The 72,089-nt window shown below is 35.8% G+C and overlaps 4 protein-coding genes and 2 pseudogenes across 4 annotated transcripts; all 6 read right to left on the reverse strand.

Moving 5' to 3' along the window:
- Positions 1 to 3,117: 3,117 nt before the first annotated feature.
- On the reverse strand, positions 3,118 to 4,056 carry LOC140685827 (olfactory receptor 2L3-like). Its single transcript, XM_072938302.1, has one exon. It carries the CDS (start codon positions 4,054 to 4,056, stop codon positions 3,118 to 3,120), a length of 939 nt encoding a protein of 312 aa, XP_072794403.1.
- Positions 4,057 to 17,556: 13,500 nt separating this feature from the next.
- LOC140685828 (olfactory receptor 2AJ1-like) lies at positions 17,557 to 18,501 on the reverse strand. The gene has a single exon (XM_072938303.1). The coding sequence runs from the start codon at positions 18,499 to 18,501 to the stop codon at positions 17,557 to 17,559; it is 945 nt and encodes a 314-aa protein (XP_072794404.1).
- An 8,723-nt stretch (positions 18,502 to 27,224) lies between these two features.
- Positions 27,225 to 28,163, reverse strand: LOC140685829 (olfactory receptor 2T8-like). Its single transcript, XM_072938304.1, has one exon. The coding sequence runs from the start codon at positions 28,161 to 28,163 to the stop codon at positions 27,225 to 27,227; it is 939 nt and encodes a 312-aa protein (XP_072794405.1).
- Positions 28,164 to 39,168: 11,005 nt separating this feature from the next.
- Positions 39,169 to 40,106, reverse strand: LOC107032896 (olfactory receptor 2L5-like; annotated as a pseudogene).
- Positions 40,107 to 61,998: 21,892 nt separating this feature from the next.
- Positions 61,999 to 64,272, reverse strand: LOC116277780 (ATM interactor pseudogene; annotated as a pseudogene).
- Positions 64,273 to 69,869: 5,597 nt separating this feature from the next.
- On the reverse strand, positions 69,870 to 70,873 carry LOC102542610 (olfactory receptor 2AK2-like). Its single transcript, XM_072938363.1, has one exon. The coding sequence runs from the start codon at positions 70,812 to 70,814 to the stop codon at positions 69,870 to 69,872; it is 945 nt and encodes a 314-aa protein (XP_072794464.1). The 5' UTR covers positions 70,815 to 70,873.
- Positions 70,874 to 72,089: the final 1,216 nt, after the last annotated feature.

Raw genomic sequence — 72,089 nt, forward strand, 5'->3', positions numbered from 1 at the left:
TGTTGATGTCACAGAATTTATGTTTAGGGTCATATTGGGTATTGCTCATGGTATGCATACATTACACATGATTCTTCTGTGCTTTTAAACATTTTGTGAACCACTTAATCTCTTTAAAAATACTTATTTTTAATTCCAGTGGGGTTACATTTTTGTCTGTTGCTTTCAATTTAGAATTCTGGTTGAAAGAATCAGATTGCAAATGCCAATTCAGACTGAAAAACCAAAATTCAACTGAGTAAATTTGAAGTATGATTTTATGATTTCATTCAGCATTTCATGATATGGGCAGAATCCCATTCATAAAGTAGAAAGGGGCTCTGAGAAGTTATACAAAATGCAAGACTCTTATAGGCAGAAGAAGGCTGGCAAGAAAATTATTTCAGCAGAACACGGATTGTTTCAAGCAAGGTGACTTTCCTCTGGGGTAGGTAAGGTCTATCAGGCAGACAATCTGATTAGTGCTAACCAGATAATTCCAGACTGACTGGTTAAGATTGCATTTCTTGGAGAGGCTTACACTGCAATTATATAAGTAATAAGTCTCAGTTTGATGACATGGGCTTAGCACAGTAGTGCCATCTCCAGCTGTTGCTCTGTAGTTCTCACAGCTTCAATTGATTCTTTGATATTCTCTGGTCAGGATGGTTTCTGTGTGTGTCGTTCCATTCTTAGCAAATTCATTTGCTTGAGGGTAAGCAGCTGTGAAAATACAGTTAAAGCTCTGAGAGAATGCAGAACACCATAAGAACTTCTATTTTTACTAAAAGCAGGACAATTTCCACTGTCTGAATTGCAGCTTGGAGTCATGGTTCCCAAGACTTAATTCAAAATCAAATAAGAAAGAATGCATCTTTGGAGTCACTTTCTTAAGCCAAGTGGCTCGCTCAGTAATCTTATATAGCTGAGTGTTAATGTCCCCAGAAGTGTCAGTCCCGGTGCAGCAAATGATGTTGGCCAAAGCACAGACATCTCCTTGTTCAGTTAAAAGATAATCAAGGGGTAATCTATCAAGAATAACTTAGGCAAGAAGATCTAAGGTCTTGTCTTGGGCAGCTACTGTTTTAGCAACAGATTCTTCAATACCTTCAAGAATTAAGGAGAGATTGTAAATTACAGTTTCATTTATATTTACTCCCTAACCAGGCAGCTAGGGACTTGCCAAATGAAGCGAATCCTGAATCCTGAATATTCCCTGGTAGGTGTTGTCTAACTTGAAATAATATTTAAAGATTATATAAAAGTTTAAAATTAAATGAATGGTCACAAATGGAAAAGAATACTTTTTTCATGCAATGTTTCAGAAAACAATTATTAACAAAAAACTAACAATTTACCTTGTAATTGAAGATACAGTAATCAAATGAGTAAATAGATATTTGAAACAAAAAGACATTTCTTGTTTCTTATACAAAGTCCACAAGTTACCAGAAATTTGAGGGTGGTTATTAAAATGCCATTAATTAAATTTGTATTTAAAATTAAATACAGATTTACATGGAATGGATTTGTAGAAATCAATGAGACGATATTGACTTATAAGGGAAATGTTTTTAGAAAAACATCTTGAAAATAATCAGCTCTACCTATACTAAAATTTATATTTTGATACAGTTTAACAAGTATTCATCCCCATGCTTTCAAAACCTATAAAAAATTCAGATAATTCCAGTAACATATACAGAAAGATTCTTTTCAAAATTCAAAACAATCAAAAATTAATTGCAACCTAGCATTTGTCACCAGTGACTGAAAACACTTTGAATTACATTGCTAAAATTTTGAAAAGCATAAATTTTGATGAAAATAATTTTGGAGAAAAATGAGCCCCCCCATCTTATAATCAATAAAAACATTGTATAATAAAACATAACTTTTATTATGTATAAAATTTTGCCACAGCATATTCTTTGTAACTTGTAATGCATTTCATAACTAATGAATTAATTTTGAAGAAAAATAACTATATTTAGCACCAATACTTGTACTTTTTTCTGATTTCTGAATAAGAAGACTTATATTTTCATTGTGTGCTGTGTCTTGCAAGTTAAGTAGGATGTGACCTTTCTCTTCCCTGCTGCACCAGAGAGGTAAAGCATATTTTTCTGCTGATTACTGATGAACAGTGCTAACACTTCACCCAGGAAGTGCACCAGAGCTGATGGATTTTTACTGAATGCAGTGGTGGGATTGGTTTAGGAAAGTGACTAAGCCATAAAATGGATGGACTGCTAAAGTTGGTTCATAAAAGTTGACCTTCCTGAATACATTTCAGTAGAACTATGGGATGTAGTGGGTGGTGAACAAAATCTCATCTGAGAGATGTTATCTAATGCAAGATCTGTAGTGGCTACTTAGGATGTAAACCGAGTATGTCCTGAGTGAGGGGGATGGTTGCAAGAATGTTTTTGATTTTTCAAATTCCCACTAATTGTACTAAATCTTGACCCACTCATAACCTCACAATTTACTGGACCTCTGTTGGTATCTTCAAGTCCTTGCTGTGGATCTGCAGATATACCAACATTAAATCACTTCCTTGGGATGTACTACACTGAAAGAAACAGAAACTTGTCTTTTTCCATTCAGAGTGGTGTAAGGAATTCAGAGTCCCTGATGAAGTGTCAGCTAACTCTCTAAAGTTCCCCTAAATTGAAAGAAAATATAACTGCTACTAGTAAATTATATGACTACTGTGAGAAGAATGAGAAGTCTTTTGACTCTTAGTTTGATCAAGACTTTCAGAAAACTTTTACTTTTATGTTTCAGACATATTGGAGAATCAACTGAAAATTGTGGCACTTTTATAATAAATGACAACTTCAGTTAGTTTCCGTTTTCATTTCAATATGACAAAACCATTCCACTGACAAAATATCAGGAAAAAATTAATGCTTTTGAAATTGATGAGGAGAAATACACCATGAAGAAAAAAGAAAAAGGCTTGAAAAAATATACATATATACTTACAAGATAATTTCCTCCAGACATGTGTGATTGTCTTCTGTTCTAGATTAATTATAGTCCTTGAATTTAATGATAAAATATTTTAAAATTGCTGTACACTGACAAATGGATTTATACCCAAGACCTAGGTACTCGTGCCAAAAGTTTTGTCTACATATTCACAGAGCAGATTCTCTGAATTACTCTTCTCAAGGCCCCCATCACCTCCTTGTTTCTCAGGCTATAGATAACAGGATTGAGCATTGGGGTCAGGATGGTGTAGAAGACAGCCAGAGCTTTGTCCTCTGCTGGAGATCGAAGGGGTCTTGGGCGCAGGTAAGTGTAAGCAAAGGGCACATAATAGAAAGTCACCACAGTGAGGTGGGTGCTGCAGGTTGAAAAGGCCTTATTCCTCCCTTCTGCTGAGCGCATGCGGTGGACAGCAAGGAAAACGCAGCCGTAGGAACATGCAATAATGACAAAAGGCAGCACAAGGAATAGGGTGGTACTCACAAACACGGTGTACTCATAGACCCATGTGTCCATGCAGGCCAGAGTCAGCATGGCTGGGACATCACAGAAGAAGTGATTGATGGCCCTGGACCTGCAGTAAGGGATGTGGAGGGCATATGTGGTGTGGGCACAGGAGTTGACAGAGCCCATTATCCAAGATCCTGTTATCATCAACACACACACTCTTCTGCTGATCCTGATGGGATAGTGAAGAGGGAAGCAAATGGCCACATAACGATCATAAGCCATAAATGTCAAAAGCAGTGTTTCTGCACCTCCTAGAGTCAAGAAGAAGAAGCTCTGAACCCCACACCCAATGAAGGAGATAGACTTGTTTCCAAACAGATAATTGGAGACCATTTTGGGAACAATGGTGGAGATGTAGTTCAGGTCAATGAAGGAGAGCTGACTAAGTAGGAAATACATGGGGGTGTGGAGATGGGTGTCCAGACAGATGAGAAGGATCATGGAGAAGTTGCCAAATAATGCCACTAGGAAAATGAGAGCAATGAGAATAAAAAGAAACAGGCCAATTCCTGAAGGAGGGAATAACCCCAGCAAGATGAAATCAGTTGATGTTTGATTATAACTTTCCATAGAGCACTGATATTATTATTTTTCCTAAAGGTAGACACAAAAGTGAGTTAGATATAAAACAACAAACTATTTCAAGTTATTATTTTAGTCAGACTGTGTATTATTTAAAATGCTACAGCTCTTATTTAGTTTATCTGTTGTGAAATCTGGAGTGAATCTTTATTGTCATGTAGCCATTAAACAAAGTCAATGTCTTCTGCATCCTCAGAAGAGAGGAGTTTCTGAAAGCTGTAGTTAATGTAGAATCTGTGCCTGCATATCTATGCATCACATTCCTTGTGGATTTCATAAATCGACTCAAGCTCTCCTGGACAGCATGTGTTTCATGTCTCTCCGTAACACTTAAGTGTTAAGCATTGCTTCAAGGCACTTTGTCTTACTCATTTAATTTTTATGTTTTATTTTCTTTGTCTTACTCATTTCATTTTTACCTTTTATTTTCTTCATCTTACTCATTTAATTTTTATGTTTTATTTTCTTTGTCTTACTCATTTCATTTTTACCTTTTATTTTCTTGTATTTAAACTCTTTCCAATTTTAGGTTAGTGTGTAAATTTAAGCACATACATAAAATATCTCCCTGTTAAATCCCAATTATCTTGATGATAAAAAAATAGATATATCATAAATTAAAAGAGAACAGGAGAGCATAAAGCACAAGAAGAGATGAAATATTTCAGGACCCTTTGAGGAAGGAATCTGGTTAGAGGAATGAGCAGTCACTTAAATGGAAAAAACAAAATGGCCTCCTCGGAGTCTTTTTTGTGGAGATGGGAGGAGAAATTCTCCAGAGACATTGTAAACAGACAAACTCTACAGATTATACCGTATTTTAGTTGCAAATATTCTTTTAGACCCCAATGTTACCATACTTTTAAGCAAATCTGTAACATGGAAGAGGAAGATGCATACATGTACACAAACACACAAACACAAGTACACATTCATAAATGAATGTACAATGAGGTAAAATGATTGGGAAAATGTAGAAAAGAATACATTTTTTAAAAAAGACTTGAATCTTCAAATATGTATGAGACAGTATTATTTCACAATGTAAATATCATTATATATGTAAGAGAAAGTGTCAGGTAACAAAGTTGCTTGCAAATTAAAAAAAAAATAATAATAAGTGAAAGTTTCATAGACAAAATGAAAAAATATACATATATACACCCAAATTAAAATAAAAGAACATCAACAAAAACATGAAAAAAGATTGTCAATTTGAAAGGATAGGAGAGTTAGATAATTGATGTAAGGGAACAAATGCATGCTTATTTTCATTCCTAGAAATGCATGTAGCAAAATAGTAATGGAATTAATAGCATCCAAAAAACTTTTTTTTCAGAACTTGTGTTTATGAGCCACTATATGCAAACAGTATGAACAGAATACTGAAAACTAAGTGAAAACCTTTATTGACAATAGTTCCTTGAAAATTCCAAATGCCTTTTGAAAATATTTTCAGACAATTCTCAATAAATATAAATAAATATATTGTCCTAAAAGTGTCCTGACAGAGAAAATACTAATAATGAGAAGGACTATTTGGGTAGAAATACTAAAATATCATCATGTTTTACCATAATCTATATTTTTGTATTTTACAAATACATCCTGGAACAATACTGCCAACCTTGCCACTCCAGACACAAAGTGGGACGTATCCATGTTGTGAAAGGATGGAGAGGGAGAAAGATGGAGGTGGCAGGATGCGGACGAAGAAAGTCTTCACACACAGTGGCTGCAGTAGAGTCAAGAGATGTTTGAAATTTAGTAATTTAAGCATTAGAAAATAAGAATACTGCTAAAAAAAATGGATAAATAGAGGGTACAAAGTGTTAAAATAATATAAAATATTTGCCCTGCGGATCAGGAGGACTGGGTTATGAAACCATTCTTTCGTCCCGTAAGCTATTGAGATCATACGCTTGCTTCACTTGAAAAAAATATTTAAGTGATGTCAAACTGATGGTACTGTTAAAAATCAAACTCACAAATAACATTATACTCAATGGTGAAAGACTGAAAAACTTTTCCTTTAAGAAGAGAAAAAACAAGGATGCCCACTTTGACAATTCTAATATACGTACTACTGGAAGTAGAATTATCTTAGTTAACAAACAACATAAAATTGTTAAGAGTCCACCAAAAATCTGTGAGAGCTAATTAACAAATACAGCGCAGTCGTAGGACATAAAGTAAGTTTTATTTCTATACACTAATAATATATAATACTAAGAAATATTTTTAAATGATTACATTTACAATATCATGAAAAAGAATAACATCCCAAGGAATAAATTTAACAAAGAAGGCAAAAAATGTTGGAAAACTGAATATTAAGATGGAATTACTACTGCAAGAAAACTACAGATGCAATGAAATGTCTGTTACAATTCCAACTACATTTTTGATAGTAATATAAAAAAGTACATCCTAAAATTCCATGAAATCTGAAGGTACTTAGAATAGTGGAAAGAATCTTACAAAAGAATTGAAGAGCTCACTATCCTGAGTAAAAACTTTTTACAAAGCTACAATAATAAAAACAGAGGAGTATTGGCATAAAGACAGACATAAACCAACCAAGTAAAATAGAGATACAAAAAATAAATACAAACATTTCACTTATGTGGTCAGAGGATTTTTGACAAAAGTCTCAAAAGCCATTCCCAGGGGACCTCGTTCCACCAAATGCTGCTGGGAAAACTGGATATCCACATGCAATTAACAAAATGGGGCCCATTGCCTTACACTGTGTACAAGAATTCACTTAAATGGATCAAAGAGCTAAATATAGAGGTAAAAGTATAAACTTTTAGATGAAACCATAAGGAAAGGGTTTCATGACATTGCATTTAGGTTGTTCTTTCTTGGATGTAACACCAAAAATGTGTGCAACAAGAGTAAAAATATAGATAAATTGGTCATTATCAAAATATTTAACAAACTGTGAATTGAAGAACTTTATCCGTAGAATGAATAACCAACTCACAGAATGGAAAATATTTGCAAAATATGTATCAGATAATGGATTGATATAAAAATATATGAAGAAATACATAAGTCAACAGCAAGAAAAACTAATTTAAAAATAGGGGAAGCTCTTAAACAAACATTTCTCCAAAGAAGTTATACAAATTGCCAATAAACACAGGAAAGGTTCCTCCATATCACTAATTAGTAGGAAAATTCAAATCAAAACTACAGTAAGATACCACATCTCACTCTTAGGTGATGGCTATTATTAAAAACAGTACAGGAAAAAAAAAGTGTTGATAAGGATATGAAGAAATTAGAATGTGTGCAATACCAGTAGGAATGCAAAATGGTGTAACCATTGTGAATAATGCTACTGCAATTTTTTAAAACAATAAGCATAGAACCATCATGTGATCCAACAATTGCCTTTCTGAGTATATGTCCAAAATGACTGAAGGCAGAGTCTATCTACCAACAGGTATTTTTATACCCATGTTCCTAGAAGATTTATTCTCAATTGCTAAAAGGTGGACACAACACAAAAGTCCACCAACAAAAATGTAAACACACACACATTAATATTATATATGTATATTTATACATAAATACATATGAATATCATTCAGTCTTCAAAAGAAAGGAGATTCTGTTACATGCTACAAAAATGGATGAAGCGTGCACAGATTATACTAAGTAAAGTAAGCCAGTCATGATAAGCCATACACCTAATTCCACATACATGGCTTACTCAGGGTGATAAAATTTATAGAGATGAAAATTGAAATGGTGGTTGCTAGGGCCTGGGAGATTACAGGAGTGAAGAGTTAGTGTTTAATGGGTAAAGAGTTTCAGCTGAGTAAGAAAATAACGTATCCTGGTTTGATGTGGGCAATGGCTACACAATACTGTTAATGTACTCAATATCATTGACCCGTACACTTAACAATGGATAAAATGGTAAATCTTATAATACGTATATTTACTACAATGAATAAGTCAAAAATGTAATTTGAGTATAACTGAAGTTATTTTATATTTGGAACTCCAAATATATTGTACAAAACACAGCAGGGTCCTCAACTTACGTAGAGAAATTGATCTTCCAATAAAATGTGGCCTCTGAAAACTTGCAAAAGGAAAAAAAAAAAGGAAGAGCAATTTTTTTTATAAATACCTTTGGATTCAACATGATTAGCATGTGAGACTTTCCAATAGTATACAATTTATATTAGTAATTTAATTATTAACAAGTTAATAATGTAATATTTGAAATTGCCAATGAAATTATAATTGTTCCTATCACATATATTTTATATGTCTGTCTATAAAAATGTTTCCATGAGGTGGTGAATATCACACACTAATGGTGAAAAAAAAATGCCAAATGTAAAAAAAAAATGAATGGTATATTATATCTCATATTTGATTCAATGTATCATTACCACCAATGGAAATTTTTTGGGTTTTTATGTTGTATTGTTTCTAGTATTCTGTAATATATTACTTAACAGACCCCCTGCATTGATAGGGAAGCAACCTTGACTATTAAATATCACCCTTGAATTCTTCAAGGTCTAATGTGAAGAGGGAATTTTTTTTCTTAGGTTAAAATAAAATTCAAATAGCTTATTTTCCCATTTTATTTTGTTTTTATCCACTGGAAGAACAATATAAAATCCATTTTAATTTCAAAACATTTTGAATCTCTTTGATTTTTAAAATTTATTTTAAAATATTGCAACACAGGCATCAGCATTAATTACACTGTAAAATAGAGGGACGAGCAAGCAGAAAATAATTGATTTTTTTTTACAAGAATAAACAAAACTTGACTCTGGACAATGTCCTAAATAAAAGAGAAAGTAAAAGGTGAAAACTTTTATTGCCATCTTGGCACCTGGAATATCTCAGGATATGCTCCAGGATTAAATTGAATTTAATCTTGACCACTATCTCTTGACCTTGACACTGCTGACATTTTATAGATCATGAAAACTGAGATTCAGAGACTTAAAGTGATTTTACCTTAAAATATATATTGGGGAGGTGGATTCCCAGATTTATGTACCTCTCTGTCTAGTCTGTCTATCTGTCTATTTATCTATCCATTTGCCTAAATGTATCTCCTATCTGCCCTCCTTTATACCTCAAATATTAAATATTTTGAGATAATGAATCTGAAATAAGAGTGGGCTGCTTTTTATTCACAAACAAACAAAAAAGAACTGAAAAGGAAGAAAGAAAAAAAGAAATGGAAGTTACAAAATAGAAATTATATGAATGTGGCAGAAGGTCAAGAGTATATGTGAAAAGTTTCTTAAAACACATACAAAGTTATTTCAGTGTTTATAGTTCACCCATTTTGACATATTCTATTTACTAATATATATACACACACACATTAAATTACAAAAATGGTCTCTCAAAGCCGCTGCATGAAATCCAATTCATGTTTTACTCCCAGTACAAAATTGTCCCTACCTAGGAGAATTCACTTGCAAAGAAACAACCATTATCCACCGTCCAATTCAGATTATAGGTATATGTATTCTATATGATAAACAAAACCATCCAAATGCTGCCCAAATTTCAAAATGAATTACATATGACTATTTCTTGAAATCAATATGCATCAATTTCATTGCAGATTTTTTCTTCCTATGTTATATTTAGAGTTGAAAATAAAATACTGGAAAAAGCCTCATTTTAGTGATTCATGTGTTTTATAGAGCATAAAGGTTTTAAAACTAGGGTTTAATTCTTATAAAGATAAAAAACTGAATCACAGATATATGCAGTGAATTATTCAAGGCTGTTGGAAAACACAGAAGAGTGTCCTCTAGAGACTAGATAATGCAGACTTTTCCACTGAAGTATATTTTTATACCTTACTCTCTCCTCACTTTTCATCAAAACTCGTCTCAAGGATCATTCTTGATTACAAAAGAAAGCTGGTGTGATTATTTACAGAGATGCAGCAAGGTGTAGATTCACATAAGAAGCATCTGTAAATTGGCTTTGCTGAGAATGTTATAAGAAATCTGGAAAGTGTCTAAAGCACAAAACCCTCTCCACCAGAGGATCACCTCCTCCATTCTTAAGATCCTTAAAATACCCTAATGTTCTTGACCTTCCCCAGCCTGACTTGCCTCATTCACGTGTAGGGCTGGGAAATCAGTAAACCTGGTTACCAGGTCAATTTTAAATGCATTAGTTATACAAAGTCTATTGTGGTTCCGCAAAATGGACTGATCATACATCAGTCTCAACGTCTGTATTGAGTTACTTTTCATTGCCATCATTTATCTAGAATTGACAGCACTGCAACATGGCTTTTATAGAATCAGAATCACGTTACCCAGGACGGTGTCCTCTGGAGTCTAGAAAAGCCTTGTTCTCCATGGTACCCTTACCTGGAGACCTACCCAAGGCTATTCCTTCAAGCGTTTCCACAGCAGGATCAACTAAAGAAGGGGCAAAGAGTACAGAATAATTTGTAATCGTTTATTCATAGTATTTAATAATCAAGTGATGGGTATTGTTAATTTTTGAACCCATAAAGTTTGAGATCCATATTGTTTACAATATAAAGAGATCTAGAATACACAGTGAGTATTTGTGTATGTATGTTTTGTGTGTTATAATTCATATCATTCCATGAAATTGTCCAATGATGAATCAGCATTAATAAGCAGGCAATTAGGTAGACAGGTATTTTTAAAGACAGAAACTGATTGTAAGTTTGCGTCCTTCAAATTTTGCTTTGCAATGAGAATGCTTTCAGTCTGCTTTATTACGCAACCACGTCAGAGAGCGTTGAAGTTGCAAACTAGATATAATTCTAGCTCACCTACGTATAAAGAATTTAAGTTTAGAGCATTTAACTATCTTAATCTATATCTTTTATGTGGAATAGGCACAAAGAAACACTGGAATATTTTAACTGTCCATTAGATAAAACTTGCCATCACCATCGTTTACATTTATCTCACTTGTCACTACAACTGCTTGATGATACAATTTCAAATTGTTTTCGTATATGTGATACACACAAAATCTCTACAAGTTTGTTTATTCAGGAATTGTTACTCTTTCACTAGAAAATTATTGATGTGTACAGGAAATTTTAAAAAACACATAAATAAAATGCAAAAGTTAAAAGCATAAGCCACTTCAATGTCACGCAGTTTGTGTTTAATAACCAAAAAATGAATAACTAGAACAAAACATATTATTTGTTACCTGGATTATTTTTAGAAGTTATCTTTTAAATTATATATATTATGTATAATTATCCATAGATAGTAATATTAGCCATTAATATATATTACATTACTTTAACCATTTTATATTTTCATATAAAATCCAGAGAAGCAATTTCTAGGTTTTGATTAGAAACTCTGAACTTATGTGAGGTAAAAGAACAAGTAAGAATCAGTATTCAGATTGCAATGGGTGCCAAGTAATCACTCTTCATTTTATAAAAGCTATTATAATAAGTAGAAAATAAAGTAGATTGTCCTTCACAATCTTTATTGAGGATTGTGATTCTTAAGTGTTAAGTTATTTAAGTATCACTCGAGCATATCCAAAGCATCTTCCAAGACCCGCATCTCACCTTGCATTCAGAAAGCACAGTTACGAATCAGCTCCAAAACCGCCATCTGTTGTCCATTTCATATTCTTTAATTTTTCCTGAACAACATTGTAAAAAGTTCAGCCACTCACTCAACATCAAACGTCATTTGAAAGCTTTTTCCTTAACCTAACCAACTCTTACATACAATGCGTCACTCATTTCCCAAACTGGTTACCTTCAGTCTTGAATGATTTCCATACAAACAGTAACCCACACTGCCCAAAGGTTAATACCACAGAATTAGCACCTATGTGATTACACAGCATGCTTGCATGAAAACATCTCAACTCCTAAGGAATATAAATTGTGTTATTGGTCCTGTTTTAAAGCATTCTCCACTTGGCTGCAATTTATCCCATCTCCAGAGAATACATCACGAGCTGTGGATACAATGCATCCACACTTCATTAATGACTATTACTCTTCCTTCAACTTCCTTTTTGTTTTTTTTTTCCCTATAAATATCTTAGTTCAATTTTGGCCAAGTAAATTCTTATACTTGACATTCTCTTAAAATTCATGTAAACTTTTATTATATACTTTCCATAGAATACCATGATTAGTCTCAATTATATTTCAGAATACGGTATACTTTAGGGTAAGCCCATGTATTACTCATTGTACGTCCAGAACAGTAATTCAAAGACAGAATCAAGAGTTGCCTTTATTATCAATGTTAGTGTTTTCCTGTGATTTTACAATCAATCATTTAAAATCAGATCAATTCTCAGAATTGTATGATAACACATTTTAAGTTTAAAAAGAGCTTCATATCTTTTAAAAAAAGTGTGACTAAGTGAGCAGCCCATCTATTTTTAAGGACACATAATTTAGTATAAAGTATTTGTATCTTTTGTTTATGCCAAGCTCAGCCAATTAAAATTTTCTCTTTGGAGTTCTCTGGCTAATGAGATGCCTAGATGTATTTATTGCTTATTATATAAAAATGTAGTTAATTCTACATAAACTTCTCTTACCTACTTGCTCAAGAGTCCCTCCTCTTTTGTGGTGAATAAAAATAATACAATTAGTATTAGCACCTTTTATTATTTCTGTACTTTCACAAACTCTCTGGCTTGATTAGCTGACAGCAGTCCAACCATCATCATATAAATGAAGTTGTTTTCTGAGTAAACGTCTTTGAAAGTTATCCAAGCAAATGTACATAGATTAATCTTTCATTTCTGCAATTGACATTTTAAACATCTCCATGGAAACTCAAGAGCAATCATGATTCTAGGATTCTAGACCTTCTTTACTGGGAGATTTAGCCTAATGCTTTTTTTTTTGGATTCACATAGAAATTTCCACTGAGACTTGGAATGTAGGTAAAGTCACTACTAGGCTGTGATGGCTGTGTGCCAAGTTGGGGAAGGTCTCTGAGAACTTCTTTAGGTGTTTTCACAAGTGCATTTAGGGTCAATACAGTAGTGAAGAAAACAAACATCTTTATACAGACTTTTCCAGTATTATTATGTCCCTGAACTTTATTTAAACACAAATTTTCAATATCATAGTTCAGTAATTGTACAGTAATATGTCTGTACAGTAATGATATATGCATGAATTTGGCTCCCAGTTTTGAATGCATTAACCAAACATTTAATACATTAAATGGAATGTGGTTAGTTTAATAAAAACATATAAGCAGAAATTCTTAACATGTCACACTTATGGAAGTTTTCTTTCATTGATTTTAGGTATTATATATTTTCAGTTATATTTCCATTCTGTTGGAAATATTCACTAAACTACAAAACAACTTTCACTTGTTAAGCTTGTAAAAATGATCATCATACTTTGGTGGAATGATGTTTAGAAAATATTCAACATCACTTCTCAGCCTATTGGCTAAGATCAAGTGTAGAAAATATTCAACAATGTACTTTTATTGCAGATCATACCTTAAATATTCTTATATTTCTCATAGTTTTATAAGTGAATTAACTACACCTTTCATTTGGAAAAGGGAACTACTGAGCCAATTAAATTTTAAAATATGTTTAAAAAATGATTTTAAACATGTTTGATTTCTGAATTACAGTGTGTCTCAGTGAAAACGTCTTTAATTTAGAGTTCTCTGGGCTTCATGGAGTTAGATGTCTATTTCTCTCCCCAGATTTGGGAAGGATCTTTTTATCATTATTACTTTAAATATGCTTTCTGCCCTCTTTCTCTTATATTCTATTATATCATATTATAGGAGCCTATAATTTGATTCTGATGCTATAAATAGCACCCTGAAGGGAACAGTGGTACCTTCACAAGACTCGTTTCAGGATCATATTGGCCAGTCCTCATGACGGAAGAGTCTTCAGATGTAATTCACCTAATTTCTCAAGATTTTATAGGTCTTTCAATTATTTTTTATATGATCAGTTTAAAATGGATTGACTTTGTCTCTTCCTAGTTAAGAACCCTAGCTGATCATATTAGGTTCCAAATCCCATTTTGAGTCAGTAGGAAAATCTTGCTACAAAATACTCTAGTAAAGAGAAGGTGAGAACCTGGAGTGAGTCAGTCATTACAGCCATTGAGAGGGATCTTGAAAATATTCACTTAGAAAACATCAGACTTTTTATGATACATTGGTTTGTTGCAATGAAAGAACAAAAAGTTTATACTAGCTTGAAATTGTCATACTGACTCATCATTTTTGTGAGCTGTATCTACATGTCCCCCACAACATTTGAAGTGCTTAGTAATTATTTGGTCATTGGTGTTAAGCAGCAACTGTCTTTTTTGCCCTTTAAATATTTTTGTTTTAAGAAATATCTTTTTAGATTTCTCCAAATTTTAAAGTAATATAATTAAGTGAGATGAGGGAAATTGTTGAACAGCAAACAACTGTTACATTTTTCCAGATTGCTATGATATTTTCATCGGTTCCTTGTGATGAAAAAAAAAAATTCCACGTTAAATTTGGCGAGAAGCAAGTTATAACCAATTGGCGTTCTATGAGCTAAGCTTTTAATCACTTAGTGCCCTGGTAAACACTAAATGCTTGATTGACATGAGTAGAAAAATATCCAAATTCATATCACCACTTCAGAAGTCTCTCACTGTCACTGGACTGCAAATCTGTACAGTTATTATGGAAACAACATGACGTTTCCTCAAAACAAAAAAATATTGAACTACCATATGATCAAATTATCTCACTTCTGGGTATATATCTAAATAAAATGAAATCACTATGACAAAGAGATATATACACTCTCCTGTTAATTCCACATTATTCACAATAGCCAAAACACGAAAAGAGCCTAAATGTCTATCAGTGGATGAATGGATAGAGAGAATGTGGTAAATACACACACAATGGGGGTACCATTCAGCCTCAGAAAAGAAGGAAATTGTGTCACTCTGACAACATGCATGAACCTGGAGGACGTAAGGCTTAGGTATATACACCGGACACACAAAGACACATATTGCATGATGTCACTTACATGTGGAATGTGAAAATGTCAAACTCCTAGAAAGTAGAACGGTGTTTACCAGAGGCTGGGGAATGAGGGGAAATGTACAAACTTTCAGATATGCAGGATGAAAAAGTTCTAAACTTTAATGTGGAATAGAGTGAGTATAGCTAATATCACTCTATTATATACTTGAAATTTGCCAAGACAGTAGGTTTTAACTATTCCCATCAAAAAAAAGGAACAATGTAAGGTAAAGGAAATGTTAATTGGTCTGATTATGGTGATGATTGTGGGAGCCCATGATTGGGTTAACAAATTGTAACAGATCCCAGCTGCTTATCTCCTTAAAGAAGATGTGCTTAGTAACTGCCTTGAGGTTTTAGCAATGACCTAGGACCCTGGCTATAAACGCTGGGCATGCCTGGTGTTAGTCTTCTATCCCCAACAGAGCCTTGGGCTGGAATGGTAAACAACTCATAGAAAGCTGCAGACTCAGAGGTGAGAAGGCTGGTTAGCCAGTGACAGGTAAGACCCCTGAGGGGGCTACCTGAGACAGGCACAGTCGCCTGAGTCCAAGAAAATCTTGTCAAGCAGCTGATTCTCATAATGCTGGAATTGTTCAGGATATTCTTATCAAATACTGTATTCACCCTTTTAGCTAAGGATGTACACTGAAGTCCACCCTCATCTGAGGTTTCACTTCCTAAGGTTTTAGTTACCAAAGATCAACCATGGTCTGAAAATATTCAATGGAAAGTTCTGAAAGTAAACACTTCATAAGAAGTTTTACATTGTGAGACCACATTCACATAGCGTTTCTACAGTATAGTGTGATAATTGTTCTATTTCTTTGTTAATTATTGTTGATGTCTTACTGTGCCTAATTTATAAATTATATTTCATCATAGATAAGATAAGTAGGAAAAAAACATTACATGTAGGATTTAGTACTATCTGTGGCGTCAGGCATCCAGTGGGGGTCTGGGAACATAGTCCCTGTGGACAAGGGGGGGCTACTCTCCCTTGATTTTACCACAACTAGTGTATATATGCACATATATGTATATATATATTTATCACTTGACTAACAAAGATTTCAAACAAAGCACTCAATACATAATGGATATTTTAAGCAAAGGTTGTAAATTTTTCTTGATTTGGAAACTTCCAGGAGAGGACAGAATGATAGATGTGGTATTGTTGGTTTGTAATGTTATGTAATTAAGGATTTTGTTGCCCTAAATTCTTCTCCAATTAACCTGAGGTTGGGGCAGGGACAGAAATTGCTTGTACTTAGCAAACTGTTGCTGGAACCTCTCTACATCATTTCTTCCATGCAGAGGTGCCACTCTCTGCTTTGGACATCACAATAAAGAAAGATACAGGGATGCTGGCTGTGACAAGGATGGAATTAAGGTATGGACATTCTTACACACAGTAGTTGCTTATTTTGTTGTGCAAGAAAACATGGATTTGAGCATTTCAAAATTTAGTCATTTCTATATTTAGAACACATGTTAATAAAAATTAAATGGTACTTATTAAATATCTTTTAATAAGTGTTATTCTTATGATATTAATATTTAATTAAATACTATTTAATGAATATAATATATTAATAGTTATAAATAATATAAATAATATGCATTGAGTAAATATTATTTATTTAATAATAGTCATCATACATTTAATTTTTTCCTATTACATTGAGATATAACTGACATAACATTGTATTAATTTTAGGTGTAAAACATAACATTTTGATATATATATATATTGCAAAAAGATGTCCACAATAAGGTTAGATAGTACCCACCACCACACATAGGTACAATTTTCTTTCTTCTGATGAGACCTTTTAAAATCTGCTCTGTTAACAACTTTCCAATATACAATATAACCTTGTTAACTATAATCACCATGCTGTTCACTCTATACCCAGGATTTATTTATCTCATAACTTCAAGTTTGTGCCTTTTGCTCACCTTCATCCTTTGCGCCTATGAATTTTTATAAAATTTTGATAAGTTATTGTAAGCTTTAAAATATCATTTAACAGTTTCGTACAAATACAGAAAGTATATAGATTTCCCTCTCTCTCCATATATATATAATATATATATATATATAATGTGATTTTTAAAAGATAATTTTTACAAATTCATACAAATTTAGCAGGAGAATAATGGAAGCATGAGTCACCTTTTACTGTCTTTAAGTGGCTCTAGTGATTATAATTAACAACCTAGAGGGATAGATACAATTTTAGATATATGTAATTATAAAACAAAAATCTGGGACTACTTTACTATTATCAGGGTTTTGGAAACATCCATTTCTTTCCACACTTGATGAGATTAAAAAAATTTTAATTTTTTTTCCCCAAAGATATGAATAACAGATACCTCCAAATATTTAATATAAAAACACATACTTCAAGCATTTTCCCTATAATTTCTTATGGAAAATTTTACTTTTGGGTATATTTTTCATTGCCTCTAAAACATCTCTATTTCTGATGCTGTAGATAATTGGGTTGAAAGAAGGTGTGAGGATGGTATAGAATATTGCTAGGAACTTATCCTGGCCTGGACTGTGGTACTTTTTAGTTCTCATATACGTGAAAATAAATGGCCCGTAGTACATTATGACCACGATCATGTGGAAGAAACAGGTAGGAAATGACTTTTTCCGTGCCTCCAATGATTGCATTTGGAAGACAGTAAGGAGGATTTGGACATAAGAGGCAGAGATAAGAGAGAACGGAACAAGAAGGAAGATGATGCCACTCACATAAACTCCTCGTTCATAGCGTGTCGTGTCCACACAGGACAAAACCAACATGGCAGGGACTTCGCAGAAAAAGTGATCGATGGTTCTTGAGGAACAGAAGGGAAAGTGGAGTGTGAAAGCCGTGTGGACTGTGGAGTTGACTGCCCCAACGAGCCAGGACCCTCCAGCCATGAGGATGCTGACGTTTTCCTTCATAAGAATGGGATAGCGCAGCGGGTGACAGATGGCTACGTAGCGGTCATAGGACATCGCCACCAGGAGGAGGTACTCACCACCCAAGAGGGTGAGGGATAGGAATATTTGGAAGCCACAACCTGCAAATGAAATAATTCTGCTTCCTGCCAGAAAGTTGATGATCATTTTGGGAACAATGTTGCTGGTATGCAGGATATCCATAAAAGAGAGATGGCTGAGCAGGAAATACATCGGAGTGTGAAGCTGAGATTCCCTGCGGATAAGGAGAATCATGACTGCATTTTCTGTTACAGTCATAATAAAAATGATGAAAATGAAGGAGAAGAAGATCAGACTTGTTTGGGAAGAAGAGAAGAGTCCCAAAAGAATAAAGTCACTGCTGAAAGTCTGATTCTCATGTCCCATAATGAGTTCTTTCTCTGACCTAAAAATAAATAAATGAGTAAATGAATCAACAAATGAACAAGAGGTAAATTGAAAAGGGAGAAAAATTAGCATAAATCTCAAACTCCTTTACATTTCATTGCAATTAAACCACCATATTTCTATTTTGCAATCTTTTGCAAATAAAACCAAGACTCTCAGCCACCTTTTGAAGTGGGCATGTTTTACAAGATGGACATTTACTTGTTGAATCAACTAATACTTTTCTTTGTTATGAAATAAACAAACCCCTTAATTCTATGTTTAATGCCTTGGAATGTTAACAGTGTTTTGCCATAATTATAAGGATTTTAAAAGATCAGCATAGGAATGAGTTTTGAAGATGTTTGCATGTATAAATAGTTCTGGCTCTTTTGAATGCTTTGACCTACAGCTCAGTAGAATTTAAGATTTAAGGTTGTGGTGTCTCCCATGAACTGGTTGATTATAAATTACCCTCTAAAATCAATGAATATTATTGACAACTCTAGTTTAATATACCTGTATCTAAAATTGTTTACTTTTTCCCACTGTCTAGAATCATTTTGTCCTTCAGGTTTTTTTTTTTTCCACTAATGATTTGCTTTGATAGAATCATCTTAATTCAAAGCTTAATATGTCACTTTAGTGCTAAGAAGAGTGGACAGTGTCTATTCACATTGAATCCCCATTGCTACCCAGAGCCCCTGGCCCACTGTATGTTCTCAAATGCTTATTAAAGAAATTACTGACTTATGCTTCTGTGGCTTCTGATATTAATGATTTTTCAATGAGGCCTCAATTATATTTACCTTTTTAGAGAGTTTGTGTTGTCTCCACAAGAATGTGTATCTATTCCTTTGTCTTCAGATAGTGGATGCACTCCATAATATATCCCCTAACTCATTGATCATCTTACTTTTGTCACATTTCCCACACCCTGCCCCAACACCCGTGAGGCAGCTACAATTTTTACAAGCACCTATTATAACTCTTAGCTTAACCAGTCAATCAGGCATCTGGAAAATCCTCCCATGGTACTGGAAAGATAGACAAAATTTTATTATGACATCTAAGATCTTGAATGAAAGTTGTTCTAGAAGCCTAAGTGCAACAATCCAGTTGCCAGCTTCCTTCTTCTAAGTTAAACAGTTGAGAAAACTCATGTCACATATCACATAGCCTCTTCCACATACGTACAACTCTTACCCAAGGTAAGATACTTCTCTCTCCATCTAGCACCAAATCTTCCTTGTTTAATAAAGCTAAATTTCAGAAAAGAGATGCAGCATGTACTTTGCATTGCTATATCTTCTAGAAGCTTGGAAGCTAATCACAGAAAATGCTGTAATTTTTAGGTATTATTTTAGATATAAACACAGTCATATTTCAATTCTTCCTCACAGGATAGATACTTTTGTATTCTTTACTCAGTGAATACTTTATTTATTTATTTATTTATTTATTTATTTATTTATTTATACACTATTATAATACTTATAATATTCTTATCACTTTGCATTTATCATGATTCTCAAAATATATGTATCCATTAAGTTTGGCTTCACTAGAATCAAACTACTTTTTTCATTTTTTGACCACATTTCTCTGTAATATAAATCAAGCACATAGAATTTGTCTAGAGGTCAATTATTCACAAATCTTGTTACGATTTAGATTTAACTAGAGGCCAGTTATTCACTGATTTTGTTAAGGCTACACGTTTATAAGTTAAACAATTGTTTCTATGCTGCTATGTTTTGCCTTTGCATTAAAGTTTTGACTGTAAAGGCAAACAAAAGAGAAAACATGAAATCCTTTCTTTCTGAAAATAAATTTATTTTGAAAGGTGTTTGACATGGAAATCCTTGGCAATGTTTTGTATTTGATACCTTATGACACTACCATTTTTATTTTTTGAGCTTTTCTATAAACTTATAATATCAGGGACCCACTTGACATAATAATTATAAGCTCTATTATGAAACTTCAAATATCAGACTTGCTTGGTGTACAACTGACTCAAAATAACTGGTTGTTAGTAATAATTCAATTAGCTACAATGGAGTTTCATGAAAGATGCAATTGTCAGACATTGAATTGCCTTAAACACGAAGGGAATAAAATCATTACTCATGTTTAAGAAGTTGACGTGGAATATGGGTTCAATAAATGTATGATAAATATTAGCTAGCCTGGTGGTCAGTGTGCTATTGACTCAAATAATTATATTACCAAAGTAGAAATATAAGCTAAAATTTCCCCAATGCTTTGAAGAGATAAGCAAGAAAATACAATTCAACTACATATCTTTAGAATATTTAATTTTATGTCTCATCGTAATACAGAACACTAATCAGAAATGACATCATACCTGAAATGAATGTCTATTAAATCAGGATGATGGTGTTACCCTTCTCATAGGGTTGTTTTGAAGATTAAATAAGTCACATTAAACAATGTATTAAATAACACACTCACATATATACGTGCACATACACACACACACACACACACACACACAGAACAAAGCCTGGTACATAGTAAATACCCAAAAACAATGATTATTATTGTTTCTATAATTAGTCTATTCTTATATTATATTATATCTATAATTAATCTATTTCTATATTACTCTATTCTTATCATTACTGTATTATTTCCTTATAATTTCAATATGCACTTAAGCAATTATATTCAAAGTAAAGAGAGAGAGAGAGGGAAAGATCCTGGTTATGAGAGAATATTACCATGTTAATAGAAGTAAATTTCAATAAGGTGAATCAGAAGTTCAAGTTTACTCACTATCTGTGAAAAGTGAACCCAGAGGTTCTCTGGGGGAGAATTCAACTCAACATGTTCAATGAAAATGTGTGGGTTGGCTTTCTCACCTGTTTACACACTAAGAGGTGTATATGAGAAAGTGAAGCAATGCTTCTTGTTCTGAAATCAATCAGCTGAGCTGCTCACAACTTCATTTTATAACAGTCAGTGATGTTTTCATTACACGTATCTTGCCCTTAGACTTTTCAAGGCACTGTATCATGCCTCAAGGAATCATTGCAGGGTGACCATAATTCTGCGTCTCTTTGCTGCCTCTCCATTTGTGACCAGTGTCTCACGGTGACATGAAATTCATCATGTGCAACACTGAAACTCCCAAGTCCCCTGTAGTAATAAATTGCATCACTATGTGTAATGGTCCCAGCCAGCAATCAGAAAATCATCCTGAATTCTCTTTGTGTCTGCCTTTTCCACGTGCAAATCACCATCTCCTACCTATTTAACCCACGTAAATGCCTCTCCTGGGTTCTCCCTTCTCATGGGCTGCATACCACGAGTGGCCGTGGTGGCTCCGAGGCATTCATTCTACTCTTCTCTTCTAATTAAATAGACCAGTATGGATGTAGCAACACCTGCATAATTTCGCGTGCTTTTCAACTCTCCTTGAAGCCAGCAGAGTGTAGCCAATGTAGTAAATTTGAACAATTGAAGAGTCCTGGGCCTGGAGGCACACGCCTTTCTTGTACCTTCATCTTACTAGTTGGAATTTGCATGTGATGATGCAGGGTTCTGCGTTCCTCCTGGAAGAGCTGTACAAGGAACAAAGCCCTGGGATTCAGGAACAGAAAGCTGGGAGTCACCATAGAGTTTACTATTGATCATGACAATGTGGGGGTATTTGTATGAAATAACTCATCATCAAATGGTCCCAAAAATTGATTTTAGAAGGGAAAAATCAGAAGAATAATATTTGTGATAATTCTTTGCCATCTTTAACATTCCTATTAGATCATAAATTTTTGAAGATCATGAATTTAGCATAATTTTGGTATGTTTTATTCAAAATGTTTAACATGTGTTTCATGAGATAGAAACTGGAAGTATTATAATATTATAACGATAATTAAAGTAATTTTCTGCCTCCAACTAGCCCCCATATAAATATAATTTGCCCTATATCAGGTTATTCTTTTTAGAGCAGTTTTAAGAATCCAAATAATTCACTGATTTACATTCCAAGTACATTCCCCGAAAGAGAGAAAAAAAGGAAAAGAAAGAACAGAAAAAAAAATTCCCATCTTTAGTTTTCGTTTCTAATAAATCTGAAATACTCATTTTATATACAGCATTGTCTTTCTTGCATTTTTGCCCACACCCACATCCTTTCTCCCATGTCTTCCCTACCATTTCTTAGGGCTTTGTGGACTTCCACCCTCTAATATTTTATGTTAAATCCTTCTTCTGTGATTCCCTTGTTCTCTTTAGATCTTTCTTACTTGCTTTTCTTTCCTGCTTGGAACTAGACAGCTCTGTCAGGATATTGTATGTGATCAGTAGCTGCATTGTCAATGTTTAGTTGGACTCTGCACACTGAACATGACCTCAGCATCTCTTCTTCCCTTGGTACCCGAAGTCTCCCAAACCCCACATGTCTCAAACCATTCCACTTTATCAGTATCCCCGTCCCCAAGACAGAACATTCTTGCTGAATCTTTTCACGTCTAACACACTAGCCTCACCAGCACCTCAAGGATACAAGCAACACCCTCCACTATGGTGACTGGCTTTTGCTCACACCATTCAGGAGTCTGCCATGGTATCACTTCCTCCAGAGTGATTGAGAGACGTGGGGTGATGCCAAACTCCATGCATTTGCTTCATTATAGCTAAGGGTTTGCAGGGAGGTGCGGGATGAATGTTTTGGGAGGAGGAAGGACATATGTGGCCTCTGGGAGACAAGAGAGCTGCCCCTTGATAGGGCAACATGGGAAACCGTGTCTCCGTGGGGCAGCCAAAGAAGGAAGCAAAGGAAACATGATGAAATAGTTTGTGTGGAGAAAGGTGTGTTCACTGAGACAGACCAGGATTTCTTCTGGGTACAGCAGAAGAATCCTCTTGTCACAGGGATAAGGGATCTATACCAGCATTGCCTATACAAAGTGAGATTGAACATTTGATGCAGGGAAAACCAAAAACTGCCTTCTCTGACCGCTTTCCTGTAATTCCTCCTTTTCTTAGCATATTTTATTTCCACTCTTCAGGGCCTGAGAGAACACTGTCTGTTAGAGGATCTGTGCATGGCCTGTCCCTTACGCTAGGTAGATGCTCCAGGACAGGCCACTTGGAGGGGTTTCACTTGCTGCAAAGTTGAGAGTCTCCTGGGTGTTTGGGCATCGATTGAGAAACCCAATTATTCCCCAGACTACCTATTACATGGAGGCAAACTGAAAACATGGACTTGGTGTACCTAAGTGATTCTGTTTGTTTTCATTTTGAGTAGATTCATGAGTCGATCAAAGGATCAGCCAATAAATTGAGTCTGTAAGTGAATGGAGTGTAAAACATTCAGTCAGTGCACTTCCTTAACACATAATTATTTTGGCAGCTAAAACTCATTGGGCAGTTTTAAATGTCACACAAGATTTCAAGCATCTTCCATTCATTAGCATGTTACAATTATTACTTAATCATCAAGAACTGCATGGGACCCACAGGCATCAAGCAGCATTTCCAAGGCTGTTCAGGTTCATCAAGAATTCAAGTCCTAAAGTTCTGGTCTCCCATTTCACATTGTAAAGTACTGTTTCCTGAAAACTTCTATTTCACCCAACAAAGGGTCTCAATTTGCCGATATCTTGTTCTTTCTTTAGGAAAGACAAAAAACAGCTAGTTCACTTAGGTGTGTGAATTGCAGGGGCAAGGGAATGCCCCAGTCCCACTTTTAAGACTGGCCCTTTCATATACATAAGCTTTTAAAAATCAAACAACTGAATTGAGATCTGCGTGAAGGTGGGCCATGGATTTTGCCTCATAAATGCTTCCATGTTTCAAAAATCAGGATGTAAAACAAACAATGTTGCTTGCCACACCAATTCTACAAGGATCCAGGCATTAATCAGTTGCCTGCCAACAGTGTTTCCAGAGGCCAATTCAGGATGGAAAAAACAGGAAGCATTCCGTGCTTTGGCTATACTGGCCTCTACATACTTAAGATATGTATTCAAGAAAATGAATTTCAGATGACCCTAGATTCTTGCATCTTCCTATACATTGTGTCAAATGAAGGAAAAACAATGCACAGCCTTAAAGTTGAGAATCATATTTCATTTGGCAGACTTCCTGAGGATTTCAAGCCGAGGAGATAGCCCTTCCAATAGCTCTAAGGGACTGCTCCAAAGAGGTAAGGGAGGAGCCAGGATATATGGCAGTTTTTACAACAAAGATCAGGTAGCTGGAACATCCAAAGATTACTATTAAAGAAAACCAGATATCTCAAGATAAGGAATTTAGCACTTTTTTATGTATGGGAAAATGCCAGAGTCTGGGCTCACTGAAATCACTCCTTTGATGCGCACCTAGCTAGCTAGGGCCAGCATCCTGTTCTCGCCCATCCTGAGTCCCTCAGGGCACATGGTTGGGGGTGGCTGAGTGGCTGACTGCTTGATGGCGGGCATCCTGTTTCCATTCTGAGTTCCCTCAGGGCTCACCATCAGGGGTCTACTGCAGCGTGATGGCTGCAACATCCTTTGTTTACTGATATGCGGGCAATATTTTGTACTCACAATAGAAAAACACTCAAATCAGTAACCTGAGATACCTGTTATTTGTAATTAACTGGCATCTTTTAATGCTTTACTACATTTCCCAACCAAAAAAAAAAAAAATCACATATACTGTCACTCCACCTTAGTGGATATTACTTTAGTGGATTAGTTAATAGTACCTTAAAGGGACTATTACAATATTTACTGAAATTATCTGTTGATCAACGTATGACTATGTTTAGAGGAACAAACAAGGCTTAAAATACAGCAAAATGGAATTTAATGGCTAAATTCCATTACAGACTCTGAAACACAGCATTCAGGTATGGACAAATACAGCAACTAGCCTTTCTCCTAAATCTCTAAGTGCCACTTGCAAAATATCCCAGGAACCTGCAAAACTGGTTCTGTCCCATGATCCCTGATATCATCTCCTGTCGATCATTCTCCCTTTTAATTCATGTGAGATGGAGAAAACTATTTTGACTAAACTGCTATTCAAAAATTCAAAAATTTTAAACCACTGTCTTATACTTGACTTTATATTCAAATGCTATATTTTTGGAGAGCACATGCATACACATTTGTAAATATATAGATGTACTAAACAAATACATACAGAACTATTTTCTTTGCAAAACCAATGGCATCTTTAAATGTGCCAAAGAACTTGGCTGAAAATTATTGTAAGTATATCTTCATTTACCAGTGGAAGATAAGAAATATGCCATGAACATCCAAACCTTAAATTTGGTAACCTATTTTTTCCTTCAACTTTGGGCAAAGTGTACCTATAAGAAAAAAATTCCTTCAGATTTCAATGGCCTGATTCCACCCATGGAACTGGAATCTTCTGTTATAATGAAAAATTAAAATAAACAAACAAATATACTTACAGTTTCAAGCCCAATGGAGGTGGTGGAAGAGATTTATTATATATATACCCAGTTCAAAGAGAATTAATATTGAAGAGTTAAATAATCACAGAAATGTAAGAAAATAAATAATAATAAAAATAACCCAATATAATTTTATTTAAAAATGCCAAATATTGCTATGAACATCATATATTATCAATAAACAACCAAATTGTCTGTGCCTTAAAGTGTATCTATATTTTTTTTTCCAAGTCATAATGAATAATTCACAAGAAAGATACACAAACAGGCAATAAATTAATGCAAAAGTCCACAGCATCATTACACATCAGGGAAACACAAATTAAGACCAAATGACTCACCACATGAGGCAAAATGCGACAAAATGCAAAAGCTTGGTAATACCCACAGTTTCTGCCAATTTGAAGCAACTGCTACTCAAGTGCTTTGCTGATGGGACTTTAAAATCTGACACCTACTCTGAAAAACAGATTACTAAAAAGTTAACCATGCATTAACCAAAAAAGTAAACACATAGGCTCCCACACACACCAAAAAATGGTTAATAGCAGTTTTAGTCATAAATGTTCCAGATGGAAAAGAGCCCAGATGTCTATCAACAAAACAGCGCCTAAAGCAATGGGGACACTTGCCAACAAAGAAGCGTGATTCAACAATTAAATAAACAAAAGCAAACTGCTGGTAGAAGTAAAACTGTGGAGAAATCTTCAAAAACATATTAAGCTGAGAGAAAGGCACAAGATACACGAAAAATGCCTACTGTATGTTTTCACTGATAGGAAATTCTAGGAGAGGTTAAGCCAATGGAGAGATACAAATGGCATCAATGTTTGCCTCTCGGTTGAGGGGTTTTACCGGAAAAGGGCATTTGGGTGTGGTTTGCGAAGGGATTAGTTACAAGAGCATGGACAGTTGAAACTGATTGAAAGGCACCCTTCAGATGTGAGTGTTCTGGCGTCTGTAAATTATACCTCAATTTTAAAACTCAACAAACTTTAACATCGTTTGACCACTCTATTTATTCTTTGAACAGATATTTATGCTGAGGTGTGGTGTAGACATATTTTAATAGTGATTTGCAATGAGCAGATTTTTAACAATCCACAGTTTGATTTGTTGATGATGGAAGAGTAAATCATCCCAAAGCGGAAGGTCCACCTGCATCTTGAAGCAAAGCAGAAATAACAGGCAGAGAAATGATGTATATATAACCTCAGTCAGGAAAACCCGCTACATTCACTTCTTACAACTTCGAACTTTGGGGCAAATCAGTGTCATCTTAATCATGACTTAAGGCAGCACACTGATCCATACACTTGCTCAGGGCTCCCTTGACCTCGTTATTCCTCAAACTGTAGATGAGGGGGTTCAGCACAGGGGTGAAGACTGTATAGTAAACTGACATCACCTTATCGTGGTTTGCTGACCTGTAGGATTTGGGTCTCATGTAGGTAAAAATGGTAGCTCCAAAAAAGAGTCCCACCACGGACAGATGTGAGGAGCAGGTGGCACAAGCCTTCTTGTGGGCTTTGTTAGAATGCATCTGGAGAACGGCAGTGAGGATGAGGCCATAGGAAGTCAGGATGAGGAAAAGGGGGACCAGGAGCATCAGCACACAGCACATGTACATGACGTCCTCAAAGACAGACGTGTCAGCACAAGCCAAACGCACCAGCATGGGGGCCTCGCAGAAGAAATGGTCGATCTCACGAGCACCGCAAAATGGGAAGCTCAGGACAGCAGCAGCCTGCATGAGTCCATCAGCCGCCCCCAGGAACCAAGACCCCAAAATCATCCTCAGGCATGACTGCCTACTCATGAGGACTGAGTATCTCAGTGGGTGGCAAACAGCGACGTAGCGGTCATAGGACATGGCTGCTAAGAGGAAGCACTCACCCCCTCCCAGAGTGAGGAAGAAGAAGATCTGCAGCCCACAGCCAGCCGGGGAGATGGGCTTCCTGTCAGTCAGGTAGTCAGCAGCCATTTTGGGCACGATGGTGCACACCAGCATCAGGTCCATGAGGGAGAGTTGGCTCAGGAGGAAGTACATGGGCCTGTGGAGCCGGGGGTCCAGGAGAATCAGGAGAAGCATGAGGGCGTTGCCCACGAGGGAGGTGAAGGCCATCATCAGAACCATCACAAAGAGAAATAAATGGGCTCCTGTGTGGTTAAAGAGACCTAGGAGAATGAACTCTGACGTCGTATTCCAGTTTCCCATGATTTCCAGCAAGATGGAGAAATAGATGAGGTTACATGTACATATAACATAGCAAAAAAAATTTAACTCTATTAAAATCAGTTAATTCTTGTTGACATCCATTCATCTAGGGAGGCATTTTCACTTTGCAAACAAGAAAACTTACATCCTTAGTCCTAGGAACTGTGAGTATCGAGGCTGCAGGTAGAAACATAAGTTTATTTAGAATTGTTAGTTCATTTAGTTTAACTTTGCCAAGCTGTGCATTGAAAACAGTAATGATCTTCTTAGAATATGTTCTCCCAATATAACCCTCTAATACTGAAGGGAAACTGTAACTGTAAAATGACGTTTTGTGTAACGAGATCTGTCCTGGTCAAAGTCATAGAAACATAATCTTTACTGGGTGAAGAAGAGAAAATAAAACTCCTTACTTCTTCACCCAACCACAGAAATAAGTGATTCTTCTTCAGTTCTAAGAGGACCTAAGTCCTTAAAGGTATTTTTGTCTCTGATCTCCTGGAGCTGAAACTGCCCTAGCTTGTTGAATAAATACAATCATACCTGCAGAGATGAGGAGGATTCTAATTCAGTATCAAAGATACGGTGTGATTCAGCGATGTTACAGGGCAGAGGGAGTCCATCTCTTCCACCTCCCTTTACTCCCACTTTTTACATTCATCCCATACTTGACTGCCAATCACGATGGAGAAAGGAAGTGCAAAAAGGGTCACTCAGTCCCGAACTCCATTGCGTCAACACCACCTCTGTACTGACAGCATTCTACCTGAGGGTTTTAGTTGATTGTTTTAAAGTTAGATGTCATGGAAATACACTTCTTCCTTGTCAAATGTATTTCACATTTGCCAAAACTTTGTAATCTGCACAATCTCATATATCTAACATGCAGTTTGAACCACTAGTAACTATATGCAATTCTTAATTATAGATATCGGTATTGCTCTTCTGAAGGACTTCAAACACTTCTAACTTTTTTTTTGACACAAGACCTTATATTCCATTATTTCCATCTCTTTTTATTGTTGAAGATTGACAGAATTTTAAATCTATTTAAAAATTAACAGGTAACTAAGTATAACTGGAGGGTGTTGGGCAAGTGTGTTAAATTAATTTTTTGATGCCATCTTACCCATTTTTAAGTTTATTGTCAATACTGTGGCATTAAATATTTTCATATATTTGTGAACCCATCACCAATATGAATGCTCAGGACTTTTTTCATCTACTCAGACTGAAATCCACTGAACGAGAACTCTCCATTCCCTTCTCCCCAGGCCATGGCCACCACTGTCCCACTTTCTGTCTCTATAAATGTGACTATTCTAGGAACATCAGATAAGTGAAATCAAACAGTATTTGCTTTTGCTTTTGTTTTTTGATTGTTTTTTTTTCACTTGTCATTATGTCCTCAACGTTCATCCATGCTGTAACATGAATCAGAATCTCCTTCATTTTAAGGCTGAGTAATATTCCTTTGCATGCATGTACTGTATTTCACTTATTAATTCCTTCCATCTATGGATACATGTGTTGCTTCCAATCTGGTTTCATATTTAACATTCATTTAGTGGGATATTTGATAACATATATTCATTATTTTTCATTTTGATATGGTAAACGTATATAGCCTAAAAGTACAGCAATCTGAGATAACTTTCTGCTTATGTCATGCAAGAGAATTTCAGATATTTTAGGTAATAATTACAACTTATGTGAATTTTCAATTTAGAAAACACATTTACTTTTTTGTTAAATTTTATTGAGTTAAAGTCAGTTTACAATGTTGTGTCAATTTCCAGTGTAGAGAACAATTTTTCAGCCATACACAGAAAATACATTTTCTAATGAAGTTTCTACTTGTGTTTAATATTTTATCAAATATGAAATAATTAGGTCAACTTTTCAGCAGACATGAGTAATATATCTACACATTTTCTTTTCCGGTGAAATAAATGTATAAAATAATCAGTCAGCACAAATGTAACCGACTAGTCAGCATACTAATAGTGTTTAGATTATTTAATGGAAAGGTCAACTAAATGTGTCAATAAGTGGTACATAATTATGCTTTCCTAAGATGTGACAGTGTTTGATTGATTGTTTAATTAAAATTCTTATCTACCTTTTCATATTACGCAAGTGAGACTAGCTGCTACTAATTAGAATGTTTGTAAACCTATGCAAAGTGGATTCTAAGGAATAATTTCTAATGAAATTGACTATGGATACAAAATGTGGTAAAAATTCTAAATGAGGAATTAAGTCATCTTGCAAATAAAATATTTACAATGACACTAAGTGGAATCATAAAAGCTCACCTCTTACTACAGGAATAGGAATATTTAAGACTGTAAAGATAAATATTTCCTTCTTTTTCTTGATCATGGCTTCAGAACACTAGACATTTTTTGTCTTTTCTTCTTAGAATGGTGCTAAAAATGTTATATCTTTAAATTATAAACTCATCTCTTTTGCAATGCTACCATAGGCACAAAATATCCTTTCTGTTTATTTTTCCATGGAGTAACCATAGACTATTAAGAAAACTGCCTATAATTTTTCTTTCTATATTTTTCTGATCCTTGTTGCCCTCACTTAACATTAAAACTATCATTTCTCCCCAGGATACTTGGATGATTACTCAAACTATTCTTTAAAGAATAAAATAGTAGCAGTCAAATCATTTATGTGACAGAATTGACAGATTCTTACAAGTGTTTTGACCTGATGTGTGTGTCAGCTAACATTCGTTTTAGTTCTGCAGCTTGTAGGATAGATAATAGAATGGATTTTATTTGTAAGACTATACAGAGAAGGTGGTAAAACTGGATTTTTCTGGAGTTCAAATTTCATAAACAAAACTAATATTTTTTAATGACATACTCACATAAGATAAAAATAATGAACTCCAATAGCCTGGGTCTGCATCCCCTCTGAGCAGCATCCTCCTAATGTCCCTCTTGGAGTGGAGAAAGCTTCTTTTAATCTTGCAGCTTCAAACCTGCTCATATTAGTGTTGGGAGTCACCTATTAAGGGGTGGGGCCTATTCCCATCTTATGTTAAAATTACTGTCTTATTACTATGTCAGAGCTGCAAAACCATGACTCTTTGGATACCAAAGATACTTAATTTTTAAGGATTTTATAGATTTCCAGAACTTCAATATACTTTCCTTATATACATTCAGAAGGTTATAATTCATTAAAAATAAGAAAAAAAAACACTTATAAGAAAATGTGAAATGTAAGTAGATGTCTTTGGAAAAGGATGATGATTTAAAAATACATTAAGCAGTGGATTAATCTGTTTCTGCCAATACTTGTTAAAACTTTGATACACAGGGAAGATTAATGAGTGTGTCGCTGAGAGACAACCTTTGGTCAAAAGTACTAATTAAATTAATAACGCCTATGGTAGGATTTATCAATTTTTTATTTTTGAATTTTGTTTGATACAATTGCTATGAGTTATGTTTCTATTAATTTGTTTCTTTGTAACATAATTTTATATTTTACATGTTTATTTGTGTCTGAGTAATAAAATGCTTGATAATTGCAAAGACAGTTACAGCAGATTACATCTTTGATGCCAAGAGTCATGCAGTTTGATTGTATCTGGTCTAAGTTTTATGATTTTATTATTATATAACTTTATATTTTCAGTTCCCAGGGAAAGCGTGGTTCTTGGCTCCATTTTTACCACTCTTGTGACCTTGTCTTTTCTAAGAGTAACTATAAGCATCATATAACATAACTATAAAAATTTTTTTCAATATCTCTCTCTCATGGAATAGTTGATGGGATATGCTGGAAGGAAGTACATGCCTGTTACTCAGATATTCTCATTAGTGCTGACCAGGTAATTTCAGACTGACTGGTTAAGATTATATTTCTTGGACAGGCTGAAATTGCAATTAGGTTAGATACTAAGTCTCAGTTTGGTGACATGTGTTTAGCACAAATACCCCAATTTTTTTTTGTCTCTTGTCTTTTTTTTCTTCTTTTTCTTCTTTGCTCCTTTTTTAACAAGACTTAACTACGAAATTATGGAAATTTAGGACACTAATTACAGGAACTGAAAAGTAAAAAGGATATTTAGGAATATTTAGGAGGTAAAATTATGATGATTTTGTGATTACTTATCTATGGAAATGAGACAAGAGGTCAGGTTGGGGCCCAAATATCTCATTGGCTCTAATTTATATGACACGTATGTGTTTGCTCCTTATAATGTATAATAAATAATATATAATCATATATAATAAGTAATCCAAAAGTATTTAATGACTGATAGTCATTTGTTCCAAGAAGCAACTTTTTTTTCTCCTCCCTATTTTAAAAGTGAGTAAAATGTGTAGCAGAGGTTAACTAAATCTTGCAATAAGAAGACAATTTTTTTTCACATAATTGACCTACACTTTGTTATATGAAGACACTACTCATTCATCAAAATAGGAAGAGAGGGAGACATACTCTTTCCCCTTTCCATACATCAAACTTTGTTAATTGCATCTATACGAAAAATCTAAAAGCACACAGTGTGCATTATAGAAGCATCCAAATAGATACCATTTGATTTAAAATTTGCCTCTTCCAGTAAAAAACACATGGAGACTAAACAACATGTTATGAAAAACCAAAGGGTCAATGAAGAAATCAAAGAGAAAGTCAGAAAATACCTCAAGACCAGTGAAAATGAAAACACAGCTCTCCAATATCTATGGGATGCAGCAAAAGTAGTTCTAACAGGCAAATCGATAATGATATAGGCCTCCCTCCAGAAAAAAGGAAAATATCAAACCATTTAACCTACTGCTTAAAGAAATTAGGAAAAGAACAAAGATCAAAGTCAGCAGAAGTGTGGCAATAATAAAGATGAGAAAGGAGTAAATGAAATAGAGAGACAAACAAAAGCAGTGAGAATATTAGCGAAACCAAGAGCTGATTTTTTGGAAGGAAATACAAAACTGATAAAACTCTAGCAAGGCTCATCAAGAAACAAAGAGAGAGAACCCAGGTAAACACAACAATAAACAAAGTTAAGAAATGGAAGAGGAAAAATAGCAATATCACAGATACAAAAACTTACCAGAGAATACTATAAATATGTCAACAAGCTTGACAACGTAGAAGAAATGGACAAACGCCTAGAACTTACAACTTGCTAAGATGAGTCAAGAGGAAACATACAATTTGAACAGAAGAATGACTAGTAGCAAAATTTTTAAAAAATCAAATATACAGTGGCCCCAAACTGGACAGCTCACAGAGGAATCCCATCAAACATATAAAGAAGAAGTAATATCTATCCTTCTCACAGTATTCCCCACCCAAAAAAAAAAAAATTGAAGAGGACGGAGGATGGAACACTCCCAAATTTATTCTCCAAAGCCACCATTTTCCTAACACCGAGACCAGACAAAGATACTATAAAAATATTACAGGCCAATATCTTTGATGAATATAGGTGCAGAAGTCCTCAAAAATATTAGCAAACCAAATACAATAATATATTTTTTTTAAAAAAAAGGATCATACACCATGATGAAATATGGTGTACTCCAAAGATGCAAGGATAGTTCAATATTTGAAAATCAATGTGACAAACCACATTAAAAAGGGGGAGGATAAAAATTACATCATCAAATAGAAGCAGACAAAGCAGTTAAAATTTTCAACATTCTTTCATGATAAAAACACTCTCTCAAAGTTTTATAGAGGGAACATATCTGAACATCATAAAAACTGCTTATGGCAAACCTAGAGCTCACATCATACTCAATGGTGTGTGAACAAAAAATACTACAAACCATATCATGTGTAAACAAAGAGTGCTGAAACCATCAAGTCATCAGCAGCTGCCACCACCCCACAGTGAGGACAGGCCTGCAGCCCGGCCCCTGCAGCCACTCACAGTGGTGCACCCTGAGGGGACTCAGAATAAGAAAGGGCAGGGCACTGGCCCTAGATGGCTAGGTGCTTGTCCAGGGAGCAATTTCAATGAGCCCAGACATTTGCTCCTTATCATAACATAGAAAAATGCTAAATTCTTGCAGATGTCTGACTTTCTTTAATTAGTGGTAGTCTTTTAATGTTCCACTACTTGGTCTTTGTTTAAAAGCCCTGTGTATCCCGGCTCTTCCACCATCTCTTTGGGGCAGGTCCCTCAGAGCGATCTGAGAGGCTGTCATCCTAGACAGAGTCCTCAGAAGTGTCGAGTGAATAAAATGTAATTCTCAGCTTTAAGGCATGTATTTTATTTCAGTTGATACCTCCCATAGCTGGCTTTTACCTTTCACCACTTTTTTTTTTTTTTTTTTTGTCTTCTTTAGCTTTAAGGGGATGTCCTGGGCCATTTTAGGAAGGACTGACTTTTCCTGGGTCTCCCCCATGTATACAGGAGCTATATACGTTAATAAATGTGTTTCTTTTTTTCTCTATTAATCTGAATTTTATTCACGGGGCATCTCAACCAAAATATTACCTAGACGGGCAGAGAAAACAATGTTTTGTTTCTTTCCTACAATATTTTCCTGTAGTTTCGGGTACAATGTTTCCATCTTGCTTTTCAACAAACCAAGTCCAGAGATACGGTGTGGTTCCCCTAAGCCATGGAGTGTCAGGTTCAACAATTATGGTGTGAATCTTTCTGTGTCCCTTATTTCTTCTTGGTAGGAAAAAGGCTTCATTCAACCTCCGAGACGTTCCCTGAGTTCCACAGGGCAGATTCAAACATTTGCTAATCTGGGAATGGAAGGAATGCAGAAACAAGGGAGGAATAATCAAGAAACAATAGAGCAGCCCTGAGGCAAGGTCCTGATGCCTCCTCAAGGAATATACACAACAATATCTTTCAGTTCTGCCGGAAATAAGGCTCTCCCCAGTCTCTGTCTCTTGTTCATGATGGCACAGAATCTTCAGAGATTATTTTTGGTGGAGGGGAAGACACTGGATTCATCAGGTTGCTGGCATTCTGATTAAAAGTAATTTTCTTTTTTGTTACTAAGGCTCTTGCCCCCAGCATCATACCCCTGCCCCTCCCTCAAATAGAAACCAATTTTTTTTTCTAAGTCTCAGGCGGCAGCTGCAAAGAGAAGAAACTTGAACTGGTTAGAACGAACTCAGCCCATGATTGCAAAGAATTAGACTCCCAGTGGACCTTGACCCTCATTATGCACTCATTGTAATGTATTAGTGTTACGGAAATGACAGGCCAGCCAAAAAAGAAGCACCACTCGGAGGGTTGGAGTACTCAGATTTATTATGCTGGTGGGCTCAGAGGGGCTTTGGCTCCGAGGCTCTGAGCCCCTCCAAGATGTGTGCATGAGGTTTTATAGGGTTAATCACAAGCTTGGGGTATTCAGCCAATAGGCGTGGAACAGCTTTAGCAGCATCATTGTCACAAAAGTAGAGGCAGGGAGGCAGCAAACCGACATTCCAAGGCCAGATATGTCTCTTTGAAAATCCAGCTGGCTAGCAAAAAAAACAAAAAAACAACATGGACAGGGAATCAGCAAACCGATACTAATTAACTTAGATTTACGAGTTAGCCCAGCAGAGCTCAGATCAGTTATCCGACACTTGTTTCACTTAGATTTGTGAGTTAGCTTGTTAGCCCAGCCCGGCTTTTCCTTCACATTAGCATGTTAATGACGACCCCGCCAGCACCATGACTGTTGGCGGTTGCCATGACAACAGCTGGAGAAGCCCATGCAAGGGCCGAAGTCAAAGCAATTGGCTTCATCACACCCAGAAGGAAGTCATAATGGCAGAAGCCTCCCTTAAAAGTCCACAGAGTCCAAGCTGTCCTTACTGTGTGGAGGGCACGCAAACCTGGAGCTGCCTCAGTGAGTCAACTTGGCTGATAGCTCCCCGACTTGAATGCATTTCTTTCCTCCCTTTTCCTCTTCTGAGCAATAAAGCAGGCATTCACTTTGCCTCTCTGCCTCTGCTGTGAATTCTTTCACAGCCGGCAGCCAGGACCTACCCTTTGTTTGGCCTCCTAATTTCGGGGTCTCTATCTGCTAACCCCTGTTTAATTCTACATTCCAAAGATTATTTCAAAAAACAGCCTATATTACCATTGTTTTCCAGATTTATATGAGGCTATTCTCTTTCTACTCACTCATTCTACTTTTTAATAACCTTTGTTTTGTTGGAGGTTTACAGGGACACCATGAGCTGGCCCACGTGGACGGCTGCAAGGACACAGAATGCCTGCGGCAAGAAGTTTGCAACAATCAACCACACACCCCACGCCTTGTTTTTTTTTTTTTATAAAAGAAGCCTGTATTCTGACTAGAGCAGGATGGTTGTCCGAGACATGAGTCTACCATCCTCTTGCTCTGCCGGCTTTCCAAATAAAGCCGCTATTCCTTGCCCCAGCACCTCGTCTACCGATTTACTGGCCTGTCATGCGGCGAGCAGAACAAGTTTGGACTCAGCAACATGACAGTGCATGTGAGCAGAGAAGTCCTGCTGGGTAGCATCCTTACCATGGAGTGTTCGTTTTTAGCACACAGTTTTGGTATGCATATAGCCTTTAAAAAAAATGTTACAACATTATAAAGCAAATATCTTTTCATGTAAATACTCTTTTCATGTAAAATTTCAGAAAACAAGTATGAACTAATTCTAACATCAACTTACCTTGTAACTGAAGATACAGTGATAAAATAAATAAAGAGGCATTTGCATCATAAAACTCAAAACTTGCAGGACCCTGTGGGGGCCCTCCTGGGCACCAAAGCCTTTCTGTGTCCCAGTTTCTTATTTGCAGGAAAAAAAAATCAACTTCCTGGACTTCCCTGAATATTCAAGGGCAGATGCAAACTTGCTAATCAGGGATGTAAGGGAATGGGGAAACAAAAGAGGAGTGATCAAGAAATGATAGTGCAGGGTGGGGAAAGGTCTCAGCTCCTCCTGAAGGAATATAAGTAACAATATCTTTGGGTTCCTCTGCAGGAACCAAGGCTCCCGGCCAGGCGGATGGATGATGGTAACTTCAGGCTGAGCATAAGATTCTTGAAACACTTCCCTGTTACCTCAACACCAACCAATCAGAGGAAAGGCACACACCCTGCACCTCTGACCCCAAATATTGCCTATGAAAACTTCTCCCTGAAAACCATTGGGAACTTTGCGGGTTTTGAGCACAAACCACCAGTTCTCCCTGCTTGACCCTTCAATAAACCTTTCTCTGCTCCAAACTCTGAGGTTTGGTTTGTTTGGCCTCACTGTGTGTAGGGCATACAAACCTGAATTTGACAACAAAGCCATTTCCAGTTTCTTATACAAAGTTTAAAAAAAAGAGAGAGAGAGAAATCATTAAAATGACATTCATTAAATTTATTTTTAAATTTAAATTCAGATTTACATGAAATAGAGTTGAACGAATCAATGGGTTCAAATTGTTTAAAAGATAAATCATTTAAAAAACTCCTTGAGAATCACAAGTTCTATGTTTACTAAAATTCATATTTTGATATGATTTATTAGAAATTGAGCCCAACATTGTATTCACAATCTATAAAGATTCATAATAGTTCCAGTAACATAAGCAGAAAGATTCTTTTCAAAATTAACAGACATCAAAAGTTAACTGCAACCTAGCATTTATCACCAGTGACTGAAAACACATTCAGTTACATTTATAGTCAGCAAAGTTTCTAAGGCAACAAATTCAGATGAAAATAAATTTGGAGAAAAGTAAGCCCTCAAAATATTACAGCAAATAAAGACATCACATTATAAAGTATTACTTTATATTACAGATAAAATTCTGATACAAAATATTATTAGTTGTTTGTATAGCATTTCATAACTAATGAATTAATTTTGGGGAAAAAAACTATATTTGAGTACCAATAATGGCACCCTGTACTGCTTTCTAACAAGAGATCCCATATTTTTATTTTGTGCTGTGCCCTACAAATTATTTAGGATATGACCCTTGCATTCCCTGCCATACCTAAGAGGGAAAAAACATTTCTGCGCTAATCACTGATGGACAGTGATAATATTTCAACCAGGAAGTTCACTTGAGCTAATAGATTTTTATTGGATACAGTGTTGGGATCTGCTAAGGAAAGTAACTAAGCCATAAAATGAATGTCTAAAACTGGTTCATGAACGTTAACTGCCTCCAGTCTGTTTCAGTAGAATTACGGGACATAGTGAGTGGAGAATTAAAATCTCATCTGAGAGATGTTATCGAATACAATCCAATGCAAGAATTGCAGTGACTACTTTGAATGTAAACTAAGTACATGTGGAGTGTGGGGAATGGTTGCAAGAAAGTCCTTGATATTTCCAACAACTAGTAATTAGACGAAACTTTGACCCACTCGGGATATAATTAACTTTACAATTTCTTTCATCTCTGTTGGTCTCTCTAGGTCCTTACTGCTGATCCCCAGGTATTCCTGCTATTAAATCCCTTTCCTGGGATGCACCACTCTAAAGGGAACATAAACTTGTCATTTCCATTCAGCATGGTGTCAGGACTTCAGAAACCCTGATGAAGTCTTCGCTAAATCTCTTAAATGTAGTCTCCCTACATTGAAGGAAAGGATAACTGTTTTGGGTGTTTAGGGCTACTATGAGAAGAAAAAGAAGTCTTCTGACATTTAATTTGATCTAGACATTCAGAAAATTTAGACATATTGCAAAATAAATGGAAAGTTGTAGAACAGTGATGCTGAAAGACAACTTCAGTTAGAGAGTGTCCACTTTTCATTACATGACAAAGAACAATTTTCATTGAACACATATCAGCAAATATTACAAGTTAGTAAAATTAATAAGGAAAAAATACCATGAAGAAAACAGAATGAGGGTAGAATATATACATATATTTGCAAGATAATTTTGTCCAGACATGAGTGATTGTCTTCTCCCTTGAATTACTCTTAGTCCTTGCATTTAATAATAAAATAACATTTTAATCATTGTCTGTTGATTAATGGATTTATATCCATCTCCTGGTACCCATTAAAAACTTTGTTTACATTTTCACAGAGCAGATTCTCTGAATTACTCTTCTCAAGGCCCCCATCACCTCCTTGTTTCTCAGGCTATAGATAAGAGGATTGAGCATTGGGGTCAGGATAGTGTAGAAGACAGCCAGAGCCTTGTCCTCTGTTGGAGTATGCAGAAATTTTGGACGCAGATAAGTATAAGCAAAAGGTGCAGAGTAGAGAGTCACCACAGTGAGGTGGGCGCTGCAGGTTGAATAGGCCTTCTTCCTCCCTTCTGCTGAGCACATGCAGTAGACAGCAAGGAGAACGCGGCCGTAGGAACATGCAATCCCAGTGAAAGGCAACAAAAGAAAGAGGCTGGTGCTCACAAACACGGTGTACTCATAGACCCACGTGTCCATGCAGGCCAGAGTCAGCATGGCTGGGACATCACAGAAGAAGTGATTGATGGCCCTGGACCTGCAGTAAGGGATGTGGAGGGCATACGTGGTGTGGGCACAGGAGTTGACAGAGCCCATTATCCAAGATCCTGTCATCATCAACACACACACTCTTCTGCTGATCCTGATGGGATAGTGAAAAGGGAAGCAAATGGCCACCTAACGATCCTAAGCCATGGAGGTCAAAAGCAATCCTTCTGCTCCTGCCAAAGTCAAGAAGAAGAAGCTCGAATCCCACACCCAATGAAGGAGATAGACTTGTTTCCAAACAGGAAGTTGGAGGCCATTCTGGGGACAATGGTGGAGATGTAGGTCAGGTCCATGAGGGAGAGCTGACTAAGTAGGAAATACATGGGTGTGTGGAGATGGGTGTCCAGACAGATGAGAAGGATCATGGTGAGGTTGCCAAACAGAGCCACTAGGAAAATGAGAACAATGAGGATAAAAAGAAACAGGCCAATTCTTGAAGTGGGGAACAATCCCATTAAGATGAAATCAGTTGATGTCTGATTATAATTTTCCATGTGTCATTCACATGATTTTTCCTAAAGCAGACACAAGAGTAAGGAAGTCATGTTTAAAACAATTAACTGTGTTTAAGCTATTATTTTAGTCAGACTGTGTGTCACTTAAAATTTTATAGCTCTAAAATGAAGAACTACATTTATTAATTTTGGAAAAAGAAAACTTATCTTTTGATCCAGAGATTAATATTTAGAACAGTAAACACTTTTGGCCAAAGAGTTTTCTAGAAAACCTTTAAAGTTATAAAAAAAAATTTATATCATTAGGTTAAGTATGTTTTATTACCTTACACAAACTCAAGTAACATCAAAATCAGATACCATATTCAAAATATATTCATAGGAAACCAATGTAAATGCATACATTATAGGATTCTATTATGAATAAGAGTTTATTAACATTAAGGAATGATTTCTTTTTTCATCTTCAAGCCCTAAGGCTTACCTCTAAACCTGCAGCATCCTATCAGCTCATGTTGAGAAATGACTCCTCTTGAGTCTTCTTTGCACACAAATGTCAAATCAAGGTCAAGCAAAATTATTTAGCTCATCTGTTGTGAAATCAAAACGAATCCATATTGTTAAGTACCATTTATACCAAGTTATTTTCTTTTGACTCTTTAGTGGGATTCTAAAATTTGTAGTTTAAGTAAAGCCTTTGCCTGAATATTTATATGCCAGGCTCCTTGGAGCTTTGATGAATCTGTGCAAGCACTCACATATAAGCATACGTTTTATGTTTCTCTGCTTCTGTAACACTTACATGATAAACATTGCTTTATGGCACTTGGTCCTACTCATTTATTTTTAACTTTTATATCTTATTTTAATTTAAAGCCATTTCCAAATCTAGACAAGAAAGCTTAAGGACTTGTATTTATAGACTCTATCTATTAAAACCCAACTGTCATGATGATTATATATATATATGTGTTATAAATTAAAAGAAAGTGGTTGAGCATAAGACATAATACGAGACGGAATAGTTTAGGATACTTTAAAAGAAGGAATTTGTAAATAGAAATAGTCAGTCACTTAAATGGACAAGAGATGATGACATCCTAGGAGTCTTCCTGGAGGAGGAGCATTCTTCTTCATGGTGGAAGAAGGAATTCTTCAGAGACATTCTAAGTAAACAAGCTACACTAAGTAAAATACCAAATGGTATTTTAGTGGTAATAACTATTCCAGAGACAATATTGTTAGAAATTTAAGAAAGTCTGCGACATGAAAGAGGAATTGGATACATGTACATAGTGTATACAGAGATACAAGATACAAATATAAATACATACAAACACACTCACAAGAAAGTATATAGTGATGTAAAATGACTGGAAAAGTGAGAAAATTGTGTTTTTAAAAGATAGGATTTATATCTTCATAAAGTATGAGACATTATCATTCATATACATATATATATATAAATATATATATAAAATCTCCTCTATATCCTTAGATATAAAAAAGAACATGTCAGGTAACAGTCTCTTGCAAATTAAAAAAACAATAAAAACTATAAGTGAAACTTTTGAAGACAAAATGAAAAAAATCTACCAGAATTTAGAAAAACAACAACAAAAACATGACAGAAAATTGGCCATTTAAAAAGGGTATCAGAATTAGAGAATTAATATAAAGGAACAAATACATACTTGTTGTCACTCCTAGAAATCCATACAGTAAAACAACAATGGATTTAATAATATCAAAGAAACACATTTTTCAGAATTTATATAAATTAACCACCATATTCAAATGAAATGAACAGAACACAGGCAAATAACTGAAAAACATATTATTGAAAGACATTTTCTTGAAAATTCTAGATGTCTTTTTGACAATATTTTCTGAAAATTATTAGTGTTGCCCATAAATGTATGTTTCTCAATGTGACTTATATGGTAAAATACCAATACTGGGAAGAATTGTTTATATCAAAATATGAACTAAAATATCACCATGTTTTTATAATAATGTGTATTTTATTATTTCAGCAATATATGCTAGAAAATGGAAAAATGCTGTCGACATAGCCACCTTGGACACAAAGAGCTATGTACCTATGTTGAAAGGATGGAGAAAAGAGAAAAAGAGTTGGAGGTGGTGGTGATAATAATGGAAGTTCTTCATCCACAGTGGCCAGAGTAAACAGTCAACAGATGGTATTTGTTATTTATTAGCATATTGGTGAAAAATATATTGGTACATAGAAGGAAATGGGTTAAAATAATATAAAATATTTGCCATGGGTATCAGGAAGTGTGGGTTATAAAATAATTATTTTTTCTTATGGATTGTTGAGATCATGTTCTTGCTTTACTTGGATAACATATGAAAGTGATGTAAAACTGATGTCACAGTTAAAAATTTAACTCACAACTAACATTTTATTCAATGGTGAAAGACTGAAAGAGTTTCCGTTAAGATCAAGAACAAGGCAAGAATGTCCACTTTTGTCACCTCTAATTAACATAATACTGAAAGTACTAAAAAGAGCAACTAGGCAGTAAATCAAATTAAAGACATCCAAACTGTAAAGATTGTAGTAAAATTACCTTCTTTCAGAAGTGACATTATTTTATATCTAGACTGCAAAAACCTGTTAGGACTAAAATAAATTCAGCAATGTTGTGGGATGCAAAATCAGCTGTATTTTTATACACTAATAATGTATAGAACTCAAGCAGAATTTAAGAAAACAATTACATTTACAATATCATGGAAAAGAATAAAATCCCTAGGAATACATTTAACCAAAAAGGAACAAAATTTGTGCATTGAAAATCACAAAACATCACTGAAAGGAATTGAAGGAGCGGCGTGCATGGAAAAGCAGTCTCTGTTCGTGGGTTGGAAAACTGAATATTGTTAAGACATCAATACTACCATAAACAAATCACACATACAATCAAATGACTATCATAATCCCAAGAGGACATTGAAAACACAGAACAGTACATCCTAAAATTCATATGAGATCTTAAGATACACAGAATAGCCGCCCAAACAGTCTTGTAAAAGGAAAACTTCCTCTTCCTGATTCAAGGCTCACTACAAAGCTACAGTACCAAAAACTGTGTAGCATTGGCATGAAGACAAACATACAGGAACAAAACTAAGTAGTGATACCAGAAAAAAACAAAACCTTCACCTTTATGGTCAAATGATTTTTGACAAGTATCTCCATTTTGTTTTAATCCAATGGAAGAACAATAAATAACCTGTCTCTCTTTACAAAACATAGCCAGTCTTTTGTTTTCTTTTGTTTTTCAATCTCTTTGATTTTCAAAATTTCCCTTAAAAAAATTGCAATATAGGCATCAACATTAAAGACATTATGCAGAGAAGGAAAGACCTAGCTGGGAAAAAAAAAAAATCTGATGACGGTTATGCCATAAGGAGGAAAATCAGACCTTGGATCTGGGCTATGTCCTACCAGGAAGAGAAGATAAAGATTTCAACTTTTATTGACCTTCTTTACAGATTGCCACATAGCACATGTCAGGATCTATTCCAAAATGAAATTGTATATAATTCTGACCACTACCTCTTAACATTGATACCACCACTGACATTTTATAGATTACAAAAATGAGATTCAGAGATTTGAGGTGAATTTACCTTAAGATATATTTTTTTCGAGTTGGATTCCCAGACTGAGCTACCTTCCTATCTGTCTATCTGACTATCTAAATGCATTCCCTGTTGGCCCTATCTTATCCCTCAAATAGTAAATACTTTGATGTAATAAATCTGAACCAAGGGTGAGTCACTTTTTATTGAACAACATAACAAAACACTGAAAAGAAAGAAAGGAAGAAAGAAATTGAAGTCATTAAAACTGAAATTCTATGCCAGTAGTAGAAGGTCAAGAATGTACATGAAAAGTATCTTAAAACACAAAAGTTACTTCACTGTTTATAATTTACACATTTTGACATATTCTTCTATTTTCTCAGATATATTAGCTTTATGGAATTTTCACTTGATCCCACAAGAGCCACACACACATTATCTTTAAAACTGGTCTCTCAAAGCTTCTAAATGAAATCCAATTCATGTTTTGCTCCCAATACCAAATTCTCTCTACTTAGATGTCATTTGCAAAGGGACAATTATCTGCTCTGTAATTCAGATGATAGACATATTCTGTACCAGTAAAATCATCCAACTGCTGCCCGGGTTTCAAAATGAATTGCATATGACCATCTTTTAAAGTCAGTATGAATCAATTTCATCGAAGACCTTTTTTTCTTATGCTCATATTTAGACTTGAAATTAAAAAAAAACAAACCTTATTTTAGTGATTCATGTTTCATAAAACACAGTTTTTAAAACTATAGCTTTATTATGAAAAATATTTTTTAAAAAGCTATACCACAAATATATGAATGACTTATTCAAGTCTTCATAGTGACCTAGCTGGAAAACATGGAAGAATGTCCTTTAGAAACTAGACAATACAGAATTTTCCACTGAAGTGCACATTTTTATATCCTAAACTCTCCTTAGTTTTGATCAAACTATTCTCAAAGAAATGTTCTTTTTAAATTTAATTTATTTTTTATTGAAGTATAGTCAGTTTATGATGTTGAGAATGTGTCAGTTTCTGGTATACAGCATAATATTTAAGTCATACATACACATACAAATATTTGTTTTCATATTCTTTTTCATTATAGGTTACTACAAGATACTGAATTTAGTTCCCCATGCTGTACAGAAGAAACTTGTTGTTTAGCTATTTTATATATAGTAGTCAGATTCTGTAAAACAAATGTTGATTACAGAATAAGGCAGGTGTGTTTAGTGTGAATTTATCGAACAAGCCTTCATAAATTAGATTTGCTGGATGTGTTATAAGAAATTTCAGATTAATAGCACAGGGAAATATATTCAATATCCTGTAGTTGCTTACAGTGAAAAAGAATATGAAAATGAATATATATATACATATATATATATATCCATGTATGACACTGTGCTGTACACCAGAAATTGACATGACATTGTAAACTGACTATACCTCAATAAAAAAATAAAATAAATTTTAAAAATTAAAAAAAAAAGAAATCTCAGATTAGACTTTTAAAAGCCTCTAAAACACAAAGACACGCTCTACTAAGTTTCACAGAAATTTGGATCTCTTCCTCTCTTCTCAAGATTTCTGAAGTAAACTAAAATGCTGGACCTTCCCCAAATTGACTTTCCTTACTCATCACACGTAGCACTGGGAAACCAGTAAACCAGGTTATCAGGTCAATTTTACCAAGAGGTTTTTGAATGAATTAGCTACAAGAAGTTAATTGTAGTTTTAAAAAATTGACATCAATCTAAATGTTTATAATAAGATTTATATTCCATTGCCATCAAGTATCCAGAACTTAAAGCATGGTAAAATGGCTTTCATAGAATCAGAATCAAATAGCCAGAAAAGTGTCCTCTGACGTCTAGACAGCCGTGGTTCTCCACGGTACCCTTACAAGGAAACCTACATGAAATTCTACAACCCTTCACGTTTTTCCACGTTAGTTTCTACTCAAGAAGAGACAAAGGATACATAATGGCTTATTTTATTTTACTGACTTAAGAATTTGAATAATAGTATTTATTACTCAAGTAATGTGTATTTTCAAGTTTTGAAGATATATAGTCTGAGAACAATCATTCTTTTATACTTTTTTACACTTTTTATACTTTGAACAGTATAAAAGGTCTACAATACACAGAGGATATTCATCTTTGTGTATGTTTGTTTCTTTCTAATTCATATTATTCAGTAAAGTTCTACAGTGGTGTATCAGCATTATTAAGTGAACAGGTATAAATAGCTAGACATATTTCCCAAGACAGGAAGTGGTTATAAGAGTATGTCCTTGAAATTTTGTTTTGTGATGGCATTGTGTTTATTCTGCTTCATTTCACAATTACACTAGAGAGATTTTAGGTTTAAAACTAGATACGATTCTACCTTAACTACTTACAAGAAATGTAAGCTTAGACTAATGAACGCAACTATCTGAACCTGTGTTTGTTATGCAGAACACGTACAAATAAACATGGGCTATTACAAGCAATCTGCAAGATAAAACGTAAAAGCAGTACAAAGCCTGGGGTGTAAAATATCCTTGAGGAGTAGCTGCAAAGTTTAGCATCTTTATCAATATCGTTGTCATAACCATCAATTCACCTCATTCGTCATCAGCTGCAATAGCATGATTACGTAGTTTTCAACTGCTCCTGTTTGTTACACCCATTTAATTCTCAGAAAACTTCTGCAAGGCTGTTTATTGAAATATTTTTATTCTTTCACTGGAGATTTATTGATGTGTATAAGAAGTAAAAAGGAAATAAATAAAATGAAAAGTTAAAGGCATGAGATCTTTCAATATGACATAGTTCGTGCTTAACAGCAAAAAAAAAATGGATCACTATAACAAAATGCATGGTTGGTTAGTTTCTTGGAATACTTCTAAAAATTATCCTTCAGACTATATATATATAGTTTTATATATATATATATATATATATATATATATACACACACACACATATAGTTGAGCTCTATATATATAAAATACACATGTGGATACAATGAATCCTCCTTTATTTAATGAATATTGTTTCCCTTTCAATTTCTTTCTTTTTCTAAATACATATCTTGTTTCAATTATGGCCAAATAAATTATTCTCATATTTGAAGTACAATTTGAGCTCATAGAAATCACAGAAACGTTTATTCTATGATTTGTCATAGAATATCACAATTATTTTGAATTATATTTCAGCATATAGGCCCGTGAACTATTCCCCATAAATCCAGAACAGTAGTTCACAGACAATATCAGCAGATGCCTTTATTAGTTTTACGATATTGTATTATTATTTCACAGTCATTCACCATCAGTTCAATCGTCAGAATTGTAAAATGACAAGTTTTAAGTTTAAAGAGAGTTTTCGGTCAAAAAAATACATTAATGTTTGATTAGCCCCTCTACTTTTTATTTTTAAGGCTATGTATTTTAATATAAATTATTAATATATCTGGTTAAACCAATTTCAATCAAATAATTTCTTTTTGGAGTTTCCTGGGTAATGAGTTGTCTGGCTATATTCCTTGCTTATTATGAACTGAAGTACTTAATTCTGAATTAAGGTCTTTTAAGCAGTTGCTGAAGAGTTTCTACTCTTCTGTGATAAATAAAAATAAAAATACCATTAGGATTAGTACCTTGTATTATATCCGTACTTTCACAAACTCACTGACAAGCAATCCAACCTTCACTGCATAAACAGAGTTTTTTCTGAGTAAACTTCTTTGAAAAACTTCTACACAAATATACACATTAATCCTTTATCTCTACAGTCAATCTGCTAAACACATCCTTGAAAATGCAGAATCCAACAGTGGTTTGATTCTCAGCCTTTGTTACATGAAGATTCCATTTTTAAAAGTATTTTCATTCACTTAAGAATGTCCTCTGAGACTTGGACAACATAGGTCAAGAATGGCTATCAGCCAAGTTTGGGGAAGGAGCTGTGATAACATCTAGAGACTTTTTCACAGGTATGTTAAGGGTCAATTTAGTGGGGGAAAGAAACAAATTACATACTCAGATTCTTCAATATTATTATGTCCCTAAACTTTTTAAATCATGTATTTCAGATATTGTTGCTCAGTAAGTGCAAAGTAATGATATGTCTGCACTTATTAATTTATTATCCAGTTTTGATTATATTGGCCAAAAATTAAACAAATCAAATGGGATGTGCTTAATTTAATAAAGACATATAAAGAGAAATTCTTAAAATATCACACATATGGGAGTTATCTTTAATTTAAGAGCCATGAATGGGAATTACATTTAGGGCATGTAGAGCATTGGTCATAAACCCTGTGAGCTATATGGGAGGTTTCCACATACACTGTTTCCCCTATAATGTCATCTTTTCAGGTGTCCAATGGGTCAGGGAACGTACACGATGGAATAAAGGTAAGTGGGCATGTACAATTACTATAGGCCTCTTACTATAGGTCTGAACTGTCTTGTGGCATAGGATTTTAAAAATCCCGCTTTTTTCCTGCAGGCTTGCTTTTTTATTTTTTGAAGCCAGTTCTTGAGCCTGCAAAAGAAATTTCTTAACAGCTTTGTCAGAGGTATGTTTGAACTGAAGACATTCTGGAAGTTGGGCAGGGGCATGGCTTAAGGGAGATTGTGGCAGTGCAGCCTCGGACAGTTAATCTCCTTCGGGTTCTGTTGAATCAGATTTGAAATGCCTCGTCTACAAGGGCTTGAGAAGTTTCTCCTCCAATTGTTCTTTCAATTTCCCTTAAGGTATTTGTGAGAGGTGGGGAAATACCCTCCTAGTCCTCAGGACAGCCCTATTCCTTTTGAATTTTGCCTGGTTTTAAATCTTGCTTGAATTTGCGACAATCTCTTTTAAAATGTCCGGATGCCTTGCAATAAAATCCGGGGCAGTCATTTTAAATTTAGCTGGAATTTGAGCAGGTTAGTTTTGGAGGGTCGCTAAACGGCTGCGCATGCATTGGCTTGGTGATTCTTTCTTTCTCTCATTCCTGTAAAGTTTTAGGGAGTTTGTCAGCAACAGTGAAAAGGGCATTAGTATGCATAGTAGCCCAGTCAAGTTCATGTCTTTCAAATAGCCATGCCAATTCTTCGTCTAATCCTTTTTGGAAAAAAACAGGAACTTATACTGGATCTTTCTGGTGGTTCAAAAAACTCTCTAGATCCCTGCCAGAGTGTTGTTTGAATGTCTTTTCAAATCTTTCAAAATAATAGAAAATATTCTCTCCTGGCCTCTGTTTGCATTGATGGCCCAATCTTCTTTTGTGGGAAGATTTTTGGAATAGACTAATTAAGTTGTGGGCAACTTCTCTACATTTCTGGCAACCTATAGCCTCATGTTTATAAAAATCCTCTGTAGGTGTCTTCCAATGTATCTCTTGAAGGCGTTCTTTTGCTTGATTTCAGAGACTATTAAATGTATGGTGTGGTATAAGTCTGAATACCCAGGCTCTTAAGTTCTTACTGTAAGATCAAATTCTTAAGTAAAACTCATAGGAACTTGTAAGGGATTTGTAAAATCCTTAGTTACATTTCTAAGTTTTGTCCTCATACCAGGGGTGTAGGTAAGAACGGGTTCCTGGAGCTGCTCTTAACTTGGAGTTGTTTTTATATTCTACCTTGGACTTGATATTTTTCCCCCCTGGTATCGGTGCAGGGGAAGTAGAAAGGTCAGGGCAGGCTCAGAAAGGAGAGGATATAAAGCAGCCAGAAAAAGAGGTGAAGGAGGAAGAGCGGGGAAAGAGAAAAAAATGGCTTCTGAAGGTTTCCTAATTTAGTTAGCATTTCCAATAATTTTCAGTTTGTTTCGTGTAATGAAGCCATTTTATTATCATCCTGTTTTGAACCTTTTGGGTATCAATTAAAATATGCCTTCCCATGCTGGTTGTTCGATTTTATAGCTGACTTTTTCTAATGGGGTGCACAAATAGATCAATTTAAGTAAGTCAAAAGTCTCCCATTTTGAGCATCTTGGGGGTAAATTATCTTTGGTCAGTTTTTCCCATTTACTTAAATACTTGCAAGTGTTTGTCTGTACGTGTTATACATAAACCCAGCTGGTGTTCTCACAGGTGGCTGTCTCTTTGTCCTTTGAGGCATCGTTTCCCTTTATTAATTTGGTAGCTTAATTCAGATAAGATCTGAACAACTTTCTAAAGACAATGTGATGGACTGGGTGTGTGCTGCCTCTGAGTCAGCTCCCCAAGAAGTTACCCGTAGGTCGGTTCAGCTCTCTTATGTGTCTCAGTTTCTCCCTTTAACAGTCTAAAACTGCCTTTGAGTGCTCAGGTCATTAGGGGATCAGCTTTATTGTAAAGTGAGCAGCTATTACTTAATGGTTGTGGTGGGACCCTCTGTGGAATCCCCGCACATCATGAGACTTGATCCTCAGACACTTTGCTAGGTTCACAGTCACCTGGGAACTCCTTGTGGCTGGAAGGAGCAGAAGTCCTCTTTCTTCAGAGCTGAGCAATATCAGTATCTCATTTAATTAAGAAGTAGTTTGTTCAGACCATATATCAACTTGTTTTTCAATTTGAGCAAAATTTATCAGCCATTAGCCACCTGTGTTTCCCTAGGATTCCTGGCTAGATCCCTCTAGGTCTCCGCATAAGAAAATGCACCAGTGCCCCTCAAGACTCTGAGTCCTAAACAAAAACAGCTGGAATAAAATTAAAGACATCATTTAAAGTAATGATGTCCAGATATTCAGGAGAACTTGCTAAAGCACCTGAGGAGAACAGAGAAGCCAGTGGAGCTCAAAGGGTCCATGCTGATTCCATGCACTCATTCGATGTATCTTCTGGTGGGTGTCTGATGCCTTGCTGACTTCACTAAGAAAATGTTGAGGGAAACTCAAAATAATAGTCAAGGTAAGGAGAAAGAAAAGAGCATTTTATTCAAGCCAAATTGAGGATTATAACCTGAAACAGATACTTAGAAGCTCTGATCAAAAGTTAAAAATGTTTTGAGACAAAAAAATTAGGTATCATATTGACAAGTTAGTACTGTACATAAATTTTATCAGACGTTGGTCAGTTATGCTTGTACAGAGTGAATCTTTTGTCATTGCGATCCTGTGTATGGAATAAAAAATAAATATTAATCCTAACATTATAAGCCTGGTATCCAAAGAAAAGCACCATTTTTCTCAAAGGTTGATTATATCCTCCTGCTTTGAGGCGGTCTGGTTAATGTAAGCTGCAGATGCCTGCACATTGCTTTTTGGGAAATGCTTACTACAAAAGGGGGCACATTATTATTATTTTTTCTTTCTGTCTTAGTTTGATTGTTCGGCCATAGAAAAATTCATCATTTTTCCTCATCAGGCTTGCCTAAGAAAAGAAGGGTGAGTATCCTGAACTGTTTGTTATTTTTAAAATTTTTTAAATTTATGTGTTCAACTAGTTGAATTATTCATAAAATCATGTAGCTCTTATTAAGAATTGCATTTATTTATTTTGAAAAAAAAGCCCCATTCAGCATGCAAAAAATGCAAAATATAGGTAATAAATATTTTCTTAAAATTTTTTGGGAAATATCCATGAAATCATAAAAGAAAACATTCCCATACTAAGTTAATAAATGATGGATGTGTTTCTAGCCTTTATAAATTGATATGGATGTGGTGAGATATGTTTTGTTAATAAATCAAAATCAACATGAATAATATTGTCTTCCTCCACGAATTATTATCTAAACTATATGTAGTCCCACTCAAAATCTCACATTTTTGGTGGGACACTTTGCAAGCGAATTTTAATATTTAAGTGGAAATGCAATATAGTCAAATAATAACCAAGACACTCTTTGAGATGTAAATATTTTGAAGGTGGCACAAATACTAAATAAAGAATATCTGGCCATATAATGAAGAAGCCCCTGATGGAAAACAGTTAATGGTCTATATGTATATCAAATTATCATGGTGTAGCTATTAAATATATACACATTTTATTTGTCAAATATACCTCAATAAAGCTGGAGGGAAGAGACTTACATAAGCATGTTTAACAATTTAGAATATTTGCTTCTGTGCCACTTCCATCAGAAATTCTTCCAGATAGTCTCCAAAAACATGTTTAAAAACATTTGTAGCAACACCATTTGTAATAGTTAAACCCTACGATATTCACATGAGCCCATTAACAAAAATAAGTATGTTGCGGGTAACTACCAAGCAGAGTATTCAGTAGCAATGTAAATTACTAATCTACAAATGCACAAATAAATATTAACAGACAGAATGTGAAGGAAAAGAAGCCAGACACAAAAATTCACATGATCTATATGTAAAAAAACCTAAAAGACCAAACAAATCTGTGCTATCAGAAGTCGTAAAACAGACTACTTTCAAGGTTATAGAGAATGAAAGGGGTTCTAGAGAATGACAGTTGTGACTTGAAAGTATTATTCATCATACCCACTCCACAATTAAACTGCCAGTTGCAATCATTTCAATTTGTAAGAATCTATCATGTTGCTATATCATATTTCAATAATTTTCTAGGGAAAAAATGTTAATGATTTGTGGAGTGATAGTAATAAAGGTTTCTACAATATAGTCATGTTTTATTAGTAGAAATATTGGTATGTATGGCAACAGAGAGGAAGAATATAGTTTCTTTATGTTAAAGACACCTGATTCGGACTTGAGAACAGGGAGAAATGTGAATTAACCCATCTAAGAAACTTTTGTGAGGATAGTGGGTCATATATTGAAGAAACAGGAAACTGTATACCTGACACAACTGTGAATTACCACAATTTGTTTAGACAGCTGCCTTCAACTCAGCATGACGAGAACATAAAGTTTTAGGTAGGAAGTTTGTTGTATAATCTTGCAGGCATAGGCATGCAGCAGCTAAAAGATGACTATATGCCATGTTAATGAAAGTAACACCATCAATGTGTATTTTAGTTAGGTAATTCCAAGCTAGTCTAGATTTAAAGAAATAGACAAGAGAAACAGAGGCTTGTTTGGGGAGACGATAGTCATAGTAACACAGTCATCTCCAGATTTTCCTAGATTGTGAGAATAAATGGGAATTACAGTTGAGATCTTCCTCCAAAAACCCCACTATTTAGAAACTTTGAATGATGCAGTGAGGTGGGAAGCCCCATGAAAAAGACGGCAGAACCCCCAGGCAGGGTCACTACTCTCCTGCCAGCACCATTGGTTTCCCTGGCCCTGTGGCATTATTTAACTTTTTAAACTCTGAAATGGCTTACTTCTATGAAAGAGGAACTTACCCCTAAAATTCTATTGGTTCCCTGAGCTAACTTTTGATTGGTCCATTTGTAGTGCTTCATTTGCATGGAGCTCACTCCTGATTGGTCCATTTTTACAAAGCTTGTTCCTAATTAGTCACCATTGTTATACCTTATTTACATATGATGTTACAAAATGTTGCAAAGTCTAGACTGGTAGCCTATGAAAGGCCATGTAAACCTACAGACAGGGTCCAGAGCTTGAAGTGTTAACTCCTCTGGGCCCGCTGGCATAATAAACCTGAGTTCTCCAATCCTCCGAGTGCTGCTTGGTCTCTTGCCCAGATCCAGGTTGCTGTCACAACTGAGCTGTAACACCGAGCTGTAACATTGAGTTGTAACGCTGAGCTGTAATACACTTTTCTGCAACAGCAGGACTTTTGAGATGTCAAAGAGAGTGAAATATTTTCCTGTATTTTTGCCACCAGAGTATGTACATTACTTTCTACACAGCTCTGGGTCACATTAGATGCCTAGGCCCTGGAGACATAATGCATATCCACTAATTTCATTAACTTTGTGACAGGCACTCTCTCTCTCTCTTTTTCTTTCTTTCTAAATATCTATCTATCTATCTATCTATCTATCTATCTATCTATCTATCTATCTACTTCCTTTCACTGTGTTTTTCAAAATAGGATTATAGGAAGTCTTCGTGAACTAATCAAGGCAGAAAGACCAAATCATTTCTACTTTTTCTACCTCTCATGGCTATGTCCTCAAACATTGTACCTAAAACAATCTTTTCACATATCCCTATATCTCACCTGTAATGGTCCATGTATACAGATAAATGAGGGGACACAGAACACCTGGTTAAGCAGAAAGTCTAGAGCACATTTATCATTATTTGTTTAACTGAACTCTCTTTTGCCGTGTCTTGGAGGTCAACCATTTCAGTATGTGTGATAAAACGCAATTGTTCATTTCTGACTTACAGCCTGACTTACAGCTATGGCCGAGATACGTGTGTATATTATGCATTAAAATCTGTTTTTTGCAGTCTTGAACTTGGGAATGGGTCCCTCAGAGAACTGGGGTAAGTATACAACCTCTAAGGAAACACAGATACAACATAAATAAATTCATGGCATTTCTGAAGGAGCCCCTAATATGGCTCTGAGTCTACAAATGTCACCCGGAAGGGGCAAGTGTGGTATCTTCACAAGACTCATTCTCAAGCTTATATTGGACATTTCTCATGACTGCAGCCTTCAGACACAATTCATTTCTTTTTCAGGAGATTTTACACATCTTTCAATCATTTTTAGTCTTATATTGTCATTTTTAATTGGACTGATTTTTTTTCTCTTTTTTTAGATAAAAGGTCTACTGATTGTATTAGATTTAAAGTCTCATTTTGATTTAATTGGAAAATTTTGCTAAAAATTACTCTAGTAAAGAGGGTGAAAACCTGGAGTGAGGCGGTGATTACATGGATTGAGGAAGAGCAATATTAAAAGAATTCAAAGAAAAACTTTGAAAATTTTTTTTGATTTTGTGATTGATTTGTTTATTGCAATAAAAGAACAAAAGTTTTATGTTAATTTGAAGTTGTCATATTCACTCTCCATTTTGTGTGAAATGTGTCTTTGTGTCCCCCTCCAAAGTATAAAGTACTTAGTAAACATTTGGTCATTGGTTTGAAGCAGCAATTGTCTTTTTCATCCTTCTAATATTTTTGTTGTCAATAATATTGTTCAAAAGTCTCCAAATTTTAGAGTAATGTAGTTATGTGAGATGAGGTCAATCTTTCAACAGCAAGCAGTTCTTACATTTTTCCACATTATTATGGCATTGTTATTGGTTACTTGTAATGAAAATATTTCACTCAATTTCAATTTGGAGAGAAGTAAGTTATAACCAACTGTCATTCTATAAGACAAGCTTTTAATCAGTTGGCAATCTAGTAAACACTAAAGGCTTAATTGTTATGCATATAAAAATATCTGAATATATATCACCCTTCAAGTTTCTCCCACTATTAAAGGAACATAAGTGGGCACAGTTATTTGGAAAACACTATGAGGTGTATATATATATATACACACACACATATATGTATATGTATATGTATATAAGGGTTGGAAAAAAATCACAATGAGCCACCTAAGCAACAATTACTTGGGAAAAAAGACCAAATAATCAAGTTGAACCCAGAGAAAAATGTTTACTATTATTTTTATCAGCCCCTGAATATTGGTTCCAAGTTTTTTTTTCCAATTGTATGGGCTCAGGTAACCCTGTTAGTTTCCTTTGGTATGTTTAATTAGCATTTTCCTGAAAGATAGAGTCATATGCCCTGTCTTCTAATACCAAGCAGGGGGAGCATTTCCCTGTGAAACATGTCTATCTCACAATATAATTTAGGAAAGAGATGTAAACATTTTATATAAGTCCATTTAAATGTACCAATTTTTATAAGCTTGTATACCAGTTCTCTCAACTTTAATATATTTGAACTTAGTTTCCATTAAGACCCAACCAACAAGTCTTGGTCTTACAAAGAATTTTAAAAGCTTTTCTTTCTTTTATCCCCCAACCATTTTACTTATCTTGTAAAAAAGGCTTTGCAGTCCCCAGTGAGGGGTTGAACCAAGGGAATATAGTTCCCTATGAGTACAGTATAAACTTGTTTTTATCTATATAATATATAATAGTATCTGCAAATCTTGAACTCCTAATTTATCCCTTCCCACCCCCCTCCACCACCGGGTAACCCTAAATTTGTTTTCTATGTCTATGAGTCTGTTTCTGGTTTATAAATAAGTTCATTTGTGTCTTTTTTTTGGGGGGGGGTCCACATATAAGTGACATCATGGCATTTTTCTTTCTTTTTTTGGGTTACTTCATTTAGAATGACAATCTCCAGGTGCATCCATGTTGCTGCAAATGGCATTATTTTATTCTTTTTTATGGCTGAGTAGTATTCCATTGTATATGTATACCACAGCTTCTTTATTCAGTCATCTGTCAATGGACGGCTAGATTATTTTCTTGTTTTGGCTATTGTAAATTGTGCATTGGGGTGCATATATCTTTTCAAATTAGAGTTCCCTCCAGGTATATTCCCAAGAGTGGGATTGCTGGATCATATGGTAAGTTTATTTTTCATTTTTTAGGGAATGTCCATATTGTTCTCCATAACAGCTACACCAAACTACATTCCCACCAACAGTGTAGGAGGGTTCCCTTTTCTGCACACCCTCTGCAGCATTTATCATGTATGTATTTTTTAATGACCATTCTGACTGGTGTGAGATAATACCTCATTGTTTTTTATTTGTATTTCCCTGATAATTAGTAATATTGAACATTCTTTCACGTACCTGTTGGCCATTTGAATGTCTTCATTGGAGAAACTTTTTTTTAAGTCTTCTGCCTATTTTTGATTGGGTTTTTTGTTTATTTCCTGTTGAGTTGTATGAGCTGTTTTTATATTCTGGAAATTAAGCTCTTGTCAGTAGCATCATTTGTAAATATTCTCTCCTGTGTCAAAGGTTGGCTTTTTGTTTTGCTTATGGTATCCTTTGCTGTGCAAAAGCTAGTAAGTTTAATTAGGTTCCATTTGTTTATTTTTGCTTTTATTTTGATTGCCTGGGTAGACTGCCCTAAGAGACCATTGCTAAGATTTATGTCAGAAAATGTTTTGCCTGTGTTTTCTTCTAGGAGGTTTATATTAGAGTTTTGTTTTGTTTTGTTTTGTTTGTTTGTTTGTTTTAATATAGGAGCATCCCTGTGTAGACTCTGCATGTCTAATACTTTTTGTTGCAAGTGCTGATTTAGTATGGATGTTTGCCACATCTTTCCTCCATGTGTGCTGGCTGTTATCTCTTGATTGGGTGTGTGGTTGGGGTTGTGTGACCAGAGTCTGCCCTGGATGTTCAGTGGAACCTCCTCTTTGCTCTGTGGGTGTTACAGCCCTCACAAGGCCCAGGTCTGCCCCTCTGTTGTTGGCATAAAGGCTTCCAGACCTGTTTCTGGGCTACAGTAATTGGGGGGCAGGAATGGAGCACTTCTACTGGAAAAGGATCCACTTAGTATTCCTCTGCAGACGTCCACCAGAGAGCATCTTCTGCAGTGTCACATGTCACTTGTCTGGCAGGCTTACATGGTACAATCTGATGTTTCTGCCCTTGTCCTTGTCTCAGCCGTGGGGATGTCAGCAACCCGCCTCGTTGTTTCTCAGGTTCTGTGCCCACACAGCCACCCGTGCAGATCTGCTGACACCAGCTTCTAGGACCCATTGTAGTGCACGTGCAGTCACGCACCTGGATCCGCCATGAGCCACAGTGTCAGCCCAGATCCCAGGCCCACATCTGCATTCACAGGTTGGCATCCAGAGGCCTGGTCTGTTCGTGGATAACCTAGTGTCTCTTCTGTGTCTATAACCCATTCTGTGACCAATTTATTCTAACACGGGAATCTTAAACTTAGTAGGTGGTTAAACTAACATGTTTTAAGTGCTTAATTCATGTGCATCAATTTTTGTGCCTTTTGGCTTCTCGTATTCCCATTAGCAGTAGACTTCACCTCAAGTACGCCTTAACATACCATTAGTAACCAAAGAGAGGTTTCCGCAGACTGGTGAAGAGAAGGCCTTGTGCGCACGCAAGCAGTTTCCATGGAACTGAGGATTAGGGAAAGGATAAAATCAGCAGACTCCAAATAAAGCTGACTGCAGATGGATTCTGAACAAAAGCTGGACTATAACTGCTGCCAGCAATCCCCAACATGGAATATAGGGGCAAGAAATGGAGTTTCCAATAAAATGAGGAATTGCAGACTAAACTATCAATTGTTTCTAATTATGGAACTGACTAGAAATCCAATTAGATTGGAAGCTCAATGCAAAAAAAAAAAAAAAAAAACAAAGTGGAGCTCAGAACCAAGGGTAACTTAGCTGTCTCCCAGGGAAACAGTGAGAAAGACAGAAAGCTCAAAAGGGTTTGTGGGCACCACACCTGTGCGTCTCATTGGTCCTGAGGCCATCACCACTGTCCTTCAGATCACATCACCGCCACCAAGTCAGTTAATACACAAAACTCTACTGAGGATATTTGAAATTCTAGTTGGCTTTATTCAATGTTTCATGAATCTGGCAACATCCTATCTAACAATTAGAAGGGAGTCTGAGACGTTGTACAAAGTGGCACACTTTTGTAGGCATAGAAAGGGTAAAAATGTTATCCCAGCAAAGAGTGCATTGTTTCAGGCAAAGTTACCCTTTGGAAGAAGGTGCAGATCTACCAGGCAGATTCTCACGTTAGTGCTGCCAGGTAATTCCAGACCGATTCATTAAGATTACATTTCTTTGAGAGGCTGAAACTGTAATTAGGTTAGGTATTAAGTCTTAGTTTGATGACATGGGTTTACCACCAGTAACTCCATTTTGGGCCTTTTATCTTTTTTTTTTTTTTTAAATAACAAAAATTAGCTAGAAAGCGATGGAAAGTTAGGACACTAACTACAGGAATTAATGAGAAAAAATGATATTTAAGAGATGCAATTAAAATGATTTCATGATAGTTTGGCTTTGTGGAAATGAGAAAAGAGTTGAGATTAAGCTCAGAGGTCTCATTGGTCCCAGTGTATGACACATACGCATTGGTTTCCTCTGCAAAGTAGTTAAGTACTCAGTAAACATTTAATGACCGATAAGTCATTTGTTCCAAGAAGCAACTGTCTTTTTCTGCCTCCAAATTTTAATCACAAATAAAATGTATAGTGTGAGTTGACCTAAATCTTAAGATTGAGGACTCCAAAGTCATGTCTATATTAATCAAATCAAAAAGCTTAAGTTAGCTTCAACATCAGATATCTGTTCAGTACTGAATAGTTCCCAGATCACATAAACCTAAAATTTATTCTGGCCAGTTTCTTTTAGATTTCTGAGTATTTATAAAAGTACTTAATTTCCTTTAAGCCAATTAAATTAAGCTTTTTTTTCAAATTAATTTTGGCAATGCCATATATTTACAACACACATACAGATATACACTAACACAAAGAAACAGATACTTCATGGATCCCATTCCAAAATTTCAGCCACGAACCAGGTATAACAATGTAAAATGAATCAGTTAACAAGAGAGGTTGGATTCAAATTGGATTCTGACAGATGGAACAAATAAAGGTCACCTGTCTAGACTTTTCACTAACATTTGTGGAGAAGACACTTTAGATTTCTATTGGTCCTTGACAAGTCAAATTCCAAATTCCCTACCCTCTTTGGTGAAATTTTTATTTTAAAAAGATGGGAGAAATAAGGGTTCCAGGAGAAAACCACGTAGAACATTTGCATCTCAAAGGTATAGGAGGAGAAAGGCACATTCCTTCTAGGATGACTTTGTTCCCTGAAGGCCAGGAAAAAAAAATCCAAAATGCTCACAAGCGTCTAAGCTAAGTAGGGAAGGTTCTCGGGATGGTAAAAAGATTGATGGGCTTCGGATAATTTCTGGACTCACACCTCTGGCACTGCGAAGACTAGATTTGTAAAACAAGGATAGTTGTTTTTCCTCAAACAACTGAGTGACCACCTCAATGATATCAAAGGACTGACACACACAGTCATGTATATTTGAATGTTTTATTTTCTCTCATTTAACTTAGCAGAGGGGAGCCTCCTCTCAAAACTTCTATCAGACCCGATACCAGCTACAGTCAGTTTAGGCAGACCCGTGGCCTCCCGTTTTGGTAATCTATTTACACATACTTGTGACAATCCCCCCTGAGTTTCAGAGAATCTCTAATTATGGCCCTCAGTTTAGCCTTTGATCTGAAGTTCTTGCTTACAGCCTCATGTGACCCCATTTCTAACAGCAGCCTGATGATTCTCAGCCCGTGTTTTAGTCAATCTTATTCCTACCCCGTAGACACTTTTGACTTGAATTTCATCCTAGGTACACAGAGTGGAGGCACTTGTGGTGTTACGAGTCTCTGGGCCTGTCCACTCCAAGGCGAAGAGATACTGGGAGTCTGGTTGCAGGCAAATTCAAAAGAAAGCATCCTTTAGGTCAGGCACTGTGAACTAGTTTGCGTTCTCTGGGATTTGGGTCAATATAGGGTATGGACCCGGGAGAATTAGGTAAACTGGGACCACTGCCTCATTAACTGTCTTCAGGTCTTGGACAAAGAACTGACTTTTCCTGTTTTTTTTTTTATGGCAGAATGGGGATAATATTTGGAGTTTTGCAGGGTCAGAACAGCCCATATTTTTTGTTTGTTTGTTTGTTTTGGTTTTTTGGGGGGGTTTTTTTTTAGAATTCTCACTTCTCTTTAATCACTGAGTTTAAGCTTTTACAAATAATAGAACAATTCAGGTAACTTAGGTTTTGAGGGGAAACAGTTCTTACTTACACATGAAGAACTATTACATGCTCCATTTTCCTGTAAATAACTCTACTGGCTGGGTTAACAAACGTCACAGAAACACACACACACACACACACACACACAATTTGTAAAGCCATAGATCACTGCATATATATTTACAAAAAGCCATAAACAAACATGCATTTCTCCTTTGCTAGGAGAACTTATATTAAATGTTTGAACATTAAGGCAGTGATGATTCTAAAACATAATGAAATTCTAAGTTTAGGCTTTATGTTTGCTTTGAAACCCATATTCGTAGGCAACTGTGACCAAAGCATACTTTAATCTCAGGTTGAGTTCATCTGCCCAGGGTATGCTATTTCTCCATATCAACAATTCTTCTACGGGATCAGAATTAGTAGCAACGCCACTGATTTATTTTAATGAATTATTAGTCTCCTCCTTAGGTTTTATTTTGAGGATTTAGCCTCCAGCAGCATAAGCATGTGCCAAAGAAGGAACAGAGCATTTTTTTGGGTAAACTTAGAAAAATTTACAGGCTTCCCAGATTTTTACTTGCCTGAAAGTTGGCCAAAAATCAAGAATTCTGGATCTCCTAAATACAGAAAACCCTAAAAGCACACTTGACCACACACCCATCTCAAAACATAGATGTTATTACTGAAGCAATCGTCTTCACCTCATTTTCTTTGAAGACTGGTATTACCCTCTCTAAAAAAATAAATAAAGCAACAAAATGCAGAATACCGTATCTTAGATGGATCTATTCTATAACTGCTATCCTCAAGGCACAAATACTATCCTTGCTAGGCCAATGTGTTTCCTCATTTAAGGGAAAAATGAGAGGTGGATGAAAAGAAGATTCACTTTTAAGATAACTGTTGATTGCACTCTTGCCCTATTCAGCTTATGCAAAGTCTTGATGTTTAGGAAGGGATGTCCTTTTCCCTTAATGTTATTTATTTATTTACTCACTTATTTAACACTTAGAGTGACAAAATTCAGCTAGTGGGCGTACTCTGGGGAGAGGCTCTGGAGCACCACCCTGGCTGTAGGGAGGAGGCGGCGGGATGCTCGTAGGACACACTCCAGTGTGAGCCAACAGGAGTGATTCCACAGCCCAGCATTTCCAAAGCTGGGGGGACTTACTGTCATTTAGACGAGAAGGATCACTATTTACACTAAGTGCTGGCCGCTACTTCTTGAAGCAATAATTTTACAGCAACATGGCTTGTGAGGAAGTACTGTAGTTACGTTGGTATCAATAATAGTTCATGTACAGAAAGGATGGCATTGACTATATGAAAACTGTCTGAAAAGCTAAAGACAACTGTAGTGTTCCTTTGTGTCTTCAAATCAGGGAAGAATAAGATGACAAAGCAGATGAAGCTGCAGGCAACATGAGTCAAACCATCGAAGCGTTGGTGTTTCAATCTGATGGCGCAGTATCAGATCTCTTTAGATATTATCAGGAAACAGGAATTTCTAACAAGCACTGTCAAAAATATTTTAGGTGCAATTTAAGTCATACTTTGACTAAAATGTTTTGAAGATTTGAAAAGTTTGTACCCTAGTCCTGGTGAGCTTGGCTTCAGCTAAATGGCTAGATGGGTTTTAAAGGTGTGAAATACATTTTTTTTAAAGAAGGGAAGACTACACTGAAAGGGCAAATGTAGGCAACACAAAAACAATCATTTTTAGATCAACATCTTACACTTTATGATACACTCACAAATTTTTACACAAATTTCATGTTTACAAGTACAAAAGGCAAAGAACCTCAAAGAATCGAACTAACTGTATCATCAACTACATTCAATAGAGTTAATACTGTTGTCCCCACTCTCCACTTTCTAAATCCAGAAGGGAACTGTAAATGCCACCCCACAATGTGGACTCCACTTTTAGAAGTTGGACACTGTGTGTAGTTCTGCACACGTCCGGGTTTCAACAGAGCTGAACTGAGATTCCATTGTGTTCCAGGCCAAGTCAGCTAGAAGAAAGTCGTCCATTGCTGTTTGAGTTTCATTGCTGGTGAAGAACAAGCTCCCCAAAGTTTCAAAGCCAGAATTCATGGTCTGTGTTTCTGTGCTGTTCAACTGAACTTTGCTTTCTAAAGCAGGTATGTTTTTAGCAGTGGAGATTCCTTTGGTTTGGGTCTCTGTGTCAGAGGAATCAGTACTCATGGAAAAGCTGGAGTGTTTCAGAATACTTCCCAGAGGCAGATGAGGGCTACTGTCTAAAAAGAAGTTTAAGTCCATCTGTGTCTGTGTGTCAAACATTTCAAGGCCTAAGAAGTTAGAATTTCCCCTATAACCATAGGACTGGGCAGAGGTGTCTGCAAGTAAGAAGTCAGTTTGGGTCTCTATGTCCAGTGATTCCAGGACTGGCTCAGTGGTCATGGTGCTAAGCTCACTCTCTTCAGTTTGAGTCTGGATATTTGAGGCTGAAAAGAACTCTTCAATATCAAAATCAATTGCGGGATTCTGGGTTGGGCCAGATGGGAGCTGGCTGTCAGGTCCAGAATTTGTGTCAGACAAAAGACTACGATTGTCCAGTGTCTGACCAGGCAGATTACTCGACAAGATATTTTCTAGATCACTTAATAAATCTATGGTTTGGGTCTGATTATCTGTCATGTTCTGTGAAGGAAGCAGACTATTGTGTGCACTGAAGTTTCTAACTGGTGCGGATTTCTCAATATCTTGATGTAAAGTCTTAGGGTGGTTCTGAGGTAACAAACCATGAGTCACGGTCTCTGTTACCAAGCTGCTGCTTATAATACTGTCTGCAGAAACGCCGTATGATGAATGGACACTCTCAAAAATATCTCCACACATTACAGCTTGGTCCATCTGCACTCGATCATCTGTTGGACTTTGCATCCCACTGGTTTGAGTTTCTCTAGAGATCCCACCTGACTGGAAACAGGCATCTATAAACGCATCAGTCTGAGCAGCAATAGATGAGGTTACCTTAGAACTTGGAGGTGTTGTCAGAGTCTGCTTTCTGGCAGTAGAGTTGCAAGAGTCTTCAAAAGAAGCCACCAGCTTTATTTCTGAAGTTTCCAGTTCTTGAGTATCTGGTCTTGGGGTTTGTTGGCTGCTCAGTGATTCGACGGTCTTACTGGACAACTTCTGGTTGTGCAGGCAGTTTTCCATTTTCCTTTTCTTACTAGGTGGATCCCTGTGTTCTGCAGGGATCTCATGGCCAGTTCGGTAGACGTGGGACTGCAGTGCAGTTCTGCTGGCATAGGGACAGCCGCACGTGCCCTGGAAGGTCTTGCCACAGTCTTCCGCATGTCTTCTTAAGTCCCATTCAGTGCCGTAGGAGTTGCTGCACTTGCTGCATGTATGTTTCTTTTCAGCATGCATTTTCATAAAGTGCTGTTTTACGAGAGAAAATTGAGAAAATGGTCTGTCAGGGCCTCGAGGGCATCCTTCAATTGGACAACAGTAGCATTTCGGTACAGTTTTCAAATCTCTTCTTATTGTTGGATTCACTCTGCCATCCTGCAGGCGGTGGCTCTTGACCAGGTGCATGTTGAGCGCGGGGCTGGTGGGCAGGATCTTGCCGCTGCCGCGCACCGTGCACAGGGTGTTGGTTCGCACCGCCCGGGACAGCTCGCTCACCGACGGCTGGAGGAGCTCCCGGGCCGGCGGCGCCGGACCCGCCGGCTGCTGCCTCGCAGCTGCGAGTCGCGGCCGGCAGCCCCTCAACCGCCCAGGGGACCCGCGCGGGCCCGAGGCGGCGGCGGCTCCCCCGGCGGCCGCCGAGACGGCCGGGGGGCCCGAGGCCAGAGCCGCGGGCACCGCCGCCGCCGCCGCCTCGGAGGCCACCAAGGCTCCCGCACGGCAGTCGGCCGAGGTCAGAAGAGCCCGTATTTTAATAACTTGGTTACTACAATTTGGATGCCTCGCTGGGCCTCGGGTCTCAAGAGGGACTGTTTTTCCATGGGTAACCAGCATTGCATTTTAACAATATCAGAACTGGGGGCACATAAGTAGCTCTACCGGGGACCTCAGTGTCCCAAACAGAGAAGTCCTTTCACCGTTTAAGTCCAGCAGGGATTCGGGGCTGGGGCAGGCAGCAGCGTGGGCAGGCTTGCTCACAGGGTCTGCGGGTATGTGGGTTTGATGTTTGGGTCTACATTAAAATTGTATGCTCACTTGACTTTCTTTTCTCCAGGGGAGAGCTCTAAAGAAGAGGAAATGGGGGATGGATACACCTCAAGTGGTAGAGTGCCTATTTAGCATGCATGAGGTCCTGAGTTCAATCTCAAGTATCGCCTCTAAAGTCAATCAATCAATCAATCAACTTACCCTCCCAACAAAAAATATAATAAGTTAAAAAAAAAAAAAGAAGAAGAAGAAGAAGAGGAAAAACCTGTCCCGTGAGTCATGGTACTAGGTAAAGAGTGACTCAGGTAGAGTATAAAGCTCCTTCCTACCTTCTTCAATGCAAATTTTCCAATTTCGGTGCTCCACTTGAGTCTATAAACTGTCCTTTGTAAAAGCGTGGTTTTGAATGAATGATTATTTATATTCATGTTTCTTTGAAGGGATTCAGGCTGGAATCTTCTATTCCACCATCTTACTGACACCATAACCATGTGTGAACAGGTCAAGACAGCCTCGTATTCAGTCAAAGAAGCACTGACCAAGTCCCTCATAGACCACCAAACGCCAGCAAATGCAGATGAAAATTTGATTCTGAAATGCCCCTATAAGCTGAAAAAGTGCACCAAAAAGAGGTGGGTATTGTGGGCTTTTGAATGATGGCCATTCCGACTGGTGTGAGGGGATACCTCATTGTAGTTTTGATTTGTATTTCTCTGAATTACTGCCATTGAACATTTTTTCATGTGCCTATTGACCATTTGTATGTTTTCATTGGAGAATTGCTTGTTTAGGTCTTCTGCCCATTTTTGAATTAGGTTATTTGCTTTTTTCTTAAGCTGTGTGAGCTGTTTATATATTCTGAAAATGAAGACCTTGTCAATCTCTTCTTTTGCAAATATTTTCTCTCATTCCATAGACTGTTGTTTTGTTTTGCTCATAGTTTTGTTTTCTGTGCAAAAGCTTATAAATTTTAATTAGGTCCTATTTGTTTATTCTTCCTTTTAATTCTACTTCCTGGGTAGCCTGCCCTAGGAGAACATTGCCAAGATTTATGTCAGAGAATGTTTTGCCTATGTTTTCTTCTAGGAGGTTTATAGTACCTTGTCTTATGTTTAAGTCTTTAAGCCGTACTGAGTTTATTTTCATGTATGGTGTGTGGGGGTATTCTAATGTCATTGATTTACACGCAACTGTCCAATTTTCCCAACACTATTTGCTGAAGAAACTGTGTTTACTCCATTGTATATTCTTGCCTCCTTTGTCAAAGAATAATTGACCAAAAGCCTGTGGGTTTATTTCTGAGCTCTCTATTCTGTTCCATTGATCCATATGTCTGTTTTGTACCAATACCAAGTAGTTTTGATTATTGTAGCTCTGTAGTATTGTCTGAAGTCTAGAAAGTTTATTCCTCCAGCTTCATTTTTTTCTCTCCAGTATTGCTTTTGCAATCCTGTGTCTTTTAGGTTTCATATAGATCTCACTGTGGTTTTGATTTGCATTTCTCGAATAATGAGTGATGTTGAGCATCTTTTCATGTGGCTGTTGGTCATCTGGATGTCTTCTTTGGAGAGATGTCTCTTTAGATCTTCTGCCAATTTTTCAATTGAGTTGCTTGTTTTTGATATTAAGGTGTATGAGTAGTTTGTATACTTTTGATATTAGTCCTTCGTTGGTCACATCATTTGCAAATATTTTTTCCCATTCTGTAGGTTGCCTTTTTGTTTTGTTGATGGTATCCTTCGCTGTGTAAAAGCTTTTAAGTTTAATTAGATTCCATTTGTTTATTTTTGCTTTTATTTCCATTAATCTAGGAACTGGTTAAAAATGTGTTTCTGTGATTTGTGTCAAATAATGTTCAGCCTATGTTTTCCTCTGGGAGTTGTATAGTATTGGTCTTACATTTAGGTCTTTATTCCATGTTGAGTGTATTTTTGCACATGGTGGTAGAGAACGTTCTAATTCCAGTCTGTTACAGGTAGCTGTCTGGTTTGCCCAGCACCACTTGAGGAGACTGCCTTTTCTCCATTGTATATTCTTGTCCACCTTGTTGTAGATTAATTGACCATAAATATGTGGGCTTATTTCTGGATTTTCCTGTTCCGCTGATTTTCATTTCTATTTTTGTGCCAGTACCATATTGTTTTGATTACTGTAGCTTTGTAGTATAGTCTGAAGTCAGGGAGCATAATTTTATCAGTTCTATTCTCCTTTTTCAAGACTGACTTAGCTATTTGGGGTCTTTTGTGTTTCCAGACAAATTTGAACATTTTTTTCCAGCTCTGTGAAAAATGTCATTGGTAATTTGATAGAGATTGCATTGACTCTGTATATTGCCTTAGACAGTATGACCATTTTAACAATATTGATTCTTCCAATCCAAGAACACATATATCTTTCCATCTGTTTATGTCATCTTCAATTTCTTTCATCAGTGTCTTATAGTTTTTGGAGTACAGATCCTTTGCCTCCTTGAGTACGTTTATTCCTAAGTGTTTTATTCTTTTTTGTGTGATGGTAAATGGAATCGTTTCCTTAATTTCTTTTTCTGCTTCTTTGTTGTTAGAGTATAGAAATGCAACTGATTTCTGTGTATTAACTGTGATTCCTGCAACTTTACCAGATTCATTGATGAGCTCTAGCAGATTTCTGGTCACTTCTTTAAGGTTTTCTATGTATAATATCATATCATCTGTGAAAAGTGACAGTTTTACTTCTTGTTTTCTGATTTGGATTCCCTTTATATCTTTTTCTTCTCTGATTGCTAAGGCTAGGACTTCAGAAGTATATTGAATAAGAGTGGCAAGAGTGGGCATCCTTGTCTTGTTCCTGATCATAGAGGAAATGCTTTCAGCTTTTCACCATTAAGCATAAAGTGAATTGTGGGTTGGTCATATATGATCTTTATTATATTGAGGTATGTTCGGTCTATGTCACTTTTTAGATAGTTTTTTTCATAAATAGATGCTGAGTTTTATCAAAAGCTTTTTCTGCAGCTCTTGAGATGATCATATGGTTCTTATTCTTCAGTTTGTTAATGTGGTGTATCATATTGATTAATTTGAAGATATTAAAAAATTCTTGCATTCATGGGATAAATCCCACTTGATCACAGTATATGATCCTTTTAATGTATTGTTGCAGTTAATTTGCTAGTATTTTGTTGAGGATTTTTGCACCTATAGTCATAGGTGATATTGGCCTATAATTTTCTTTTTTGTGATATATTTGTCTGGTTTTGTTACCAGAGTAATGGTGACCACATAGAATGAGCTCGGAAGGGTTCCTTTCTCTGCAAATTTTTTGGAATACTTTGAGAAGGATAGGTGCTAATTCTTCTCTAAATGTTTGGTACAATTCACCTGTGAAACCACCTGGTCCTGGACTTCTGTTTATGGGGAGTTTTTAAATTACTGATTCAATTTCAGTACTGGTGATTGGTCTACTAATATTTTCTGTTTCTTCCTGACTTAGTCTTGGCAAATTGTACTTTCTAAGAAATTGGCCATTTCTTCTAGGTTTTCCTTTTTGTTGGCGTCTAGTTGTGATCCCTTGTATTTCTGTGGTGTCAGTTGTGTCGTTTCCTTTTTCATTTCTGATTTTATTAAATTGGGCCCTCTCCCTTTTTTTCCTGATGAGTCTGACTAAAGCTTTATCAATTTTGTTTATCTTTTCAGAGAACCAGCTTTTAGTTTCATTGATCTTTACTGTTTTTTTAATCTCTATTTCATTTATTTCTGCTCTGATCTTTATGGTTTATTTTCTTCTACTAACTTTTTTAAAATTGAAGCACAGTCAGTTACAATGTGTCAATATCTGATGTGCAACACAATGTCCATGTCATGCATATACATACATATATTCATCTTCATAGTCTTCTTCATTAAAGGCTTTTACAAGATATTGAATATAGTTCCCTGTGTTATACAGAATAAATTTTTTTTAAATCTATTTTTATATGTAGTGGTTAACATTTGCAAAACTCAAATTCCCAAATTTGTCCCTTACCACCCCCTTTCCCTGATAATCATAAGATTGTTTGCTATGTCTGGGAGTCTGTTTCTGTTTTGTAGAGGCGTTCATAGTGTTTATTTTCCTTTTTTTTTTTTTAGATTCCGCATTTGAGTGATATCTTATGGTATTTTTCTTTCTATTTCTGGCTTACTTCACTTAGAATGATAATCTCTAGGTCCATCCATGTTGCTATAAATTGCATTATTTTATTCTTGTTTATAGCTGAGTAGTATTCCATTGTATAAATATACCACAACTTCTTTATCCAGTCATCTTCATTTTTGATGGACATTTAGTTTGTTTCCACTATTGTAAGCAGTGTTGCTATGAACACTGAGGTGCCTGTGTCTTTTCAAATTACAGCTCCCTCTGGATATATACCCAGGAGTGGGATTGCTGAATCATATGGTAAGTTTATTGACAAAATGAAAATAAAATATACAAAATGGGAGAAATATTTGCAAGTACTATGAATGATAAGTGGTAAATATCCAAAATATATAAAAAGCTCATACAACTCTATATCAAAAAAAAGTGGGTAGAAGACATGAATAGACATTTTTTCCCAAGAGACATTCAGATGGCTAGTGGGTACATGAAAAACATGTTCAACATGACTAAATATTAGAGCAATGCAGATCAAAACAACAGTGAGGTATCACTTAACACTTCTCAGAATGGCTATCATCTACAAGTCTACAAATTACAAATGAGGTATGGAACTAGCCTAAGTGTCTGTTAATTTGTTAACGGATGAATGAGAAAGTGTATATATATATATATAATGGAATATTATTCAGTCATAAGAAAAAAAAGGAAGTCCCGCCATTTGCAATAACATCAATGGACCTTGAGGTCCTTATGCTAAGATAAGCCAGAGAAAGAAAGAAAAATACTGTAGAATATTACTTATATGTGAAATCTAAAAGAGCTGAACTGACAGAAATAATAGAGCAGTGGTTATAAGGAGCCTGTGGGGCAGTTAGGGACATTGGAGAACTGTTGGTCAAAGGGTGCACTTTTGCAACAAGAAGATGAGTAAGTTCTGGAGCTCTGATGCACATCATTGTGATATATACTATAAATACCTAAGGGAAAATATCTGAAGTTTTTCCACCATAAAATAAAACGATAATTATATGATGTGATGGAAGTATTAGCTAATGCTATGGTGGTAATTATAATATTTAAATGTATTAAATTGATACATTTAATACATTTACACATCAAACTTGTACAATGTTATGCACCAATTGTATCCTAATCAAAATATTAGAACCAAAACAAAAAGACCATTATTACTCCATTTATTTCATAAACACTTCTTGGAATATACACGTACACAGTATTTTTAGAGTTGATATATTCCCAAACAGTATTACAAGCACAGCTTTTTAAGTTGTTTGATCTCAATCAGTAAGGAGTTCCTGCAGTCAAATTTTCTGTACGAATATACATAGTCCTATCAGTCTCCTCAAGGCCCCGATGACATCTTTATTCCTCAGGCTGTAGATAAATGGGTTCAGAAGAGTTGTGATCATGGTATAAAACGCAGCTACTGTCTTATCCTCTTCAGGTGAATGCAGGGAGTGAGGCCTGGTATAGGTGGAGAGAGTGGTCATGTAGAACAGACTTGCCACAAGCAGGCGAGAGGAACAAGTGGAGATCGCTTTTGTCTGTCCTTTCCCTGAACTCATCTGGAAAACCACAGAGAGCACACAGGCATAGGAAGCCACAATGGCCGTGAATGGTAACAACAGAATAATAAGGCTGCTCAGGAGGATCGTATGTTCATACTGAGAAGTGTGCTGACACACCAATGGCAACAGGGATGGGACTTCACAGAAGAAGTGGTTGATGAGTCGAGATGGACAGAAGGGAAGTTGAAATACATACACTGCATGTATTAAAGAGTTGACAGAACAACTGGCCCACACACACATGACCGTGAACCAACAGATCCTCTTGCTCATGAGCACAGGGTAACATAAAGGATGACAGATGGCCACGTAGTGATCATAAGACATGAACCCAAGAAGAAGGGCTTCAGTTCCACCAAGGACCAAGAACACAAATGTCTGAATCTCACAGCCTAGAAAAGTGATGGTCTTACTATTGGACAGAAAGTTAACTGCCATCTTGGGCACAGTGGTGGAGATGTACATCATGTCGATGAAAGAGAGCTGACTGAGGAGAAAGTACATTGGAGTGTGGAGTCTGGGGTCCAGTCGAATGAGAAGAATCAGTGTGATGTTCCTCGTCAGAGCCACTGAAAACAGGATGGCGATGGCAATGAAGAGGAAAGAGTCCATTGGACCATACTGGAAAAGACCGAGAAGTGTAAAATCTGTTTCAACCGTTTGATTTCCTGTTTTCATGTCTTAAATAAAACTACCAAAGCTGACAATATTTAAGAATTCCATGTAGCAATACTGACTTCCCTTTAAGAGAAAAAAATGTTTATTAAATGTAAGAAAATTTTCTTGAATCATGTAGGTGAGTATATCTTCCTCTACTGAATACACTTGAAATCTTTGTCTATTAAACAATAGCCACTTAACAAATTCTAAAGTAAAAAATTACTGAATGTATAATTAATTATATTTTGGAAATTAAAGTAAGATACACATTGAGCTACTTGCTCACATAAATTATTTTTCTGCCTTTGTAAACATCTTCAGGGTGATACACGGTGCTGTATTCTCTAGCTGTGAGCATAGTCTTCTACTGAATTCAATCATATAAGTAATGAAATTGTTGTGACAGACTGTCATATATAATTTTTAAGTATTTACTGCATTTCTCTATTTTGACTTTATATTGGTTAATAATTTGTATAAAGTATAATAACACATTTAGCATTAATTAATTAATTAGCATTTATTTCTTCCTGTGAATATACAAGAGATTTAATCAATTAAGGGAAAAAAATACAACAGAAATGAGGAAAATCTTGAGTATGAATTAATAAAATATAAACTTAAAACTTACTAATTTAACATTGACTCGGGTAGCATTTAAAAATGGTTGAATCGAAGCAAATTTAATTTTTCTCCTTTTAGTTTCTGACACAAACCTGTCACATGTGTATTTCCAGAGCAAATAATGTCTAACTAGACACTCCTGATTCAAAAAATATTTAATAAAGTTACAGGAAAAAATTACAAACGTTCTTAGATTTATTGTGTAGCTCTGCTATGGGCATGATGCACTGACAGTTTCTGAAACTAAATATGAACCAAACTGATTTTCCCCATGAAAAATTTATAGCTATTCTCAATCATGACCACATATGACTGCCAGGCTATCTACATAAGAAAATGGGAAGGATGAGAGAAAGTCAGCCAACTGTGTCAGTAACAGGCTGCTATATTGAAAAATAGTAAGTGTATTAGTGATCTTTGAGAAAAAGTTTTAATACAGATGAGTAAGTGAGAAACCAAAGGACAGTGTGAGAAAAGCCTGGAAGATCTTACAAGTATGTCTTTGTAAGTACAAGAATTCATCTATACCTTCTTTCCAATTTATTTCTTAAATTATCATGAAGTATGTCAGATCTCAAAAAATACATATATAATAATAATACCAGCCTAAAAAGAGAAAGAATCAAATATCCCATATTTATCTAAAATAAAACTGTATTTAAGCATAAA

The sequence above is a fragment of the Vicugna pacos genome, chromosome 15 (assembly GCF_048564905.1).
Source record: "Vicugna pacos chromosome 15, VicPac4, whole genome shotgun sequence".
Lineage (NCBI taxonomy): Eukaryota > Metazoa > Chordata > Mammalia > Artiodactyla > Camelidae > Vicugna > Vicugna pacos.

What these genes read in the sequence shown, in the direction of transcription:
- LOC140685827 (XM_072938302.1), bottom strand. Translation starts at nt 4,056, where the DNA reads ATGGAAAGTTATAATCAAACATCAACTGATTTCATCTTGCTGGGGTTA.
- LOC140685828 (XM_072938303.1), bottom strand. Translation starts at nt 18,501, where the DNA reads ATGGGACATGAGAATCAGACTTTCAGCAGTGACTTTATTCTTTTGGGA.
- LOC140685829 (XM_072938304.1), bottom strand. Translation starts at nt 28,163, where the DNA reads ATGGGAAACTGGAATACGACGTCAGAGTTCATTCTCCTAGGTCTCTTT.
- LOC102542610 (XM_072938363.1), bottom strand. Translation starts at nt 70,814, where the DNA reads ATGAAAACAGGAAATCAAACGGTTGAAACAGATTTTACACTTCTCGGT.